General features: G+C 39.4%; 1 protein-coding gene across 1 annotated transcript; it reads left to right on the top strand.

Moving 5' to 3' along the window:
- Nucleotides 1-3,646: 3,646 nt before the first annotated feature.
- FAM171A1 (family with sequence similarity 171, member A1) lies at nucleotides 3,647-39,376 on the top strand (the record flags this gene model as incomplete). Its single annotated transcript, XM_010009830.1, has 8 exons — nucleotides 3,647-3,874; nucleotides 9,227-9,319; nucleotides 14,427-14,585; nucleotides 19,523-19,699; nucleotides 33,370-33,486; nucleotides 35,946-36,060; nucleotides 36,813-39,140; nucleotides 39,214-39,376. Coding segments are annotated over 7 exons (2,591 nt in total), but the record flags the coding sequence as incomplete, so codon positions are not given.
- Nucleotides 39,377-51,379: the final 12,003 nt, after the last annotated feature.

The raw sequence follows: 51,379 nt of genomic DNA, 5'->3' as shown, positions 1-51,379 counted from the left end.
CCTGCTGTAGTCAGTACTAGAAAGCACAATAGTATCACACATCTGTGGAAGAATGAAGCATGTTTCATGTTAGCAGTTCATGTTTTCAGAGTTCATCTTCTGCAGTGCTTTCAGTTTCCTGCCTCCGTCATGTTCCCCACTTACTGCAGATGTTCTTCCTTCTCAGAGTCCATGTGTCTTTAATTCTGTGTGAGCTGCTTGCTGTGGTAGGCTGTAAAACTCAAGAATAATGTATCTGCTTTATCCCCACTGTTTTACTGAAAGTACAGACTAAAATGTTTGCCAAATATTTTAAAGACTCTATTCCTTAGCTAATAATGAGTCTTCTAGGCAGCTTTTTCTAATTAAATACTTCTTTTATTATACCTAATGCTTCAGTCTAAGACCTCCCTATTAATTTGAGGTCAGAGTGATCTTGGATCACTTGCTGTCTTTCTTCTGCTCTCTTCTTTACTTTTTTCAGTCCTCCTGTTAAGAAGTCCCTGAATATCTCCTAACAATTCTCAAACTTACTGTATAGCTTTAAGTTTTCATAGTAGTCTCTTGTTATAGATTGTTCTCGTCACGCTCACTGTTTCAACAATTTCTCTGCAGTTTAAAGCTTGTAACCATTCCGTTGCTGTGGAAGTAACTGTGATAATGCAGGTTTGCTGTTCATGACTTCACTGCTGCATTAGATAAGAAGAAAAAGGAGCTGTTGCGTGGGAGAAAGCCCTGAATTAGGCAAATTGTATACATTTCACACATATGTCAGGGAAGAGAATACATGAAAAGGAATTTGGGTTGTTCAGACTGCTAGGATTTTCTCTATCTTCTGAGACATAAAAAAAACCCCAACAAGTCTAAATATTAAACAGGAGGAGGGAAAAAAAAAAAAAGCCCAGTGTCTGATCTAGGGACTGTGGATTAGAATCGCAGTTCCAGTCTGTTGCCTTTCAGGACATCAGTCTTCCATCTTGGGCGATGGCCTTTGTCACTTCTGTTTGGAAAGAGGATTTTGGAAACCCTTATCCTTCCTTATCAGAAAGAGAGAAGGATGTAGACAGAAACACTTATATAGCTATAGGGTGAAGGATAAAGGAATTTCCTACTGGAGATACCAATGGCTAGCTCTCTGGTAAGAAAGCGCTGGATTTGTGTATACAGGAACATTTTTCTTTATCAGCCTTTGTCTCTTGATCAGTTTTAGTAGTAGTCCTATTCTAGAATTTTGAATGTCTATAAGGAATTAAATAGATTTGATTCTTCTGTTGTTTTCTTATCCTCTTCCTTGATTAGTATTTAATATTTCAAAGCTCCTTAGTGCCTTCTTATATGTGGTTGTTTAGAAAAGGCTAAACTTTCATGTTGTTGAAATTACTAACCACAATGTTCAGCTTGTCCTGTTCGCTTGCTTTTTCTTTAATGTATGATCCATTATTCCTAACCGCATCTGTTCTTCAGCATTCTTTGCTGGGCAATTCAAAGTGGGAAACATTAACAGCATAGCTATCTGGCTTTGGATCTAAGTGTGTTATTCCTGCACATTTTGAAAATAACTTATATTGCTTTTTGCCCTCATGTTTGTAAATACAGGTACAGTTTGTAAATACATAAATACACAGGCATTCCTCCTTTGATTCATGTGGCTGCCTTTCATATGCACAAGACTTCACAAGTTGCTTGGTGGTCAAGGCAAGATTTCTAAGGAGGCATTCAGTATGTGGACACTGTTGTTCAGTATACGTTGTTTTCTTTGACTACTAAATGCAAAACTGGGAACAAGTCCAGAATCTTTAATAGCTAGAACGTATTTCATGCTGATCCCTTCTAAATGGGCATCCTCCATTGCCAAGTTCTAAAGTGAGGGCTGTGATGATGATGAATTTCTCTAATGGGGTTTTTGTTCAGGGCTGCCTGATACTTATATTTTCTATACTGTACGATTAAGACAGAAGGTCTCTGCTTATAAAGGGCCCAATATCTTTCTGGCTGAAATGCCCTTAGGGCAGATGTGCTGATATTTTTGTATTAGATCCTGATATCCTTTTAAATTTTTATATTGTTACAGTATGTTTCTCAGCATACTCAGTTGTGTCATTTCACTATTGAAATTCACAACAGAGATTTTGTTAAGTTCTTTGTGGTTCTTGTTGTTATGTCTTGCTGGCTCAGGGCTTACACTGAAATAAGTTCTTAAAATCCTAACGCACAGTAGTAGTAGAACTGTACCACCAACACTATTCTGTAGAAATCAATACATTGTTTTAAAATCTGTATGAAAAGGAGGTCATGCTCTCTTTTCTGGGCAGCACGTGAAGAAATGAGTTGCACGTGGAGTGTGAGCATCTTTCTTGTTAGCAGCTGAATTCCCCTGACGCAAAAAGAGAGTTTGCAAAATATCGTCTGTTATCTTGGGGAATGGAGTACGCTGAGGTGGAGGACTTCATGCAAGAACAACAGGATTTCCAAAAATGGGAATGAGAGAAAGGGGAGAGTGGGAGAGAAAAGAGGGAGGGAAGAAGGGAGGTACTCATGAAGGAGAACAAGGCAATTGTAAATGAAAAAATCCAAGGGGTGGCTTGGTGGAGGTATTGGACCATCTTTTCAACACAGCATTGCATTTAAGTCATAGTTATTGAAGAAAGGCAACAGCTCCTTCTTTAGAGCATGAGGCAGAGGAACTATTGGAGGAGCAGAAAAATAATCGTAGATATAGAGGAATGTCTTCCAGAGGGACTGTCTTGCACAAGCCACTCCACTTTATGTAACAGAAGTCTGGTGACACAATGCATGGTTTAGTCATAGGAGTGCCCTGAAGTAGACGAATATTGTACATCTGGAAACATTTAAACAAGTAATTAGTTTCTGGAAAAATCACAAATTACTCAAGAAAAACATAGTCCATTGTGTTAGCTTCTGACTGCCTGTCTACAAGATGTATGATTCTCCAGACTGCCTTAACCTTATCACTTCTTTGCTTCTCAGAGCCACCAGTTGTATGTGGGGACAGGTAATATGATAATGTCAGGGCTGAGAAGCAGGTATCACAGGGACTGTGACATGTTTGCCCCTTCAGAAAAAGGGCCACTGAACTGGGAGTTAGGGGGGGAAGTGTACCTCTCTTCCTTACTGCTAGCATCCTACCTGTCCTGTGCTTTGAGGACAAGGACCTGATCCTGTGAGATTTCACTGTCTTGGTTAGGCATCGTCGGGGAAGTCCTGTGCCAGCTGGGGCAACCTCTCCTGCTGGGGTTCAAAATCTCTGACTATAAGACAGCCCATGCAATTGCCCACTTTCTTCTCAGGCTTCCATCACAGCGTATGTCTTCTGTTCGTTCACTACACAAAGAGGGAATGTTTTGGGGAAGGGATGAGGGAGCACAGCAGACTTCCAGCCTTTCCCTCTCCCCACAGCTGGTGGAGAAGGCTGGCTGAGCAGAGAAGCACAGGAAGGCAGGGACCTGACAGAGTTGCAATGCCGTATTATCCATGATGTTTGATAGCGTGCGTGATTAGAATTATGATGCTACTGTGAGATTGACATGTTGGCCATCGAGAGGGATATTGCCTGCCCCTGGTGATATGCTGCCTGGCTGCATGTGGGTCATAAGTGGAATACAGAAGCTTTTGGGACAATAATTCCTGTGGTTGTTTGTCATTACAGAAGTAACGCTGAAGGTCCATGTAAGCGATGCCAGCACACATCAGCCAGTAACTGAAGCCTTCATTGAGATTTTTACCAACCAGATCTCCATTGCATCTGGAACCTCAGGAGCAGATGGCACTGCCTTCCTCAAGTTTCAGTATAAGCTGGGCAATCAGCTGATAGTGACTGCTAGTAAACATGCATATGTGCCAAATTCTGCACCATGGAAACCTGTAAGATTGCCTGGTAAGAGATCTTTATTTTTGTTCTGAGGTAAGAGTTTGCATCTAAAGGAAGCTACACAGTTTTGTATGATGTGTGACTTAATGCTTGCAATCCTGGGTGGGAGGAAGAACATCTGTGTTGTTCAAAAAGAGCAAGGTTTCTACCTCAGTTAAACTGTGGCATCAGGGCTGTGCAGAGTCTAGGTCTCCTCCTGGCTGTCCTCGATACAGTGCTACATCAATTTTCAAACAACTGTTGGTGTTCTTAGAGCTCCACAACAAATGCAAATCTGTTCCAGATCTTTTTCTTTATGGGAACTCTGTTTCCAAGTGTTTTGTTTCAGCAGCTGTGATGTACAAATTCATTTTTCTCCCAAGGTGTAGTTGCACCATAGGCTGTAGTGTACAAAAGAAGTCCTGGCCTTTCAATTCTTGGCCGTGCTCACAGGACAGTTTTAATCTGCAGTTATGTTATCCAGATGTAAGGATTTTTTCTAACTTAATTAATGTGGTTTGTTTCTTCCTCAGGCAAAAACTATAACAATAATACTTGCATGTTAGTTTTTATCAGAATGCTGCAATTTTATGGGAAGTGGGTGACTGCATTAATTGTACAGAATGGGAATCTGAGTCATGAAGACTTATTTATGTACTGCTAAATAGAACGGATTGCGGGTGGCTTTTGGACCTTGAGACATAACATGTTAGGTGAAGGTCACATTCCCAGTTTTCATCTGCCTTTCCTCTAATCCTCAGCCACAGTGTTCAATCCCATGCCTTGGCTCCATTTTATTTATTAATATCAAAGTAGCCAGGGGGACTGTGACTTGCCACAAGGTGAAGCAGCAAATGTATTTTCAGATGGGGAAAGGAACTTGAATCTCTTCAAACCAAGAATTATGCTCTAGGCATTTCAGCATGCTGATTACTTATCTGCATTTATGTGCTTCAGATAAGATAGACTGACTTCTTCCACATTTCCTTTACTATATTCTGCCATGTTTTCCAGCTACTTAATGGAGCTATAGTGAAGACTAAGCCAGGCTTTTAGGTGCATAGTGAAAGAATAAGAAGCAACTGAAATGTCTTGCAGCAAGGAGAGCTTCAAATAAATAAAAGGGAACAATTCTTTACAGCAGCTGTAGTCAAAGATTGGAAAAGGTTGCCCAGAAAGGTTGTGAAAGCTCCATCTCTAAAGATACTCAAAACTCAACTGGGCACCCCCCTGCTTGGTTGAAGCAGGTGACCTCCAGAGGTTCCTTCCAACTGTAATTGTTCTGTGACTGTTTAGAAAATTCCTTGATGGTTTTTCTGTTTAAATAAGATGAAGTGCGGCTTCCTCAGCATGCTTCATGTACTTCCTTAAGATACAATCATATATGATTAAAGCATGCAATAGCCTTTTCTTGCCTGAACCTTTTCTTGCTTTGTGTCTCCTATCTTACTGACTTGCACCCTAGGTCTTTTGAATGCAACCTACTCCTCCATGGCCTGGAGTTTGTTTGGTTAGGTTTTTTGCTTGTTGCTTTTTCTCAAATACTGGTTTTGAGGGAAAGGAATCAAACGTGGCATTGTTGTTTTGGTAAGTCATTGAAGTTTAAAGAGCAGTAATTGTATAGAGTTTCCACAAAACCTTTCTTTCCATGGCTGAAATGTGAGCTTACCTTAGAAAACAGATTCCTTTCACCTCTGATAATCCCCCATTGAAATGGGTGGATAGCTTGCCGTTGATTTAATTGGGAGTAGAATCCTTTCTTTTGCTTTCTTTACCTTGAACTTAATCCTTTCCTTGATTAAAGAAACAACAAGTTACAACTTGATACACCCCATGTAGGTTTAATAGGATTGTTCTTCCGATTAGTCCTTCAAAGGAACATGACAAAAATGCTCAGGCCCAAGATACGTAGGCTGTTAATTTTTGTATTGGCTAAGAGGCCTAGTATTTAAAAACCTTTCCAAGAACTGTTTGCATTTAAATGCCCTGTATTAAAATGCCCCTTATACTTGTAACCAGCACAGTATAGAAGTCTTGAAAACCATGGAATTTTTTGTTGTTATTTTTAATCTGAGTTGGATGATGGGGAACAGGCAGTCACGATTCTTCCATCACAGTCAATATGCATTAGTTATAATCTTATGTTGAAAAGCTGTGCAGCCACTGAACTCATGATATTATTGTGCTAGCTTTAAGGAATAAGCATCGAGGGTTTTCTGTTCTCTTAATTCGGCAGAAATGAACTTTTCTTCTATTAACCAAAATAATTACTAGCTCTTTACACTTAAGCAGGAGAATTATTTATTTACATAATGAAAAATGGTAGGAGGAAAAGATTAAAATTTTTTTTCCATTGAAATATTTATCAGTAGAGCCATGACTCCACTTATTAACAGATCATTAATTTAACATCACTTGAGCTGTTGAAGTGTTCATGATGGAAGATGTGCTCATCTATCTGCTTTTAGCTGCACATAGATTTTCTTTTGTAAATAACTGGGAAGAAAAAAAAATGTGACTGGTAGTGCCTATTTATGAGGATGTTTTTGGAGCAGTGTGTGCAATGAACAGTGGGAAGTTGCTAAGGCAGCACAGTTCATACAAGCTGGTAGGGTCATGGTTGTGTTTAACCCCAGCCAGCAGCTACCATGCAACTGCTCGCTCACCCCCACCACCTGCTGACCAATACCAAGCTTGTCCTTCAGCAGCAATCCACCTCTCCTGGCCAACTCCCCCCCAGGTTATATAGTGGGCATGACATGCTGTGGTATGGAATACCCCTTTGGCTAGTTTGGGTCAGGTGTCCTGTCTCTGCTCCCTCCCAGCTTCTCGTGCCCCTCCTCACTGGCAGAGCAGGAAAGACTGAAAAGTCCTTGGTCAGGGTAAGCGCTACTTAGCAACAACTAAAACATGGGTGTGTTATCAGCATTGTTCTCAGACTAAAGCCAAAACACAGCACTGCACCAGCTACTAGGAAAAAAATAACTCTATCCCAGCTGAAACAAGGACAGTCGGTCAAAGCAAGGTATGGTATTCACTGTGGTGTGAAATGAAACCCCAGGAACAGAGGATAGTTACGGTATTCCTGGGAGAGGAGAGCTCATCTGGGAAGCAGTACCTCTGCAGATGACATGTGAGTCATGATAGATGAGCGATTGAAAATAACCTTCCAATTCAGCTCTTCAATAAAGCAGAATAATCCGATCCCTAGCTGTAAAATAAGGTAAAGACTGAGAAAGCAGAGAATAGTGTTTCAGAACTTGTCCTTGGTGCAACCACTAAGGAAGCTGTGTGTCCAGTTCTGGATCCAGGCTTCAAGAAGAATGTTTAAATCTCTAGGGTTATATCAGGAGTGATTAAAAGATTGGAAGATATGGCTTCAGGGAAAGACTTGGAAGTGGTTAATTTATTTTGTTCACCAGAGAGAAAGCTCATGGAGTAATTTGATCGTAATCCGTCAGTACCCACATAGAGAATAGGAAAAGGATAAGAGAAAATTCCTCTGTCTAGCAGGCTTTTATAAAAAGAAGATCAAATAGCTGGAAGTCTAACCTCAATAAATTTTGATGGGTAAAAAGGCACATAGTTCAGCTGTGCTCATAATTATTTACTAGAGCATTGATGTTGTGGTGTGTTCATCACCACTGGACACCTTAAAAGAAAATTTGATAGCTTTTCTACATGTTTTCTAGTTTAAGCTCAGATATTGGAGCCAAAGCAGTAATTAATTCAGGGAAGGCTGTAGTTACACAGGAGTGAGACTAGATCGTCACAGTCATCCTTCTGGCCTTAAAAACTATGACTTTCTGCCTTTGTCATGCTGGGGAAAGACTGTGCAGAAAAGCCCAAGGGAACTTTAGAGGTTGCATATGCATTATAGTCTTGCATATATGGAAGATGATGTTGGCATGTTATATTGTATTGAGCTCCGCAGGGTGTCAGAATTATATTATATTAGCTTTCTTCATACAAATTAAGTATTGGAGTAAAGACAGACAAATTCTGTAATTGTGTGGCCTTAGTGCTACTTACACTAGGCTTCTTATTTATGTTGCCTGAGGTGTAGATCTGTTTCGCGTCTAGGGCATTGGATAGAAAACTCTCAGCTGTACTTGCAATAACATGATTTTTTTTATTTTTTCAATGTTCAGATATGTTAAGACCATCTTCTGGATGGCGGTTCTTATCAGTGTGCTTCTCCAAGCTTCTTCTCCTTTCCTCTGTATTTCTCCCAAATACTAAAATTTCTAATTTTTAAGAAGAGAATATATTTCTGAAAACAGTCTCAATATTTGTAGCTAAAATCTATACAGTCTCTTGTATTAAGTAATAAGTATTAGTTTAGAGGAAATTTATGAAGCTCCAGAAAATCAGAAGAGCTTGAAGTGTTCTGTTAATCAGTTCTGGAAATGTCTTCCTCAGCTTGTGGTCTCTTCAGAATGGGATGAGTACTTTCCAGGTGCAAGTGTAGGATGCTGCCCAGTTATGAAAAATTACTAGTCTCTATTAATCTCCTTCTCTTCTTCTATCTTTGAAAGCCATGCATGGACTGCAGGCAGGTTTACTGCTTAATGTTTTCATGGGTGCAGGAGTCAGATGTGCTTGGTGGCTAATTCCATATGTGCTTCTGGTCTTCTGGGTCTGAAGAACTTAGCATGAAATTATACCATGATCTTCACTCTCCAAAGATGTGTGTGCATACAGACACATCCCCCTGTAAGGAATGTCAGTACCTGGTGGCAAAGGAGGTCCTTGCAGGCAAATTTCTTGCAGCAGATACCATTTACCTGTCCCCTTTTTCACCACTGGTAGAATGACAGTAGTTCTGCTATATATAACACTGCTGTAGTGTAGGTGGTGGCTCAGTAGGGATGTGCTGTATTTTAAAGCAAATTATTCAGACTTATTCATCGTACTTTGCCTTTCTGTATGACTTTTTATGTAATCTCAAAGTATTTAAAAGTTAAGTGTCATTAAAATCTTCCTGAGGTAAGAAGTATAGCTGCTTCACAGAAAAATAATGCAGTCAGACTGAGTTACTGTTCCAGTCCTCTTTATGTGTTATGACAAGTGTTTCTCTGGAGCTGCGAATTATAACCGAAAACCCTGCTTTACACTGCACTCTTCTGTGCTTTCAGCTACCATGCATGACTTGCAGGAGTCAAAGTGTAGAACATGTTTCGATCAATAATAATTGCACTGGCAGTTTAATTATTTGGTTTAGAAAATGCATGTGGTTTCTGCTATGTATACAGTGTGATTGTAATAGTTTGGGTGGCCTGTTTTTGCAAATATGTAGAAGAAAGTAAGTGGTGGTGGTATTGGGTTATGTTTATAAGAACTCAAATATATCCCACTTAAACCACTTCTCTCCCACAGTGTTCTCCTCACTGAGTCTTGGCCTTCTTCCTGAACGCTCAGCTACTCTCATGGTCTATGACGATGTAGTCCAGATAGTCTCAGGATTTCAAGGTATGATGGGTTTTGGAAGTCGGAATTGAAATTTGAGGGACTCTAAACAAAAAGCCTGACAGTTTCAGAAAACTGAAACTGTCTGAACTCTATCCCGTGCGTGAGACTGGTATTTCATGGGGAATTCTTCTGAGTTCCCCAAGGAATGCTCCTCTTTGGGATGGTTTTACCAAGTTGATTAATAGCTAAATTCATTCCTAACTGCTGTGACGAGGAAATTTGAGTTACTTGGTAATAAACAAGTTTAGACTTCAGTGTGCCATCTGAGAGCTAGAGATTAAATTTCTTTTGCTATCTCTTGGATGTTTTTTCATCTAACCTTGTTTAGCTACCCTTGCAGAAAATGTTTTCTGATGTTCTTATTGTCTAAGAATTCTATCTGGTTTTGTTTATTGCTTCCTACTGTGAAGGCCTTAGAAATTTAGGGCATAGAAAAATTTCTCTTATCAGTCTTGTTGTATATAAACTTACTTTCTAAAGTACCTCCTGTGGACCCCTTATCAGTCTGTCTGCAAATCCATATACTACAGAATGAAACCCACTGTATTAGAAGAGTAAAGTTTGAATCACCTTTTCATAAGGCCAAACGTAGCAGTTGAAGCAACAGTAGCATGAGTAGGATGAACACTGTGTTTTTTGAATTGCACAGTAAAGAATAAAATGTTCATCTGACCTAGGGATCAGACCTAACTTAGCGCAGTTGATGTGATAACTGAGTTAAGTCTGTTAACGTAAGAACAGACATTTTTAAGATACCTTTAATGAGCCAAAACAAGGGACATCCTTCCTGTGAGCACTCTTATTGTGCATAAACTTTGTCTTATTCACATGTATAACAATTAGCGTCACTCCACCAGATAGTTAATAAACGTGGGAATCATGGGAATACTATACTACCTTCATAATATTCTAGGAGAACCTTGTTTTATCTGGGAGAATATAATGCAATTATGCTTCCTGACATATTTTTTTTGTTGTTGTTGTTTTTATGGTTAGAAACCATCCAGACACAATAGGATTTTCATTAATGATAGCAGTAAGATACAGCTGGAGCTGAAAAAGCACTAAAAAAATTAGGTAGCTGGTGGAACGCTCAGAAGGAGCTTGAGAACAGCACAGCTGCCATACATACGTTCTGCAGTTTGAGAGCTGACATTACCTAATGGGGTAGATTAGATGGACAGTGAACTGTGTTAAACCACAAGGGATTCCATTTGACAAGACATGAGATGTCATTTACCAACAGTATTCTACTAGCACAGTGTATTAAATACTGTTATTCTTATGAAAAAGTGCTAATATTATGCAGTTAACTTTAAAAGAACAGTCTTTTCATATTTACAGCTTCCTTTCTTCAAATAAATGGGGGATGTTAAAAGGCTAGAGGGACAATTTAACAACCGAGTGATGCTCATAAATATTTCCCACCTAATCATGCTCCCTTCAGTGAACTGATCCAGAGTGTCCCCTATATATATAAATTAAAATATTACTGGTTCTGCTGGTATAGCAGAGAAAGAGGATAAAGGAAGAAAGTGATACCCAAAGTACTCTGAAGGTTGGGATTTGAACCCTCAGTCTTGTCTAATAAAATCTATTTTACGGGACCAGCCCACACTCCTTTTCTTGGGAATTCTGTTGTGGTGAAACCTAAATGAAAGAGCCTAGACATTGTACTAAAATTTGAATGGAGCCTCTCTCGTGTTGATCCAAGGTCCTTGTGACCTAGTTTTTCTCTGTTACTTCTCCAGTTTATTTCCCAGTAACTTCACACTGCTTGAAAAGAGCTGATCAGGAGTTACCTTAGTGCAAAATGAGAGCAAAACAGAACTCATTATACCCAGGAACAGAGTGGGAACACTGGTGTTGGAAGCACCAATCAAAGGGAAAGAAAGGCCTGTCTGATACAATAAGTTACCAGTTCCTTTTGAATAATTAATCAAGCAAGCGACCTACTGTGCAATCGAGAAGTTTGTCTCTGTTTATGCAGCCAGCTTCATTTTCATGATGGCATTACAATCCACTGCTCTGCTCTGTCAGTAATTGCAAGGGATGGAGCTTGCCAGCCACTGGGTCATTTAAGTTATTTATTACCAGCCCAGTGATGAGCTGAACTTCAGCATTCAGTGAATGGGAACTGTATGGGTACCCTCTATCTGCCACTGACATATGAGCAATCAGAGCGTGAACTGATGGAACTTCAGTGTTATTTTTGATAGATTGAAGCTCAAAGGCCAGTGATGCCGTGTGTCACGTATTCACTGTGACAAGAGGTTCCCTAGAGAGACTCTTTGAGATGGTTACATCTTCAGGTGTGCACTAGCAAACTGGAGCTGACAGCCTTTGAATCATTGTGTGATTCAATGCAGGGCCATCGTGTTGACAAGAGGATGTTTAAAGAAGATCAGATCAGTCCTTAATAGTCCTTTACCTCATTGCATTCACCAAGTGGAGAGAGCTCATATGCCAATTTTGTACTTGAATGTGTTTGGGCTTTGTTTGGGTTTTATAAGTCAAAACTAAATATCATGGAATACCAGGTTGGAAGGGACCTCAAGGATCCTCTGGTCCAGCTTTTCTAGGCAAAGCATGACCTAGACTAGATGTCCGAGCATGCTGTCCAGATATCTTCAATAGAAGCAATAATAATCCACTCCCAGTGATAAGTGTTGACTTGTTGAAAAAAAGAGTCAGGTCAGTACAGGTCTTTCTCTCCATTTTACCACTTCTGATTCCCTCAGTAAGTCTATTCCTAAACATATGCCCCCAAATCCTCTATGACCTCTGCTAAAGGAATACACTGGATTATCTTCTAGCAAGGGGATGAGATAAGGCGAAAGCCTTGGCAGCTGCTTCCCTCACAAGCCTTTCACTGGTAGGTCCCAGTACTATGCCCCTTTGAAGGCTCTTGCCAGGTTTGGACAGGTCCAGCTGAGGCTAGACTCAGGGTGAGTGGCAGGTTTCATATGAGCATCAAGGAGTTTGTTAATGTAGAGTGTGAATTGAATACTCTTCACTGATTTATTGTATGTATAAGCACAATCTACAGAGAAAGCTTTTTCTTCCACCTTAAAACTTGCATTCAAGTTTTCCTGCCAGGTTTGGGGCTCAGCCACAGCTTTGTGCTGCCTGAAGGATTCAAGAAATTAAGATTGGCTTTCTGAGTTCTCCCTATCTAGTTAAAATTTGGAAGCTCAGTGCTCTCGGAGGGCTACAAAACAGCTCTTTGTTAATAGAAGAGTGTAGAGCCTCCACATTAGCTACAGCATCAGATACTCAGCAGCCCTTACTTTGGTTTTAATTCTTAATTAGTTCAGATCTTTGGAAATATAATATTGGTTCTTGGCAATTTGAATAATTCATCTTAACCAGAGATTCAGATTGCAGAAAATCCTGTAATTTTGCATTGAACTGTTAGTGATAATCCTAATGCCAGTTTCTTTATTGTGTTTGGGGTTTTTTTCTGTTTTGTTACTGTGAATGCTTATCCTTACAGGCTGTAGGAGCTTGCTTAGCAGTGCAGTCAGAGGTTCCCAAGTACTTGAGCAGATCTGTCCCCAGGGTATAGCAAACTACTACGGTATTGCAGAGCACTCAGGAGAGAAATCTTCCCTGAGTTCATTGCAGTCAATTTATTTAGTCCTTTATGTTGTTTTCCATTTAAGCCTAGAAATTGGGTAAGGGAGATTTCTTCCTGTTTCACATGAGTGTTGTTTAATGCCTGTCTTAAACCCTTGAGGATACTGCCAGTCCTGAGAGTCTGCTGTAAATACTTACGTGTTTCAGAAATTAAAAAACTTGGCTTATAGCTTTTTCTTGCAGAATTACTGAGGACATGACAGCAAAACAATGATCAGCTCTTTGGCCTGCCTACATAGCAATTATTGTTGGTCAATACAAAGTTTGTCTTGTGGAATTTTGTGTTTTTTCATAGCTAGAGCTCCTGCTCCAGTCTCCTGGTTAGTGACATTTAGCAGTTACAAAGCTTAGGAGTTGTGAGTCAAGCTCTTTAATCTTTCTTGCTGTGAGGTTACATGTAACCTAAAAAGTGCTTGCAGAGACTAATAGGGGAAAAGAAGCAAAATTGTTTTTGAGTTGACATCTTTGAACTGCAGAATCAAATGAAAATTAAGAAAAAACCTGCGTGCCTCTTGATTTTGTGCTGTGTGGGGAGTGTTCTGCGAGTATTCAAAACGAGCTCTGGAGAATGCAATAGCTTTTGATTTAAAAATTAATTTGCATATTGCACACACACACTTGCAGATGGAGTCTTGCTATGTGTTGCTGAACAGTGGTAATAGTGAGCATCCACTGAAAAAAGACTATTGACTTTATAAACTGGGATTTAAATGAGACATAAAACAGTCTTAAATCACGTTGCAGCAAAGACCCCTCAATTAACACCTAGTGATCTTGAAAAAAACACTCAAACTGTACAACACAGAGGTAAAGAGAGAAATCTTAGATGCCAACTAATCTGGTTCTGTTTAGATGTGTTCTTTATGCGGGAAAATGTGGAAACTCTTCTGTCAAGTAAGTCTTTTTATCCAGTGGTTGAAATGAAAAGTGATTGTTATCTCAGTATTAGAGAGAGTTAACATGGCCAAAGCTTTGTAAAAATGAAATACAGAAATTACACAAGTTAATTTGGACTACAGGTAGAATTGTCTCTTAGAAAATCACTTTAAAGAGTATAAACTACATTTATCTTGCTATTTCAGGAGAAACAAAATATAAACAACAGGATGCTTTTCTATGCTTTCACATGCCCTACCTCTGAACTCAGTTTTAGTTTCAGTTATATACATTAAAAGAAGCATGTAATTAAATTGGAGGTGATCCAGGGAAAAAACATAGTCAGAAAAGCCTCTGACATTAGGTGCCTTCACAATTTTGCTCTGTAATACTTGTGGAAAAATAATGGCAAGTGCAAAATAAATGTTAAAATACTGTTTTCCCTCCTCTTTCCTAATAGCCCTCTGATGTCTCTATCCTTCACAAACTATCGCAATTTATAATAGAAAAAGACTGTAAATGTGCTTCCATAAATACGAAAACCTACATATTCTGTCCACCTTGGATATAAAGTCACTTCTAATTTTTTTAGGTGCACGGACTCAGCCACAAGTTCACTTTCAGAGAAGATCTGTGAAGTTACCAGAGAACACTAGCTACAGTGATTTGACAGCATATCTGACTGCAGCCAGTTCACCCTGGGAAGTGGACAGTTTTCCTTATTTGCAGGGATTAGATGGAAATGGAACAGGTAACCCACTACTTTGATTTTGCTGTGATTTCATATTGGTCCAGGGATCAACTTTTGACCATATAATTTTTTCCATTCCCTATGCCAGCAAACATTCTTTAAAATTCAGGTGATGTGATAGGTTCAACTGCCCTACCAAGATGCTGTTCCAATAAGCAAGAGAGCAAGGTCCACTGTCCCTTAAATGGATCCACTGAATAGCAAAGATGAAGATGCTGGCCTTGGGAGATCGGAAAAATTTGTTACACTTGTACTTTAGAGCTATGTGTCACACATGCACATACAAGAATGGAAATTAATGTGAAGGGACAAAAGAGAATTTAACTCGAGGATGCCATAGAATTCTTGTTTGTTTTTTTCCTAAAAATAAATAAAATTCCTGTATATCAAGGATTCAATACTCTCTTGTTTCAGCTAAGAGTTGTTTTAATGGCTTTGTTAATACTTTTGAATATAGCTTCAGCCAAAAATGTGCAAATTCATCTAGCACCAAAGGGAATACAGTGAAAATTCATAGTAGAAACACAACCACTGTTCAGTTCAAAGCTGTAATACATTTTTATGACTGCGACTGCCTGTTAATCTTCCACTTCTTGTATAGTCTTAATTGAAATAATTGGTGTTGTGTAGGCTAGAGAAAAATAGAAGAATTGGGAACAGAACTCTTTAAATTCCTAAAATGCTGATGTGAAAAGGAGAATAATGTTTTCTCTGTGTTCCTATTGATGTAGAAAGCAACAGTGGGCTTGCAGTGCAGCAAGAGATATTCAGACTACTTATGAGGAAAACCTTGCTATGGTGAGAATAGTTTAAGCTGTAGACTCAATTGCTTGAGGGTGTTGGACAGAGTTAGACAACCACCTTGAGAGCATGGCATAGGCGTAGCAGAGCCTGCTTTGAAGCAGGCTGAATAACCCCTTAAGGTCCCTCCTTGCTGTTTCTCAGGATGTGTTTACATGTGATGTGTTGATCTAGGTGACTTTGAATGCTAGGTCGTGTGTATATGCTGAGCTTGCTATCTTTTCCCTAAAAGAAAAAAAAAGAGCCAAAATAAACTTCCCTTTGTACAAACCTGCACATCTCCCTTTCTATTATGATTAGAAATGTCTGCTACCTTACTCCAATCCTTCTGTCTGTTCCAGGGAGTACATCTCATCCTTTCTCATTCTCCCTCTATGTTATTTCCCTATTCTCATCTTCAGTCAGTTTTATCTGGCTCTTCATACTCCAACATGATCAAATATCTCATTATCTCTTTTTTAAAACGAAGGAATGCACTTGATCTCATTCGTCTGTCTCCTTCCTCATCTCCTTTCTTTTTATCTCTAAACCCACTGAACAAACTGTTCACAATGTGTGTGGGATTCCTCTTTCCCAAATCTTTCCTTAGTACTCAGCGACCCAGCTTTCCACCCTTGCATTTATTTAGTGAAAACAGGTCTTGCCAAGATTTCACATGATCATTCTCCTGAGAACTTCATAGCCAGGGCATCATCTTTGTCCTGCTTTGCCTCCTACAAAACACGTGAACACACCCTTGGTTTTTTTAGTGTTGTGTTTGCTTGTATGACAGAACCTTTTCTACTTGAGCATGGGGGCCCTGGATTTGACTGCTACTAGCCTTCAAGTAAAAGTATGTCACAAAAGACCAAAACGACTGGCAGATGGGGTTTAAGAGACTGTGAAGAGCCATGTTTGCTGAGTGCTGTAGTATTAGTATTCAGGATGATATAACACAGACTACAAAGACAATATATTTGTATATGCACTGTAGTATAGGTGAAATGTTCTCCGTTTTTATTAGAAGTTTCTTGTCCTGTGGAAACACGAAACTTTAAAATCCTAAACTTGGGTTGACTTTCTTTCCTTCATCTCCAAGTGACTCGGTGAAGGTTTCACCTGAAAAGCTTTTGAAGGAATGAAAAATGAAATCACTACTTGCTGGGGTGATTTGAATATTTCTGTTCTCAAAGGAAAAATATGTAAAACTTTTAGAATTCTAAAGAAACTTAGCATTTACGTGCATGGGAAGTTTTGGAGTGTTCCTGAACACTGCCCCTTCTCCCCTCTCTCTCACCTCTCTTCCCCCCCGATTACTCGTCTGTTCTTTCACAGTCTGTTTACATGTCTGTAGAGTTTTGGAGAGGTCCTCCCATTTGTTTCAGTCAGCTCAGTTCTCTGGCTAGTATTCATCCAGAGTGACTTTACAGTTGTTTTAACTAAAACCTATTATCTATGAGTTCAACAGTTTCCACTAAATCCCAACTGGGTGTTGAATATGGAGCAGTGAAAATTCATTGCATGAATCAGCATGTTCCAAACATAAAAATTCCAAGAATTCAGCTGCAAGTAGTGACAAGCCTATTAGTATTAGCTTATTGTTTATATTAATCACCAGTTGGACAGATTGGTTTCACAATATCTTGTCCTTTTAACCAAACTAAACAAAACTTTCCATCAGCTGCAGTAATGGACAAAGCTGGCTAATAACCATTACTCTCAAACCACTACGGTTTGTAGGCTTTTCTATAAAGAGTCAAGTCTAAATCACAGTGGATTTTCCTTTGATTATTTTTAGAGCTCTTTACAGGTCACCAGAAGTCAAAAATTACAAGAAAGAAATGAAAGCTGACATTTATTGGAAGTCCATTCCCATTTAATCTGTGCATGTGCTTATCATTTTTATAGCATGTGAGAATTTCATAAATATTGATTTTAATTTACCTTCACAATAGAAAAGAGAAAAAAATTATCTTTTTAATGAGCATTTACATACTGTGCAAGGTGGAAAACTGAAGGACTATTTCTTCTTGTCAGAGGTCAGTGGATTTCGGAAATTTCTTCCATCTTCTAATATAACTTGTTCAACCTAGCACTGAGGAAAGCATCAGTACATCTTAAGTAAGCATCAGAATGCTTTTTCTGGGAATGAAAACTCATATTTACAGATATTAGGCAGATAAGCTTTATCAAGACAGTAGTGAAAGAGATATTCAAGACGTATCTAAAACTAAGTAAAATATATAATTTAATCTTAGGTATTAATCTAAATGTTTCTAAGATCTGAAGTTACACCTTTTATCATTAGAAATTTGTATATGCCAGAAAATGGTCAGGTTATGATACTTAGCAACAGAAATTTATTTCTCTGGTATCAGCTTGAGAAACTTAGCGGCTCAAGTCCAGTGACCTGGGGACAAACATTAATCTGACGTAAGTTATAGGTGCATGGCAGAAGCAGTGGATTGAACAACCGGGAATAAAGGAACAACCTTTTTCCCCACCGGTTAATTCCTCTATTTCTGTTTTATATTCTAAGGCTGTAAGGATATGATATTGTGCACCATTGGAGCCTATAATACACAAATGCTTGGGTAGGCTGTCAGCCTTCCCCTGTGCTTTCCAAACCTGAAACTGAATTTCCAACCTTACTTTTTCTGGTTTTTCTCTGTTAGCTCTGTGGCTTTCTTATACGGTCATCCTCAGAGCGCCTGTTTTCTCAGCACTTCAGTCCTTCTGGAAGATACTCTTCTGCCCTGCCACTCACAGTAGATCAAAGCAGCATGTATGCCCTTTGCGTGTCAGCTGTGCAGCAGTGACACTTGCTTTGGAATCTGGGGAAAATGTGCATCAGAGAAGATGCTATAGTAAATAAGCCACATGCTGGTTATTTCGCAGGTCTTCATTTCAGTTTGGCAACTCTTGCAAAATCCAAAGAATTAAAAAATTCTGAGGAGTTTGTCTCTTTTTCCCTTCCCATTTCCACTTCCTCTCCCCTTCCCTGGCGATGTCTTAACTTCGGTGAGCTGTTACTCAGAGACATCAACTTTAAAAGCCATTCCCTGAGATTTACTCACTGTTAGGAGAAATCAAAAAGGTCTTGATGCTTTCCCTCCATTCCCTCGAATGTACTCATCCTAATGAACAGTCACTGAGATAATGCATGTTCCTGAGGACACTGTGTGTCTCAGTGTTGCAGGTAGTGTTCCACTGCTTGGTGTGAATGTGCTTTTACAAGCGGTTTATGCTGATGTAAGGCACCAGGGTCGCAGGAAGGACAGTACCCCATGCTCTGCCAACCAGGCACCCCTGCTTCTTCTCTCAGATTAGCCCCACAGCAGGATAAACAGCTGCACAACCCTGGATTAGCACAAACGAGGTTGCAGGACTGCTGCTCTTGGCAGCACTAGGGACCCATAAAACTAGAAGCTCCATCTCTTCCAATTTAAACTATTAGCGCTATTGCTTTGAGCTTCAGGTGTCCTTGGTTTTAAACGTCAAGCTTTTTTTCCCTGAATACATATATGTATATACCTTGAAAATATATATATGTATATGTGGTATTTTCCCTGTCATTGATTCATTTGGTTAAATAGCTGAAATAATGCTTTTTTTTTTAAATCGTGTTGTCATGAAGTAACACCCATTGGCATGCAGTTTAAACATAAAGAGTAATTATTACCTTTTCATAGATAAGAAGTTAACACTGTGTATCCTAATAATCCCTTTAACTTGGTTTATTTCAGTGAAAGGCCAAAGGAAACCCATCCTGGCATTCTTAAACATATGACTGACCATCCTTGTAGTGTCACTGCGTGTTTGGGTGTCTGTTAGTTATAATATGGGCATGTGAGGCTGTAGTAAGGGCTTGTGAGATTAATTTTTTTTGCCATGATTATGGCTGTGATACTCATATATATTAAGATGAATTAAAATATATGCATGAGATTTTTTCATTGCAGTTTTCTTCACAGTTTTCCAAAATTAAGTAAAAAATACAGAAGCATATATGTCTGTCTGGTGAATTTTGTAAGGCAGGGAGGATTGGTGCTGCCACCCCTTGAGAAATATGCCGGTGCAGTACTGCAGTGTTGGACCCCATGGGTGTAAATTCTGGGAAATTCTGTGGTCACAATGTTCATTCATTCTTTCGGCAGGAAACAGCACTAGGTATGACCTCACCCCTGTCACTGCAGTCAGTGTTCATCTCCTCAACAGCGACGGGACTCCAATCCCCGTGAATGGCCCCATCTATGTAACAGTGCCTCTGCCAACAAACAGCAACCTGAAGCACAATGCACACGTTCCAGCGTGGAGGTTTGACCAAAAATTTGGTAGGTAACATCTCGTTGGGATTCCCTGGATGGCTTCATTTGTCTGAAACAAATGTCCTTCTGCATTTATTGTGTTAATACAGTATGGTCATAATAAGCATATGGAAATCTGTTTTGTGTCTAAAAGAAGAGACGAATGAGTTTTATTCATCAAGTAATACATAGTGTATATACAAATATACTTGCGTAGCGTTGTGTGCCACTTCTAGACAAGATTTTTTGTAAACGTACCATTTTTGCAATTATTAAATATTTCATATAAAAACTATCTTGAAAGAACTTGATTTCACCCACAGTCGGAGAAGCAGAAAGACATACTCACTACATCATTGAATTGGAAGCCTTGAGAAATGGAAAGTAGCCTTATCTTTGCCAGCAGCCAGCTATTTGACCTTTGGTCTGTCTCCTATCTGTAGCTCAGTTTCCTGCCTGTCAGATAGGAAACATAGTACCAACTTCTTTTGTAAATCACTTTTAAGATTAACTAATACATTAAAGAAGGAAAGTATGTGTAAATGATGTAAAATTAAAAAAAACAAGGCAAGCAAATTCATAAAATATTTTGAAAGGACCAAGTGACTAATACAAGCTGTAAAATGCACTCAGTGTTTTACACTTTAGAATGATGTTTCCTGTTGTGAAAGAGGACATTTTCCAGAAATATGTGGTTTAGGCTCCCTATTTTTGTTTGTTTGTTTTTTCATTGCTAGCTGCTATACCGTGCTGGCCATCTTTACACCTTCCAAGTGTAAAGGATTAAAGGGTGCATTAAGTCTTTTCTGGTGATTCCACTTCAGTTAATTGCACTGTGTCTTCTGAAATATGCACCAGATGGTTGTTAAGAAAAAGAAGTGGAAAAAAGAAGAATGGAAGGTGAGAAAGATAGATGCTGTGAGGAAGAGAAGAAGAAAAAGGAGCCAGAAACGTGGATCTGTACAATTGATGGGGTTTTGTCCCTGCCAGGCAAATGTTTTGAGCCAGCGTATGATCATATCCAGAAGTAGAGCAACAAGCATGAAACCAGCGTGTTGGTGGAAGGAAGGGGAGGGAGGATGAGAGAGGTGAAGGGGGAAACATTTTTTTGCTTCCTTCCTGTCTCTGTTCGCTGAAAAAGGTAGTGTATTTTCAAACAGCATGCTATAAATCTTTACTCAGAAGTTGGCTGTATTTAGAGAGTAAAGCAGTGGGATTTAATGAAGAATAAATTTGAGTATGATATAAAATTAAATAGTAGAAAAAAGAGTGCAATGAATGGATTCAGGGTTTCCCTTAACTGTGGAAATGGCACTTCTTTTGTGGTGCTCTCACACTAAGTTTGACTGCATTCTTCCTGAAACTGACTTTAATTTGTGAATCTATAAACTATTTTGTTTTCCCTTGATCAAAAAAGACAGGGAAGACTGACTCACGTTTATTTTCTCCACAAAAAGCAGTCCATCCCCAATCCTTCCTGTCAGCTGTGTTATAGCTGCAGCCTGCTTCATTGCTAGTTACTCATTTCTAGTAAAATGATTATGATTTTGATTATGGAGCTTTTGCATTTATGGCCAAATTTCCGTGCCCATGTGGTGGGGCCACAAAAGCTCTATCTCTTAGTATGGAAAATGGTTTTTACTCTTGTATATAAAAAGCTAGTTACCCTTTTGTGTGCAGTATATATTAGTAAAGAGCAATATGGGTTAATTAACCAGTGTTGGCAGGCTTGAAGCTCCCAATCTTGAGACAAGTCCAACCTTGTTTGATTCCTGATGAACTGCTGGAGCACTGCGTTATTGGAAAGGGAAGGCTTGAGGACCACTAAACATAATGTGTCGTTGTTAGGCCACTTAGCTTCACAAAGCCATGGATAGGAAGGTATTGAAGATGTTATGCTTAGGCTCCAGCCCACACTTCAGCCGAAGCAAGCATCTTTCCATGCAACCAAAGATGTTGAACAAAGATGCATTTGAGCCCTGACTGCAGCATGCCGGTTCTAGTAGAGTTTTGGCCATGTCCCAACCAATTTAAATTAAAGTAGCCTAATTTAATAAGTAGAGCAGCCATTCTATCTGTGTGGGCTGCAGGAGCACTCTAAGGGCTGTCAAACTAGCTATATGTAGAGTAAACACGGTGTTACCCTGTCATTCCCCATTCCTATTGCGCTTGGACTGTGAAGGGAAGAAGATGGATCATGACTGGGATGGCTCCATGCTGGAGAAATCCTTAACTGGCAAATAAGCTACTGTAACACGTTTGCACTGCCAGATGTGTGCCTTGTCAGGAGAGTACCTCTAACCTCATTATTCTGATTGTCTTTCATGTCAGGAGCTGGTTTTTTCAGTGCTAGTTCTGTTGCAATCTCTCCTAATAGATTTTCAGTGGACTAAATTTTCACACTTGTATCTGAAAATTGAGTAAACGCCAGAGATGGAAAACTGTGACTGTATTACCAGGCAATAGTGCAGTGCTTCTCCCTAGCATATTAGAGTACAGTGGGTGCTTGTTCGTGCAAGCCATTGTTTTTGTTTAGAATCCATGTGGTTGTCATCATTAGTGCATGAAGTATAATTTCTGCTCTAAAAAGCAGAGTTACTTTTCACTTTTAGAGGAGAAAGTGGAGAAGGGACAGAAATACTACAGATATGTTTTAATCCTTAGAATCTCATACATTTTGCTGATTTCATGATGTACTAATATAAACCCAGTGTCATCTGATTGGAAGTGCAGAGATTTTTATAGTTTCTACAGAAATTAGGCATGTTTGCATATTGTGGCAGCCAACAATAATTAATGGCTTTTTAGGATGTTTACTGTAAACAATCTGTATTTTTGTGACTACAGTTTCTGTCCTTGAGAGAAGGGGAGAAGCAACATAGCCTACTTAGGGCTGAGGGTGGTTCCATTGACCCTGATGAAACATACAGCCAGAAAAAGCTGGCTGACATCAAAATAAGACAATCTGCTGCATCTATTTTATACTGTTCCAAATGAGATTTTCCATTACAAAACAAACTTACTGCCCTGCATGCACAGCAAACAAAGCAGTAATACCTTTTTGAATAATTAATAGAATGAAGAGCAGCTATCTATGCCTGGGAGAAGTTTTAGGGAAACTATTGTGTCTAACCTTGTTCTTGTGATGGAGATGCAGACCACCGCTTTTCACTGCAGCATTTCTTAGTGTTGGTAATAATAAGCACAGATGCATTGGTCTTCTGGAGGTGCATACTCTAAAATGTATCTTAATCATTACCTGCTGTTGACGTATCTGTATCTCTTGGGTTTCACACTACTGTGAGAGAGTGGTTTTATTTCATAGTGCACACTTCAAGGTTTGAACATGAAGAGATATGGATTCTGATTTTTATAATCAGGGTTGCTCAGTGGAGTTTTCTGGGTTATTGGCTTTTTTTTCTTTACCAAGTGCTGTCTTGTTTTTCTCAAAATCTGAAGGGATGGAAAACTTTTGTCTTCTTTATCCATAAACAGATGGCTGGGATCATGACTTCCTCCCTCTATATTTGCCTTGATGTCAGCAGGATTTACAGCAATGAAATTAATCTCTCTATTCTTGGACACCAAATTTCTGTCCAAGACTTCTTTCTAGCCTTGTTCTCTTCAGTCAGAAATGAATACTACAGAGCCCAGCAGAAATGAAACTTTGTACCTCCTGTATCATTTCCAGTTCTCACCAGCTGGACTGAATAACACAGCACTTGCTTAGCTGTATTCTCCTCAGCTCCCATTTCAATGGCTTATGCTTTATGTTAAAGTGTCTGGTTTTCGTTGGATTCAGTGAGCAAAACTGTAAGACCAGCGTTCTTCATTTTAAGTCCTCGGTTTCATCCCACGTGATACAGAGGCATTATGTTGCACCTAGATCTGTAGATCTAGAGCTGTATGAAGGACTTCAAAATGTTACCAAATATTCCGGAATGCATAACACAGAAATGGGATTTATTCTTCAGTTGCAATATCAATGCATCTACTAGTTTATTAATTCCACCAAATAACAGGAAAAGATTTTCAACACTATTTTTACCTTGTGTGGCAAAGGACTCTGGCATGAAGGGGTTAAACCTCCACCCTTTTGCTCCTCCTCCTTAAAATGTGCTATTTCTTGTGCACTACAGGTAAATGAAGCTCAGAGTACCATTTCTCTGCTCTTCCTCCTCTCTGAATACTTGGTGCACATCTTTGACGTGACCTTGTTGTCTTTAAATTACCAGCTGCTTCGTGGAGCAGGATGGTTCCCCAGTGCCTGAAATCTCAACCATGTATTAATGTAAAGTGATGGCAGAATACAGAGAAGAGTATCTTGGGGAATTCTTTTTATAGCTTTATAAAGCACAATAGTTTATATATTCTGCTGTGCTTGGTCAGTGCTTTCTGACTGCATTTAATGCCATAATAGATTTCTAAATACATTTCAGAGTCTGGTACTTGCTTCTTCAGGATGATGTCCTGCCTTCGGCGGTAAAATTTCCATTGATTTTTGTAGAGTCAGAGTTCCATGATGCTCTTTCCTCAGCAAAATGAAGATAATGTTTTCTGTGTTCGAAAGAAGCCATGAGAGTATACTTAATGCACAAACAGTATCAGTGCCTACTTAAACTCGACTGCAGTATGGTTTTGCTGTGTTTCATGGAGGTGAAATGGTGCTTGGTTTTTGTTCATAGGGAGAGAGTGACAGCTACGGTCAGGCAGAAAAAGTAAGCGGGTCATATTTCATCTACCTGTCTAGTTCACTGCACATTATTGTAAATAACATAGTTTGTAAAAATCTGATTTAAGATCCCCATGTGGTAGCAAGGATAATCCACCCAAAGACAAGACTGACTTACATTTTCATAGTTTAAAAATAAAAATTATTCCCTTTTGCTATGAATTCTGTTAATTTCTGATTGCAGCCACACACACTGCGTGACAGAAAATAATCATCTAACAAAAGCTTCTGCTGTCTGTTGCTTGATCTGATGCTGGGCACAAGTATGTGCCTCTCAACTTGGATAGATGGCCTACATTTGGTCTACACCCAGCTGTGCACATGGCCTTCAGGGACTTCAGGCTCTTCTCCGTAGGTTTTATTGGGTTTTCTACACATAAGAAATGGATGTGTTCAGGAAAACACATTCCCTGCCCCCAAAAGTTTGAATTTAACATAATCAGATCCAGAGCATTTGGTTCTAGATCAGATTCACTGATAATATGGAGATTTATTTGCAAGTTGCAAAGAGAAATCCAAGTTTTCACAAAGTTCATACGCTATTTCTGTACTTTACAAATTCCTTGGCAATTTGATTTTGACTTCCTTTTCTATCTCTGCTGTGCAGGTTAAATTATTCTTAAAGACTAAATACACTGAGGAATACAGATTTTTAACTAACCGCTCTCGATTCTGTATTTTGTGTGTTGCCATAGAGATGGCAGCTACCAAACCCAGCTTTTTACCATGTATGATGTCTACATAATAGGTGCAGATATAATTGCAGAGTAGTAGGCAGACCTCAGCATTGAAAGGAAAAGAAGCTCTTCCTCCGATGCTTCACAGTGTAGCTCACTGAGGTATGTTCTCATTATCATGATTCCTTTGGAGAGGTGTAGTGGATCACAGGACGCTTATTTATCGGTATGTCTGCTGGTTTTAAAATGGATGTTGTGACTTACACATGTGAAAGTGATGTGAACAGATTGTTTGATCCTCTGCCCACCTCGTAACACCATCTGAGTTGTATTTGTGGTAAAGCAAGTATGGTATGCTGGTGGAGCTTAAGAGGATGTTCAAGGAATCAGGTTGGTGCCAAAGTGTAGTAATAAATGCAAATACTACTATTATGTCACCAAGGAAAGAAATAGTATGGCTTCTGGGAACAGGTTTTAGTAACAGACTGTATGTTGTGTCATGTAGATGGGCCTGTAGCTCCACCTACAGAAGGCATGAAGTAGAAGGTGGGAAGAGGTGGGCATCAAAATTTGAAAAAGTGGAGAAAAGGCTTCTGTGCTTGTTTGTGCAGCTGCTTGGGCTGGAGAGGACTTGGAGTTCAGTGGAAATACAGGCAGGAGTGCATAGGGCAGGGGTGTGATGTGTCTGGGTGGGGCTGGAAGAGGCTGAGGAGGACCTGGGACAACCTTCTTCTGCGGCTTTGGGATGGCAGATAAATCTCAGTGTGCGTCTGCTTCTACCTCCAGCTTGAAAAATAGAAACTCAATGTGAGCGTGATGTGAGGCTGACTGAAGGAAAAGGCATGCAGTGTTTTGAACTGCCTTGTGCTTTTATTTGTTACTTGTTCTAATAATTTTGTCAATAATTGACTGAATGTAATTAATAATGTGAGAAAGTAATATTAAAGGTAGTATCTTTCAGGTACACCAGTAACTAGAGATGGTGGTCCGTCAAGCATAGCTAAGCTTTCCCTTTTGAAATACAATTATTAACCAGTAATTATGCATGGAAGTAATTTCCTTTACTAAATCTCTTCTGTTCTGGCATTCTGGAAGGAAATGCTGAGGGGACTGGAGCAATGCAAGCAGTTCTGTGGACAATGTGCTCTGCCTTCTGCCCTGACATAATTAAAATTATGAAATAATGAAACTGTCATGTTCTCTTGTTCTTTACTTGACAGGTGATTTAAGGGGAAAAATGAGTAGAGATGGCAAAAACTACAGAGCTTCTCAAACACTAGTAATAAATTGAACAGGTAGACTTCCTTGCAAAAATCTTCAAGGTATGATGTTAAAAACATTCCCATTACAGCGCACCAAATAATGGCGGTGCTGCTCGAACAGTAGCAGGATTCAGCCCTGGAAGGCTTGTGTAACAAATTCTGCAAGAGTGGAAGAATAATGAAGGTATGAGCTCAGAGCAGGGACGTTTATTTTTTTTTTTTATGTTGCCTAGCAACTCCAAAACCAAAATTGTAATATTAACTTAAATACTACGGATTTTTAAACCCCTGTGTATTGGGGGAGGGCAGGAGGAGAGTAATCTCTACCAATATTCAAGAAGGAATTTTTCAACTTCCAATTTCGGCGGCTTTTTGCTTTCTAGAAAATGAACAAAAGTAAAACCAAAAAAAACCCCCTGTCCTTCTGTAGTAAAACTTCCTGTGCTGTTGCAGATTAGAGGTGATTTTCAATTGGAAGAAGAAATCTGATAAGCAGCTTTCAGCTGGTAGAATGAAAAGCTGCATTTTATGTATGTCAGAACATGCTTTAGGAAGTTATTTTCACAAACTTGCCCTTGATTAACCTCCATAACATCATTGCTATTTGAAGTGTCTAAATCAATTACTTCTGGAAACACTGTATGTTTTGAATATCCTTTGCTGTCCCACACCCTGTCTATCAACCTGCCTCATTCCTTTTGACATGTTTATCTCCATTTAACTGTGAATGTCTGCCCAAGCAAGGGGCAAGGCAATTTTACAGGACATCGTAAACAGCGTAGAAGAGATCATGCTGAAAGAAAAGCACTTCTTATTACATTTATTTAAAACATCTATGCTATTTAATTGTACAGTTAAAAGTATCTTTTTTTTTTTCTTTCCAAAACTCCTTTGTCCAGGGATGTTAATCTTGTGAATAAAAATAAATACATATAATGGGATTATGCTTAATTTGCTCTCTGGCTAACTAAATCCTCTTATTTGTCAAACCTGTTGGATGGAAATAATTCATGCTGTTAACAGCACAATTTTGGTTCCCTGTTTGAGTGGAATTGGATGATCCTATTGGCAGTTAAAAGAAACAAAATAAAAAGCAACCAGTATTTGATCAGTGGAAGAGTTTCTTAACAAAAGCTCACATGTAAAAGTAATCCATGGAAAAAAACCACCACAGCTACCATATATTTAAACACTAGCAATATTTAGACTTTATGACTGTCCTTAGGGGAAGCTGCTGGCTACAGCACCCTCCTCTGGCAGTCATTTACCAGAAAAGGTTTTGCTCAGTGATAGGAAGAAGTCACAGTCAAAGTCAGCAGAAGTCACTGCAGCAGTAATGATCTGGGAGGCTCTGAAATGGTAAGCTCGGAAAGTTCAGCCTGAAGTAAGCAGCATTATACATCCTTCCAGAGAGTCGTGCTGTGGCACCAGCGTGCAAACTTCCCTTAAAACCAGCACACACACAAGGGGAACTTGTCTCCTTTCTTCTTGACTTCGATAGGAGTCACAAGCATGTCTCTAGAGCAGGTGGCCTGGTGTGGCAATCCTGCCTGAACGAAGCGCGGTCCTGCCTCATGTAGGCCAGTCAGAGGTCTGCCATTTGCTTGAGTGCAGGATTGTCAGCACGCACAGTTACACACATGGAAGCCAGAAAGGTGTACGATTCCCTGGATTTCACCACAGATCAATTTAAAATAATAAGGTCTAGCTTTAAAATGTGGAAGCAATGCCTTATTCAGAGGCATCGTGCTACAAAAGCAGATCCATTCACACTGCCTGGATCCAGCAAGCTGTCACACTGAATAGTTAGTGTCTTTGAAGACAACAGGACATCTCTTTTCTGGGTAGATTGGTCATACGTACAGTGCAAGGAAATAGTATAGAACAGCTGTTCTGTAGTAGCTCTCTGCAGTAGCTGCCCACCTGGACACTCTCCTTGCTGAAAGTGCGATTTCTCAATCTGATTTAAAAGTAAACTAGATCAAATTACAAAAAGAGACTTTTAGTGCAGAATGTGTGTTGAAACAAATACTTAATGTGCAAACCTTTTGCTGTTAAATTTACTTGTCATAACCCCCTCTTGCCCCCATTGGCAAATCCTAAAAGCTGCCAGAGATAAATAATTATGTTCATCAGAATCAAAGTCACTGCAAAGCGTTAAGATTCTTCTCTGTAGCAGAATTTATTTCTCCTGCTCTGCTGAAATCTTCAACTTGTCTCTGATATTTGGGTATTTTTGCAGCCAGATGGAGCTCAGCTTTCTTTATCTGATTGTTTTTTGATTTGTATTTCTTTTAAAGTACTCTCATTTTTATATCCTTTGTAGTGTTAATGATGGTAGTTCTCTTACCTTGCCATATATGAAGGAGTGCTGGGTAGGTGTTTCATAAGCTTTTTTAAAAGTTTGTTAAATGACACCATTTATTTGAAAAGGTCACTAATACTAAATATAATTTTGGTGAGGAAAGAGTTAAGAAACTTTTTGGTTCTCCCCCTGCCATTAGTCTGAGCCAGGAGACAGCTCCCCTGACTTGAATCCTGGATCAGCATGTTGGCTTCACAGAGCAGTAATAGAGGAAAAAGAGGAAGAGAAATGTAAAAATGATCTATAAGCAAGAATGTCTCTATATATAGAAGTTTTCCATGGAGCACCAGACACTTCTTAGGAATTAATGGCAAACTGGCCCAAATCATATAGTCCTTACAAACTATACTGAACTTGCTGTTTCTGCTCCATAAATGCATTGACAAGTTTTCTTTGGAAATATGTAATCAATCTGGAACAAAAATTACCAGTTTTAGTACATCAATTATCCATACTGCTTTTTATTTATAATCCTATATTGCTTGTTACTTAACACATTGCATATTATGTATAAAACTTTATAAGCAATGAAGCCAGTTGATTTTGCTGCCTTGGGCAGGGGGAGGAAGTAGATGTTATGGGATATTTGGAGAATAATGAATTAAATTATCATAATACAGCCATGCGGGGAGGTAAGACCTCTCTTCCTTCCTAAGTCCTTCTGCTTAGTTCTCCAGCAGTTGTAATCCTGCCTACGCAGAAGAAAATGAATGCTGCTTGCCCTTACCCCATTTGCAGGCTAGTGGATAGGAATGGACAAAAAAATGAAAGTCCTTTACTCGCTGCCCCTCAGTCTCGTTCCTTGGCACAAGAACAAGTATGTGAGGGCACAGAGAGTAACTAGCTGTGTTTTCTGGGACAGGAAAAAATCTTGTTTCACCTTGCAGGGAAGAATCTGGAATGGAATAGGGAATTCATTCTTGAGACTGCACAGCAATGAACTGTTGCTTGCTCAAAGCAGCTTGAAATGCTAGGAGCAGTGGCCAATAAGTACAACGCGACTGGGTTTTGCTTGGTAGAAGTTCCAACATTAGTTATTAAAGCAAGGCATTGTATGTAGGGAGCTACAAGAACACTGCTTGGTGTTCAATGATAGTTGAAAAGCAACCAGGATATTAGAACTTATAAAGGATGAAACATGAGAGGAACTTGGAAATGCCATGATGGATTTGGAAAATACCAAAGGCATATCAGTTCCCTCCAGTAATACTATGTTGGCTTTTGGCTATTTGGTCACACAGGAAACAATACAGGACTTTGCGTTTCAACTGGTTTCACTCTAATCTGTTTTGCCGCTGCTGTTCTGAAGGATGGAGTTCTTTATTCTCATTATCCCATCATGTGGGAGGGTGCTCTCTTTTATTAGTGGACTATTGTTAAGCGATGGTGTAACTGTAAGAGGAGAGTTTATCACCAAAGTGTTGGACCAAGAAGGTATTAAAAAAGGCAGTTGATGAGACTGTGTACCCATGGTTCGCAGGAACCCGCACTTGGTGGTGTCCTGATGAAGGAACCTAGGAGAGTGCCATTTAAACAGTAGTTCTTTTCTAGCAGTCATCACATACTGATATGTAGGGTATGGTCAACAAAAGTTCCATTACTCTTGTTTAAAGATGACCAATATTGGATATATCTGTTAGTCTTTTGAAATTCTTCACTGTCCATAAGAGAAAGAGGGAATTACATTTTTCCCTAGTGTTATACAGACCCATACATTTTCTTCCATATATACAGTGGTTGGCAAAAAAGGGTCACCTAAATGAGCAGAAGACAAGCATGAAATCTGACTGACCATGTGCAGTAGATGCTACTGTTTGCTTCCGTTGCAAATACAGGGATTCCTTTCATTTGTAAAATATGAGCAATTGGAGCTGCTGCTTGTTTGGCAGGATGGCAGCTGAGCTCTGCTCACAGCGGTAAGAGTTCAGCCTCTGTTAGCGTCTTGATCACCGCATTATGCAAGGAGAGCGTTACTGAGCAAAAGGCTTTTAAAGAGCCATTAGGAGGACTGTGTTCATTAGAATGCAACGCAATGTGAATAAAGCAAGCTGGACACAAGTTCCCCCTAGTGAGGGAATCAATAATAGTTTCTGCTCAAGCAGGTAGCTCTATAGACTACAAAGGTAATGAACTTTGCTACATTGCGTATGTGTTCTGCTTGTGTGTAAATTTGAATGGCTTAGAGATGCAAAGAGAAGTATGGGAAGCATGATGAATTCATCATGGTTCATCAAGGACCCAGATCCTTCCATTCTTTTATTTTTAATCAGCACTTTTATATCTCTTTTAGTCTTCAAAGTTTTGTTTCAAATTGTTACGTATTTGAGTAGTTGGTGCATAATCTCATTTGTCCAGAATTTGCAGAAAAAGATTACAAAGTTTAAGCTTACAGGAGTTTTCTTACAAATGACATTTTAGAAGCAGGTTTTGACCCTATGAGCTATTTCTCACCTTGTGGTTCAGGGCTATTAGTATGACATCTCCCCGAAAGTGCACAGGTAGAAAATTTGAAGGGATAGTGGCCATCTTAGTGGAGAAAATGAATCTACTTTTCCTGGTTTTTCCAGAAATTTCACGCATAACTGTGGAGAATTCAGTGTGTTCTGATTTGACAGCTATGGATGCCATATGTGCAAATCTGTACAGATTTTGGTCCTTTTGGTACTGTGAATCAAAATCACTTGTCTTGTGTGACTTTCTTTATGAAATAGCAGATTATAGCTATTCTGTACAGACTGGAAACGATACTTGGAAAACTGAAAATTACATTAGTAATTCCTTTCTCCTGTTGCCCACAAGTTCTGTTTGGTTGCAAATACAGAGTCGCTGTCTGGCAGTAATAGTCACCTAGATCTAGAAATTGTCTCAGACCTGTATTTTTCTAAACGTTTCACTGTATCATAGCATCATAGAATCAACTAAGTTGGAAAAGACCTTTAAGATCACCAAGTTCAACTGTTACCCCAAGTCCTGGACTGCCAAGTCCACCACTAAACCGTGTCACTGAGGGCCTCATCTGTGTGGTTTTGAACACTTCGGGAAGGTGATTTCACCACTGCACTGGGCAGCCTGTTCCAATGCCTGATCGCCCTCTTGGTGAAGAAGCGTGTACTTACATAAGACAAATCAGTAGTAGAGAGGAAATAAATACACTCAGGAAAGCCATTCTGATATGTACAGAGTTTGCACAGATGGATAATCTAAGGAATACAGAGGAAATCATCAGGATCTCAGAGGTATTAAAAAACCCCAAAACAACAACAGCATCTCTTCTGCATGTTACACATTCACTGCTAAGTGTTGAGATGACTGTCATCCACAAATGCTCGCTCATAGTCCTGAGTGACATCTGATGAAAAGCACTGTTTCAGGAATTACATGCCAGAGATTATGTGAAGGAAAGGGAGTCACAAGTACAAGATGCAGCTTGCCTTTACAGTGAGCAGTTGAAGCTGAGTAAGGCAAATGCACAAGAATAGAGAGCTGTACTACAGAAGTGCAGAAGTGCTACAGAGAGATTTAACCCTTCTCTGTACACAGGTCAGCCATACCGGCAATGGCACCAAAGTGTGTGAAGAACCCTCTTAGGGAGTTAATGCCCTGCGTTACGGCACCCACTGGAGCTGCCAAGCCAGGACTGCAGCTTTGGAAACGCTGCTTGGTGCCAAGGGTGGCTTCCCAGAACTGCTCTCAGTGTCCAGGCCATTAACTCTGTTTCTTCCAAAGAGACTACATATGGAAGCAGTCTACAAGCCAAACTAGACATTTAATATATGAGAAACCAAGGTGACTTTTATCCTACAGCCCCAGAATCAGGAGTCTTCATGAATTACAAAAAGGCATACAGCTGATTAAGTTGTAAAGGGTTTTCGTAGCCATTTATCTTCTGAAAGTAGAACAACTCTCAACTGATGTAGATTGTCAATCTGTACTACTTAAGAGTTATATGAAGTTAAACGCATTGTTTTACAATTGTCTTTATTTCAGGATGATCATTTGATAATTCTAAAAAATCTTTTACATTTCCTTTGAGAAGCATGTTTTAAAAACTCATCATCCATTACCAAAGAGTATTCCTCGATGAATACACATTCTGAATGGCTAACATTGCTGAATCAAAGTGATGGTACAACTTAATTCTACACTTACTGGCAGTAACATTCGTAAGCTTGTTTTCTGTAAAGGAAAACTGACATTTTGAGGAAATATTTTCTTCAGTCTTCTAGAAGCAGATAGCCAGAGATCACAGAAGGGTGGTGTGTAGAATTCGCATGTGGTCTGGGAGATGTGATGTCTCTTGAAATACAGTTTTTAAGTGGGCTGCCTACATATTATCAGCTTCAGGAATATCCTTATATGAAAAATGGAATCTAATATTGCAATGATAATTTTCATCCTTTTTGAAGTTTCTCTCTCTCTCTTTTTTTTTTTTTAAATCTTCAATGTTCTCGTGTCCAAAGCTTCTGAGAAGGCCACAGGGGTGACTGCTTGTGGGAGCTCTCAAATGCCACTGACAAAAAGGCACAATCTCCCACTTAACAGCAGTGCACACTTCCCCTACAGCACATTGACAGGGTTTGCTACTGCTTACGTTTCTACTTGTTTGCAGAGGAAGGTATGACTATATCTGTAACACCTTCCTACAAACTTTACATTTACAGGGACATGGCTGAAGAGTAGTTTGGGCCTTGTACAACAAGAAGGAAATCAGTTGACCTGGACTTATATTGCACCTCAGCTGGGCTACTGGGTTGCAGCTATGTCGCCTACTATCCCAGGTAAGATGGAGTCGAATTTTATTGATGTTGACAGCACTGAGTAGTTACGTATTCATCTATAATGTTTATATTTTTCAGAATGACCCCATCTGAGATGCCGCAGCTTGATCAATAATGGATTATTAGAAAAAAAGAAATCTGAAAGTAAAGGGCCAAAATCTTTTGGGGATTGTGGGGGGCAACCCTTGTGCTCAGAATGTCTGAGCTGTTTCCATGGGAAACTTTTTAAAGTGTTCCTGCTTTGATGCATTTATGTCACCACTGCCTGGTAGAGCCATTGCTGGAAAATAAGGGGAGTTATAACATCAATGTATTGGTGTTCCAGCAGGTAGAAAAATACATGCTGTGAAGTTTCTGTGCAGAAACTCCCAAAGAAATGGATTCACATAAGACCAATGTCATTCTGGGTTAGATGTTTACTAATGGTCTTACTGATTGATTGTAACTTGTTTTTCTTTTACGCTGAAGATGCCCATTTTGCCCTGACTTACACTTGGCATCATCTTGGTGACTGATTAATTCACACCGCAAACAACTTGGCGTAGAAGTTCTGGAAAGTGTGTTAATAGAGTGGCATTAGTAGACGAGCTGACTGGTTGCCATCTGCAAGCCTCTTGGCGTAACTGTAGAAAATCACTTTGAATTAGGCATTATATGTACTTCTGTGCCTGTGGAGGTCATTAATGCTGCAGCTTGCTCTTCCTTTTTTCCTGTCTGTGGCTGCCTCAGATTTCATAGTATTAGTTCTTCAGCCACCAATAACCAGAGATACTTCTGTGTGTAACAGAGCCAGTCAATCAAACAAAAAACTCCTCCTCTTCCAGATTTTCTTTATTAGGATTTCTGGATGAAAACCAAACACAGTAGAAATGAAAATATTCTTGCCTTAGCTGTGCAAGCTAAATAAACTTTATCTAACCAACAAAACAAACCCTAGCATGAGGACTGTTTTGAAAGTCTGTTTGTATATGCCATGAAGTTGTTCCATGATAAGCAAGCTTTTTATTTGAGGTTATATCAAATGAAACTGCTGGAATATTCAGCTCATTCATTGGTGAGCAGAGTTTAGAGGCAGGTGCAGATCTGGATAAGCTATCATACTGAATTTAATGGAACTTTACAGAAGAATCATACTTTAAGAAAAAGCAACTGCCCTGAATCAGACATTTTTTTGCAGACTGCAAGGAAGTTACACTAGTCATGAAATCGTGCCTGTAACTCTAAGGCTAGAAGGCCTGTAACGCTAACAGGAGAACACTTATTTGTCCTTGCATTTTAACTTGTATGGCAGAATTTCTACTTGTATTTTACTTTTCCTTCTTTCTCAGGGATAAATCCGGGTTCGTAAAACTTTGTCACAATTGGAACAATATCTTCATGAAAAAATTCAAGTGGTTCATCTCTTCTTTTTGCTTAATGTCCTGAAGCAACAGTGTCAATCAATTATGTAAAGGTAGTAGTGGGCCAGAATGTATAAATATTTATATTTCCCAAATGCCATATGATTGATGTTATTTTTAATGAGGTTAATGTCTTTTTGCTTATTTTATCTCCTCATTGAATCTATTTGATTTCTTTTCTCAAAAAATGGGCAAAAAATGAGCTTTGTATTCCTAGCAGTGCCTCTGCTGACCACTCAAGATCCACAAATGAGGTTTTACAGACCTCATGATCTAGAACCTTAATGTTGGCCAAGTTTGCTGTCCTTCACAATACGTGCATGTTACTCTGTCAGCTGGTGCTGTACCTCCTTGTCTGCAGATGAACATTTGGGCCTTTATTTCAAAAAAACGATAAGGATTTTACAAACCAACAGGGTTACACATGCATAATTGTGAACAGATGCTGTCCACATGTGTGCATTCCTTTGTATGTTAGAACATTTACTAAGCGTTATTGAAACCTGGAGTTACAACACTGTTTCACTACAGCCTGTTTTTTAAAGCTACTGAAGATCTGCTTGGCTTGGCTTGATCTAGACTTCAGAGCACCAACGTATCTTCCAATGAATCCTGTACTGCACTGTGTGTACCGTTCAGTGCAAAGCACCACAAATGTTGTCAAAGAGAAGTTGGTTGCCACAGGGCTGCTACACGCATTACAGTGCTGGAAGATGCTGTGATGGGTTTTCTCCAGTGATGAGAGCTTTGGCGCAGTGTGTTGGCATCAGGAACTGGAAGGCAGCATTCACTGGCGCATGCTCACATTGAAACTAACTGCTTTTCCACAGAACGATACATTTGGACTCGCAGTCATGAAAACCAGCACGTGCTTTCTCCGCAACTTGCTCCCTGATCCAAACATGGTCTGCTCAATAGGCACCAGGGCTATGAGCAGCAGTGTTGCTCACTTTGCACCCTGATAACAGGGGAGGGGATGTCCCTCTCTTTGTTTAAGTGTTGTTCCTCTTCCTGTTTGCAGGTTGTTAGAGGTCTAAATTCTCTTTTCTGGCCCTCCAGGTCCCGTTGTAACTCACGACATTACCAGCTATCACACAATGTTTCTTTTGGCAATTTTAGGAGGGATGGCTCTCATACTTCTAGTCTTGCTGTGTCTACTTTTGTATTATTGCAGGTAAGATTCATAGTCCTGGTTACTTAGTTCTTGTTGGAAATAGAAGCTTTTTTGTGCTTGTCAAATTACAAGCTTTTCTATTGAAACTTTTTTACTTTGGGAATTTGGGAGGTGGGGAAGGCAAGCAAAGGCTTGAAGAAGAAACAGTGAAATCAGATTTCATACATTCCTGCTTACATGCACCATGTATAATCTTTGCCTTTGGTAGGATGGGAGTTGAGTGAATCAGACACACCTGTACCTGTGATTTTCTTGTAAGATGTTCTAAAACCTTCTATCGAACATGGGCATAGGTACAAGATGTCTGTCATTGTACCTGTTATACATGTAATAGAATCATAGAGTGGTTTGGGTTGGAAAGGACTTTACGATCATCTAGTTCCAACCCCCCTGCCATGGGCAGGGATGCCTCACACATTTGCAAGTGATCTTTCTGTTGGTCTTACATTAAAATGAATGTTAAACTTTTGTCAGCAAGTGTATATTAGTGAGTGATTTTGTATTTGCCTTCTCCAGACATTTGCTCCAATTTGTAATTGGTGCTTGAGATATTTCCCAGTTGACATTAGTTATTCTTTAATTTTATCTTCGCTGCTGGAATAAGCTTTTAATTGTTAGGTTATATAATAAAAGCTCAATTCCCCTAATACTAATCACTGCTTAAAAATCTCCCCTTAAGACACACTTGCTGCTCCTGTTTCCGTGTACAACAGTCATAAATGTGTAACTTCTTTTGTTACTGGCTTTTATAGAAGAAAATGTTTAAGACCACGTCAACATCATAAGAAACTGCAGCTTTCGACAGCACTGGACACTTCCAAGAAGGATCAAGCAACCTCAATGTCCCATATAAATTTAATATTCTCACGTCGCGAGTCAGAATTTCCCGGCGGATTGTCCGTTGCTAGCAATGGACACACTGAAAACTCAGGTGCGAAGGAATTAATCAGTGCTGTCCACATGGAGATGGTATCACCTAGTGGAGAAGCAGATATGCATACACCTATGCTCAAACACTCATTCAGCACTTCCCAGGAGTTTAGCTCCCGAGAGGAACTGCTTTCTGAGAAGGAGAAAGACAAGAGCAGAATTTCCTTGGATGACCTGACTCCCAGCGGGTCTCTAAGGAAAGACTACCACAAGTCAGCAGATAGTTTTCCTTTAAAGACAAGAAAATCTACAGAAACAGCTGAAGGCTATGAGTCCCCTATCAAAGATGAGTATAGGAGGAGTTACAATGCTATGCTGTCTCAGCCTTTATTTGAAAAGCAAGAGAGAGAAATTCAAGTATCTATGAATCATATTGCTACTGGAAGTAAATACAATATTCAGGAACAAATATACCCCACACCTTCAGCCCCTGAAAAAGAGCTGCTGGACTGCAGACCTACTGATTGTATGATGTCTCGTTCAGTTGATCACCTTGAAAGACCTACATCTTTCCCTCGACCAGGTCAGTTAATCTGCTGCAATTCCGTTGACCAAGTCAATGACAGTGTTTACAGAAAAGTTTTGCCTGCACTGGTCATCCCAGGTCATTACATGAAACTGCCAGGAGAACATCCTTTTGTTAGCCAGCCACTGGTTGTCCCAGCTGATCAGCAGATTGATATAGAAAGACTTCAGGCTGAGCTTCCTAACCCTCATGCACGGCTTTTTCCACACCCCCCACAACAGCTGCAACCCCAGCAGTTAGCATCCCAAGCAATATCTCAGCAACATTTGCAAGATGCAGGTGCAGCTGAGTGGAGTCAACAAAATGCTTCCATGTCTGAATCTATTTCCATTCCTGCCTCACTCAACGATGCATCTCTGGCTCAAATGAATAGTGAAGTGCAGCTTCTTACAGAAAAGGCTTTGATGGAATTAGGAGGTGGAAAGCCATTGCCTCATCCTCGAGCATGGTTTGTTTCTCTAGATGGACGTTCAAATGCTCATGTTAGACATTCATACATCGATCTCCAAAGAGCTGGTAGGAATGGGAGTAATGATGCCAGTTTGGACTCTGGCGTTGACATGAATGAACCAAAATCTGCCCGAAAGGGAAGAGGAGATCATCTGTCTGCACCACAGAGTCACCCACCAGTGCAAGAGCACCAGCAGAGAGAGCGGAAGGTTTCAGATAGCACAGCTTACACACAGCTTGTGTACTTGGATGATATGGACCAAAGTGGCAGTGAGTGTGGAACAGCAGTTTGTAGCCCCGAGGACAATGCTCTACGATGCCTACTAGAAGGCACGAGTAAGAGAAGTGGTGTGCAGCTGCCCAGCCTGCAGGAGGAAACGAGAACTGTAGATACCAAACCAGAGCCATTAACTAGTCCTGAACACCGAACATCAGTTCAAGATGAGGAGGAGGATGAGGAGGATGAGGAAGATGACCAAGGTGAAGATAAGAAGAGTCCTTGGCAGAAGCGAGAGGAACGACCACTAATGACTTTCAATCTGAAGTGAGCTGTTGTGAAAATCCACCATTCAGTGGAGTATAAAATTGCCAAATATTCTTTCTGTGGAAGTGCTTGATTTTTTTTTAATTTTTTTTTTCTTTTATTTTCTTTTTGTTTGTTGTGGAGAGAAAAACAAACTGTGGTGAGCAACATTTGAAAGAACTTAAATGCATTACTGTGTAAATGTTAGAAAAAGAATTAAAATCATTCCTCTGATTTAACAGCTGCCTCCAGTGAGATAGCTGAACAAAGAGTGTGATTGTTATTCCATATACTTGATATTGGTCATCCAGGATGTTGAAAATACTGACAAGTTATTTTGGTTGGTTTATGACCTCAATCTCCTTATGAATGGGAGCTGGTAAAGCTTTTGTTTTGTAGGCCAATTTTATGTTGATAATGCTACTGAAAGTATCTTAAAAACATGAGTTTGACACATGGTGTCCAAAATTGTGCATTATCTCAATGAAAGGCTATGCATTGCTGCTTTTAGTAATATTTTGCTTATACTATGCTTTTCTTAATTTTACAAGTTGGTTGTAAACATTTTATGTCCTTTATTATAAACTACTCAGCAATTTATTTTCATGTAAAACTGCAGGAAACTTGAGTAGCATCCCTTAGCATTGAAGCCTTTTTATGAAACCAAACTGAACTTTGTGTCGACTAAGATTCCTCCGATTCTGGTCCCATTTACTCAAAGTGCCTTTTTTACAGTAACAATGAACAGTCCCTTCTTTTGCTAACTCCTTTTAATTGACCCCATTTGAGATTTTATAAACTTCTGAACTTCTACCTTTTATTTTAAGCTGCATGCCAAGAGTCCCATTTTGTGCTGAGCATTTCTCATTTCAATACAGTGTATTCTGTAGCTATCATGTATATTGTGGATTCTGTTTAGCCAGGATAGACTTAGAAGACATTTTAAAGGGCCCAGAGTAGCCAAGAAGATAGTTTCATTGACTGTATATATTGTTAGCTTCCTCTGGAATCATATGAGCTAATCATGCTCATATAAAATGGACTATAGACCGAGCAAGTGGACTGAATGTGTCTAGAAAAATTTTGGAAAGAAAAAACAAATAATAATGTACTATCCAAAAGTGCCAGAATGACTCTTCTGTGCTTTCTCCATACAGAGCTGCTTGGTTATCCAAAAAATATAACTGAAAATAAACTGCAAAAAATATCTTTGTGGATTTTTTTTCCTCTGTTGATGGTCATCACATCATTTTATTTAATGAGAAAAATACTTTGGTTTCACTTTGCTGTGCATATCTACGCTTGTGTGACTTACACACTTTCTTATGTAGTTCTCTTGAACTTCAGTCAATACTGAAATTAAGACCCCTTTTCCAAAAAGCATCCTCCCTGGCTTGATAAATACATAACTGTTTGCTTAAGTATCATTGAAGACCTTGGAAATTAAATCCTGGTATCACTAAAGTTTGCTATGGAATCACGCTTCCTGTGGGACCAGTTTTCTTCCTGAGATTTCTGTGCGTGCTCACCACACACTTCTCACTTCTTCATGAATCAGGTTCAAAGAAGGGAAAGTATGTGACGTTCACTGTTGTGGAGTCCATATACATTCAGTTTATCATGTTTCATTTAATTATTTTTATGCAGCCTTAGCAGCAGTCATGCTTAATAAAGTTAATTATTACATTGTCTCCAAAGCTATTAGAGAAAGTATTATATAGTTCCTATTTAATTTTTAATAATAAGGCCTGACTTGGATTCATTGTGGGGTTTTTTTGGGCTTTTTTGTTTTTTTCAGTAGATTTCAAGGTTTTCTTAGGAGGCCGGTGTTGTAATTTCTGTCTTACTGAATGTCTTAACTGGGAATCTGGGCTTGAGCCAGCAACTGAATCTGGATTTCCTAGTTGCCAGGCTAGTGCTCCTCTCCATTCATAAAGCCTCTTCACCTCTGTTTTGCTTTGATTCCCATTTGGAAGTGGTGTATGTCGTAAAAGAAATTGAAAATAATATTTGTGGAGTGCACTGAATATTGAAGTCACCATATTGGCAGTTAAGTTATGGTTTATTCATCATTTGTTCCAGGTCCTTTCCTCTTCTGTTTAGGAATTTTGCTACTGACCACATGTGAAGTGGCTCTGGGGTCTGGGTTACTTACTGTCAGTCTGCAAGGTCACTGAACAGAAAAATATTGCTTTAAAGGAATAGTATTTATCAGATATCAGTAAGTGATGGTAATACAGTGTCATTTATAAGAATGCTGCATCAAGTAAACATTCTGTTTAGAATTTCCACATACTAGAATTATTGTGCTATTTAATTTTCAACTTTCTGTTGTCTTAAAACTGTCATTTTTAATTGCATTCTTTTCCAGATTCCTTCACATTTTCCATCATTACTATCTTGTAAAGTGAGATTGTTGCTATTAAATTGCAGTGGTTTGTTTCTTTAATTGTGTTGGTTTTATGTTCAAAACACGTATTTTGATGGTCTGATAATTTGTGGTCCTGATACAGCAAATATATTGGAACAAACACAATGTGGGTATTTTTCAAATCTTTAAAATAGCATTTTTAAAAGTGCTGTGATAGCATGACCCATATAGTAGTTGGGTTGTGCAGAATATACAGTTCATGAAACTTAATTTTCAGTATATCCAGCAGATGAGAGCCACTTGTTAAATGAAATTGGAACAGAGTAACACGGATCAGATAATCAGCTGAGATTAGAGTGTGTCCATTGTACACACCCTGTGTAATCTTATAGTCCAGTGACAAGTTCTGTGTTTTAATTTTCACAAACATACTGAGGAACATAATTCTGTAAAATATAAAGAGATTTTGTTGCGTATACTTCGCAGTTGCACAGTGAAGCAAGTACCAATAAGACATAGAGAGAGCAAAGCGTAACTCGAATAGGTCTTGGCTTAAGCAGCTCCAAGTGATCCTAGCCCGTGTAGAAGATAACCTAGAAAAGCAGTTGTTTTCTTACTTTATGATGGCAAGTATTACTGGGGAAAAAGTGCAAAAGATTGTAATGACAAGGATTACAAAAGTAATGAAGATAGTATGTTGGACTTAAACTAAGAACAGGTCTTCCATTGATCCGTCAGTAATCAGGATTTTCAAATGGATAATGAGTAAAAGAGTAAAATCAAATCTTAGGTTATATTATCCAAAGTCCATTTCATCTCATAGGGCCTCTGAAATGTTAGGACTGTTGGGAGTTAATACATGTATTAAGAGTCCATTCACTTCATGGTTGCCTCCCAGCTCCCACTTTGTTCGCACTAAATACTAGCTTCTCAAAGCTTATTAAACTGTCTGTAAAGCACCTTGACTTATTGTGATAATGACCTTCTGTTACTTGATTAAGTGCTTTGTCAGTACCAGCATGCTAAACCTTCTACAAGTACAGGAAAAAAATGGTTCCTGCCTTGCAGCATTTGCAATAACACATTACACAAATACACAAAATGGTGGTACTGAGCTTAAATGAACATTTTACAAAGAAACCCCACCATGTGGAAATTGCTTATGATGCTTTTGAAGGATTAAATAGCTTTAGTACAGTAAATTAAGCACTCTTGAAATGCCTTGGCACTATTTTCATTTTCTGCCTTTCATTTTATCCATGAATGCTCTGGTGGACCAGTTTCATTACCCTGAACCAACACAGTTGAATTTGTAAGAAATTACTTGTCCCATGTAGGGTCTAGCCTAGAGAATAGTACAGGTGTAAATGAGCAAGTGTTGGATTAGATATTTACTCTCTCTAGGAAGGTCCCTAGTGGACCAAAAAGGCATCATTTTTTTCTTAACCATCAAGAAATTATCTGAGGATTAAATCTTCTTGTAACACAGTACCTCTTAAACTGTCAATAGGCTGTAACCTGGGCCATGGGGCATGGTAGCATCCATCCCATACATCCTTGGACAGGTAAGGGTTTTTTTGAATCATTGCTGCCGTTTGGGTCTGTTCAGCATTTGAAAGTCTTTAAGTTGGAATATCTGCCACCTGGTGGTGAACTGTTTCTCCATACATACCGTTTATAAAACACAATTCATAACTTCAATACGAAGCACAGTTTGTAACTTCAGTATCACCAGTAGGCAGCTGGCAGAAGATTGTCAGTTGTTCCATGGGCCTGCTGCCAGTCTCAATGCTTCAGAAGTTGAGAAAAATAAAAGCTACTCAATTAATTATTCTTTTTTCTGTTCATCTGCTTATAGACAAATGTAAGCTGTCAGGTTCACTGCTAACCTTACTCATATTATATATATGATATCTTATACAAAGAATATAATGCTATATCCTATACCATGATAGATATGTGCACATGATATTTTCATTGTAAAATGGTATTTTTGTGATATATGTCTAATATTTTAATTTCCAGGCTGCAAACCATTTGGAATTGGAGCTTCAGGTAGACCAGTAGGCAGCAGCCAAGTGCCTTTTTCAGCATAGACCATTTTTTTACGTTACTGGTATAATTCAAACTGATAAGCTGACACCAGGTCCTGTCTTCTATGTGGCAGTAAGAACAGAAAAGGTATCTAGTTCTTTTTAGCAGTTATGCTCTGGTATCCACAGATCACTAGCTTGCAAAATGTGGCACATGGTCTGTTATCACTTAACTGAAGTACTTCTTGTTCTATTGATGTGCTTTTCTTCTAGGAATAAACAGTGCCAGTTAGGATGTTTGATCATTTAATATCTCTTCTGCCCGGGAATCTTACAGGGAAGGGAAATGTGATGGAAACAGGGAGGTACAAATGAAGTATTTTTTTATGGTCTATTTTATGGTAATTTTGGAGAGAACTTGTGTTCACATGACTGGAGATAAGGACTCCTGAATAAACCCACCTGAGGAATGCTTCTGCCAGTTTTATATTATAAAAGTAGGAAATGGTTCTTGAAATGAGAAATACCACTTTCAAAGGAATGGCTGGTCCTGCTGCAAAAGATATTGGGTATCAAATCTGGAAGAAATTATCTGTTACAAGCATTGGTTTTTAAAGGGGTTTGGTGGTTTAGTGGTTGTAGGGATTTTAAAAAATCCTCTGGGCTTTCTTCTTGCCAACCCCCACCAGATTTTCACAAGCACACTCGCAGCAATGTTGGCCCCTCACCTTCTCCCTAGGTAGAAACCCATTGTTGTCCTACTCTCATGCTGGAGCTTACAGATCTGGCTGTGGCATGTGTACCACAGCCAGAGCTGTGCCAGCTCCTCCAGGGAGATTCTTTTCCCTACACAGTTCTGGGAGTTTCCCATCAATAAAGGAAGAGGCCAGAACCACATCTCAAACTCGGGAAAATCTACATGAAAAGAAAGTAACGCAGCAGATTTGCCCACACACTACCCTTACCTACATGTTCAGGGCAGTGCCTTTTTCCCAGTGTCCCCAGCCCCTGGAGATGAGAGGCCATGGGTCTTGCCTTCCCTGTCTGTGTTTTCAGGGAATACTCTTCCTATAAACCGAAACCCCAATTCCACCTTCAGTTTTGTGCCATACTGTGAGGCCAACATGGATGGGACATAAAATGTGACTCTCATAACATTTCAGCAATGTTACTTGTAGGTGTTGGTGAGGGTGAGCTTTCTCAAGTTATGTCTCTTTGTGTCTATCTCTTTGTGTCTAGCTCTACCTTGAATTTAACAGCTTGTAATCCTATACTAAATAGCACAGTAACAATGAGAGAAGCAGAATGTGGTAACTGTCTTCCCTCATATGAGGAAAATTTTTCTTTTGAGAGATGGATTGGTCCTTTATTTCTTGAAATCAGCAAAGCATACCTACGTGAATGTATGTGTATGTGTGTATTTGCATGTGTAGATACATATGCATTTAATGTAAAAGCTCACTTAAATGCTACTTTCAGCATTTTGACATCAAGCAATGCCAAAGTAAAGGTCGCTCACCCAGGCTGACTGGAAGAACCAGCATAAGAGCTCATAAAGGTTTGTATTAATTAACTTAATTGTCCTTGTGGTCTGACATTACAGGGTCAAAGCCATGCTTGATGCTGAGTTTCTGCTATGACTATGCCCTCAACTTCCATGAGATTTATTCACACTTCCCTACCAGCCTAGACCCAAAGTCTAAATTTTATGATTAAAGCTTGTCTAATGACAATATTGTAAGTAATTTACTCTGCAGTTGTTGCAACATTTGACAGAGGCATTTCTTTTGCAGAAAGTTGTAAAATTGTGAAGGGTAAAATCTTACTGTAATATTTCCCCAAATTTTGCATAGAAATGGAGGAGTTATAATAAAGTCTGATTCCCGTTTTCTTCATCGGGAAGACATCACGTCCATGAGATGCTTCTTAATCCAGTGTAATTCTCTGTGCAGTAGGTGTGTGTCCTGAACAACACTGTTTAATCTGCTTCTAACTGCCCAGAAGGTATGCAGAACCTTTATTGGCATTATCCATTTATCTGATTTGTAAGTTAATGGGATACTTCTAGTTGGAGCAACCTACAGAATATTGGAAAATATTTTCTGTTGGCTATTACAGAAATGTGAGAAATGCAGCACCTACCCAGAAGTAACAACATACTGTCCTTCAGCAGGTTGTTGCCACAAGGAGCATTCTGTTCATCATAAAATACTGTTCTCATCCAAGGCCTGCTTATCTCCCAAGACTGGAAGAGCACTTTCCAAGTAAAAGCAATTTGTGCTAAAGGGAATAGTATTTAATAAACATACCATTTGGGGATAGTCAGACTTTCAGGTTTCTTTCTCTGGACCTCCATTTGAAGAACTATCCTACTTAATATTCTCAAGGTTTCCAGACTCTATTCTCCATTTGAGAATGTCTAGCAGTATTAAATACTCTAGGGCAAACAGAACATGTAGGAGGACCCTAATAGTTCTAGTCTGTTACAAATGCTCTGAGAGTTGTAGTCAGGCTGTAGCCTCTTCAATCCAGCAGGAAAAAAGTGGAAAAAGTCCCTTTTTGTTTTGGGATAAAAAACTATCAGAAAAAGACAAAAAGAAAACTCTGAAATCTTTCGTCTTGGAAAACTACTGAAATAGTCACAAGATGAAGAATAATTCATGTATCTATTGCTCCCTCCATCCAGAATCTGGAAAAGAAAGCATCTTGACTGTACCTGCAGCCTCCCTGAAAGAGGAGGAAACAGCAGGCATAATGATATGGGGGAGCTGATTTAGGAGCAGACAGGAGTAAATTAGATTGATTTGGAGATTGGATGTGCAGAAGTAATTGCTGAGTATTGCTCAGAGCTCCTGCAGCAGGAGTGTCAACATCATCTTTGTAAAAAACTGTCACCACTAATCCTCATTTACATATGTAGTTTGAGAAAAAAACTAAGAGAGTCAGAAAAAAAATACATAGAAATGCAAAATATATACATATTTGTAATAATCATTATTTAAGAGTTAGTTCTGATTATTAAATATCATAGAGTCATAGAATAGTCAGGGTTGGAAAGGACCTTAAGATCATCTAGTTCCAACCCCCCTGCCATGGGCAGGGACACCTCACGTGTTGCTCAAGGATCTGTCCAAACTGGCCTTGAACACTGCCAGGGATGGAGCATTTACCACTTCTTTGGGCAACCTGTTCCAGTGCCTCATCGCCCTCACTGTAAAAAACTTCTTCCTTATATCTAACCTGAACTTCCCCTGCTTAAATTTAAACCCATTACCCCTTGTCCTATTGCTGCAGTATAAAGCACGATTTATTTATGTTTTACCTTTTAGGGATAGAGACCCTAGGAACAGAGGAATTGCAATGCTGGAACCAGTTTGAACCTGTTTGATCTAAGTCTTGTATCGTGCTTCAAACAATCATCAAAAACAGCTGGATCAGAAAACTGCAGAAGAAATCTCTACTAGTGATAATAACCCCACAGGATAAAAGTCTTCCTATCCTTATCACATATATCCTTATGCATCAGGCTTTTTATTTATCATACACTTTTTTTTTTAATGCTGCAATATGTTCTCACTATGCATGTAAATGTCTAACCCTTTCTTAATGCCGTATAGCCCACAGCCCTTGCCGATGCAGGCATCAGCATGGAGAAGTAGATGCTTTAGTGCAAAAGGTAAGATATAAAATAGAAGAGGTATGGTATGAACTGCATTTTAAAACAAAATTCAACAAAAAGATTTGTGTGTCAGAGTGCCGCAGAAAGAGTGGGCTGTTTTGAGAGTGCTTGTCCCCCAGTATGAATGCTGCAGCCAACATGGACCAGCAGCAAGTGGGCTGTGGGAGACAGGCAAAGTAGCAGCTCACCAAGTATGGTATACACTGGGAGGCTAAAGAGATGTAAAGTGGGCAAGACAAACCATAAAGATCACAGACATGATCTCACATGGATACAAGCATGCAGCACATGGCATCACAAGCTCATTTCATTCCTTAACCATTTCTGCCTATTCTGTTTTTACTTATTTCTGTTTTATAGATGTGTTTTGTTCAGTGTATTTTGAACCTGTATTCTCTTAATCCTTGCATTTCATTCAGGATGGAAGAAGACAGTATTTAATTTCTTAGTATAAAGAGCAGCCAATAAAAAAGAAATTGTTGCAAGGTAGTACTAGCAGACACTTGTATGAAGCAAAGTCTAAACATATTTGTTTGTTACATAACTCTTTTTTTTAGTATTTATTAGGAAAACAGAGAAAACACTAAACTACTAGCTAATTTTCAAATCGGATCAGTTTTGCTTCCAATTTACAAGATTACAAAAAGTTCATACCATGGTTTTCATTATATTATTACTTACAATAGCAAATCCATTTTAAATTATAAATGCCATGAATATTTCAATATGGTGTGTGAAGGTAGGAGCAGTTGTAAGACTGCACGAAAATTTCAGGTGTTTTTCTTCTGCTGTGTTTAACACTCAGAACATACAGACTAATCAGATGATGCCAACAGTCTGAATGCTGTATTGTATATCACTAGCCCCCTGGGATGTAATTAATATGTATCACTAGGCAGGTAAACAAGTCTGGATTATGCCTGGCTGCTTGAGGGAAACTGAATCTGTGACTGGCTGGCTTTATTCAGCCACAGAAAAGCAAAGAGAGGGCAGCTATGACCCTAACCACATACTACACAGTTTCACTTGATAGTTCATCCAACGGACAAGATCTGACAAAGCCCCATACAGCCCTGAGAGTTAAGGCTTCCCAATCCTCAGTATTTCTTACCACCAAGCTTAGATAGCTCCTCCTTCAGTAGCCTGGGATTCTTTTGAACTCATGCTGGCCACTGAAATGCCCAAAGTATTTCCGTGTTTGTAGGGCTTCGTTTTGAGTCCTGGATTTTGCTGTGGGAGTCAACTAGGAAAATGTTAAACATGGCAGCACCAGAATCTGGTGCCTATACTCACATAGTTACATTCAAGGCGGCTCAAAGCCTCTCAGAACTTTAGGCACAGGTTAATTTTGTGAGCCATGACAGACACATAACCATGATTACATCTGTTATGGAAAGCAGAGGAGAGAGAGAGCCTGGAAAGAGAAGTAGGATTGGGAAAGATCTAGAAAGCTGTGATTTATGATAGTGTAGAGGGTCCCCTATAGTGGTCTCTTCCTCAGTGGCTGACCATGGTGGGAGTAGCTGCATAGAGCTACATCTAGTGTTTTATTGACCTTTCTCTCTTCCTTTTTTCCAATTTGTTGCCATAAACAACTGGATATTTTGGCTACATCTAGAAGCAAACCTACAGTCGCTACTAAAGCTCTAAGGAGACCTGTGAAAATAACCAACCAGCCAATGAATAGTTCACCAAATGCTGGAATTATTTTAATTGATTTCAAGATATGCTGCTTAGTATTAAGAGAAGTGTATCTCCTGATTAGGAAGTCTGTTTTCCTCTGTTACTAATTTTTTAGCTTTTGTGTAAAATGACTGGGCTTTCTTCTTTTTAATCTTCATAAAATAAAAGGCTTCTATTTTCCCCATACATCTAGGAAGAGGTCTTTGTAATCAGCTAAAAAAGGTAAATTGACACACAGCAGACATCCCACCTGTAACAACAGATGTCTTGGAAGTACAGATGCCCACAGACAGCCTGTTTGGGCACATCAGGTGCCATCCATGCTGATGGTACATACCCCATTACCTTACTGTAATGCGGTCCTGAAATTCAGGGGTACATTTTTTCACCTTGCTGCTCTATTTTGGGAGGACACCTATACAAGGTGATAGCCAACATCTATGAAGTAGTGCAAGTGCTGAGCAGTGTCTGTAGAGTGAATTTAAACACTCTGGGAATCCATCTGATAACTTCAGAAATGCATCAGTGCAGGACAAATGCCTACCTCTCACTTCTGGTCAACTTCTCAACTTGTGGCATAAACAAAAGTTGCATATTCATAAATGCAAAGCACAATTCATTATTGTTCATTTGGCCTTTTAACGGCTGAATCCGGAGTATAATCTCAGTTGTGCCTCTCAGGAGATAAACTGTGATATCCATAAGGATATTCTTCACGCATGCTATGAAGTCTAGAATAGCAGCCGTTCTGCAGCTATTCTAACCCCCCTCCAAGGGCGACAGCAGATAGCAGGCGACAGCAAATTGTAGCTTGCTGTTAGATACCCATATTCTCTCTTTTATCATCACTGTGAACTGCAAGAAGAATCGAGATCCAGGTTTTCTATACTCCATTCACCTCAGTGAAGAGAGGAAAATTGTGACGAAGGACAGAGGATGGTTAAACCCACAGTTTCTCCAACACAGTGATTCAATGTAGCTGTTTAGTCATTGACATACTGTTCTTCACTTTCTCCTACACATTATTATGAGGGGGAAGAAAACCACATTAGTAATCACTGGATTAACTTCTCTCCAGGCTATCATGCAGCTGTTCACAATTGGGTTTTTGTTGTTGAAAACTATTGGGTATTGTGCCTTTGTTTTGAGATTTCCTTTCTTTCCTATACACTACAGCTGAATGAAGGTTTACTTCTAAAGGTCATTTCAAAGTGTGGTAACATAGTAGGTATATTTCCCCTCCTAACTACTGAGACAGCTTGACATTGGGCAGTCATACATGGCCAAGTGTTAATTACAGACTCCGCAAGTTTTGCAATAGTTGACAGCAGGCCACCTGTCTAGAATTTTTTTTCACTCCCTATACTGATTTGTGGATGATCAACACCACCTTAACTATTTAGACATACTCAGGATCAACTCCTGTTTTTAAAGATACATGTATGTCCTGGTTTCAGCTGCGATAGAGTTATTTTTCCTCCTGGTAGCTGCTGCAGTGCTGTTTTGGCTGTAGTCTGAGAACAGTGCTGATAACACACCGATGTTCTAGTTGTTGCTCAGTAGCACTTACCCTGATCAAGGACTTCTCAGTCTCTCCTGTTCTGCTAGTGAGGAGGGGCACAAGAAGCCTGGAGGAAGCAGAAACAGGACACCTGACCCAAACTAGCCAAAGGGGTATTCCACACCACAGCATGTCATGCCCACTATATAAACTGGCGGGAGATACCTGGAAGGGACCAACCGCTGCTTGGATTGGGCTGGGTATTGGCCAGCAGGTGGTGAGCAATTGTATTGTTCGTCACTTTCTGAGCTTTCATTTCTCCTTTTTTTTTTTGTTCCCTATTATTATCAGTCTTGTTATTGCTGGTATTCTTTCTATTATCACTATATTTTACTTTATTTTAGTTATTGAACTGTTCCTATCTCAACCCACAGGTTTTACATTCTTCTGATTCTCCTCCCCATCCCACCCAGGGGATGAGCGGGCGGCTGCATGGTACTTAGTTGCCAGCTAATTTAAACCACAACAATGTGCTACGTCATGGTTTATTTTATTTGGAATGTTCTGGTTGAGTATCTTCTAGCCCAATTGATTTAGTACCCTTGATTTTTCCAGTCAGTGCAGCTACTATTTCAAAACAGTCAAGACAGAAAATACCTGTCAGATGATGGAAGTCAAGCATAGACTGCAGTCACTGAAGGTTTGAACATAGCCACAAGACATCCAAGTGTACCATGATAGACCATACAGCTGGCAAACCTGTACTCCATTACCCATTCAGAATTGTCCTTCCCTCTGACCTTTCACAACGAAGCCGGAGGGGCTTCCACAAGTTCACCTGTGGCAGGAAACAAATATTCAGTAATTATTTGATAGCTCAGGGGCAACACTTTTTGTATGTTACAACTGACTACTTGGTTAGACTAAGAGAAGTTGGGAGGTAGTTTAATAGAATTGCAATAATTGAAGTACAGCTGACAGAGTGACCTGTGCCTTGGATGTTTTATCATTACATTGTCTGCCTTTGACTTTCAAGAATCTTAAGCATTTGAATTACAAGTTCCTGTGGTAACTCACATGTTGTAAAGGACCAAGCACAGGGGGACGAAGAGTGGCCCAGCGCTGGTGCTCAACATGCACAGGTTCCGAGTTTGACTGTGAGGACACAGCTGAAGGGACATCTAGCTGTCTTCTGCATGGCCAGTGAGATCTTTTGCTTGATATGTCACCTGCAACGTCTGATAGAGCAAAACATTACACCACCTTACATCAAAAATAGGAAAAAGTAATCCAAATCACCACCTTATATCAAAACGGGAGGAAGCAGTATCTTCCTCACATTAAGTAACTTTTAAGAGAGCAGTGGGGATAAGGAGACGTTACAACTGATGGGTACTATTCTTACGTTTTAATGTGATGTTGGGCAGCACTGCCAAAGCACACACTCAGAAAGTGAATCTCATCCAGAATTCTTGGTATCACCCTGGAAATCGCGGGAGTTTACATAATTAATACAAGTTTCTCTTTATTTGTTTTCCAGGGTTCAAATCACTACCATTCAACTCCAGTTTTTCCTAGCATGGAGTTTGCAAAAATACAAAAGGCTTCGGGGAAACAAGTCTC

This window comes from Nestor notabilis, unplaced genomic scaffold (assembly GCF_000696875.1).
Source record: "Nestor notabilis isolate BGI_N333 unplaced genomic scaffold, ASM69687v1 scaffold6902, whole genome shotgun sequence".
NCBI lineage: Eukaryota > Metazoa > Chordata > Aves > Psittaciformes > Psittacidae > Nestor > Nestor notabilis.
The sequence above is the reverse complement of the archived record's forward strand: the minus strand, read 5'-3'. Positions and strand labels throughout refer to the sequence as shown.